At 38.3% G+C, this 72,089-nt stretch overlaps 1 protein-coding gene across 7 annotated transcripts; it reads left to right on the top strand.

The window, feature by feature from the left end:
* Positions 1 to 14,027: 14,027 nt before the first annotated feature.
* Positions 14,028 to 57,879, top strand: LOC132626352 (uncharacterized). Of its 7 annotated transcripts, none has more exons than XM_060341193.1 (15): positions 14,028 to 14,374; positions 14,690 to 14,770; positions 29,359 to 29,435; positions 30,498 to 30,568; positions 31,085 to 32,620; positions 53,105 to 53,209; positions 53,387 to 53,541; positions 53,925 to 54,078; positions 54,868 to 54,972; positions 55,146 to 55,300; positions 55,605 to 55,758; positions 55,924 to 56,020; positions 56,108 to 56,198; positions 56,364 to 56,533; positions 57,482 to 57,879. In XM_060341193.1, the coding sequence occupies exons 6-12, from the start codon at positions 53,116 to 53,118 to the stop codon at positions 55,965 to 55,967; spliced, it is 861 nt and encodes a 286-aa protein (XP_060197176.1). In that variant the 5' UTR covers positions 14,028 to 14,374; positions 14,690 to 14,770; positions 29,359 to 29,435; positions 30,498 to 30,568; positions 31,085 to 32,620; positions 53,105 to 53,115; the 3' UTR covers positions 55,968 to 56,020; positions 56,108 to 56,198; positions 56,364 to 56,533; positions 57,482 to 57,879. The 7 variants fall into 7 exon arrangements, with proteins under 7 accessions (XP_060197176.1, XP_060197173.1, XP_060197172.1 ...); XM_060341190.1 differs by lacking the exon at positions 57,482 to 57,879 and adding an exon at positions 56,725 to 57,454; XM_060341189.1 differs by lacking the exon at positions 57,482 to 57,879 and adding an exon at positions 56,736 to 57,454.
* Positions 57,880 to 72,089: the final 14,210 nt, after the last annotated feature.

Here is a 72,089-nt window from a genome sequence, read left to right on the forward strand (position 1 = left end):
AACGCACGAGTGACTTAGCTGCTGTGAGACCTGTCTCATAGAAGCATCCTCGCCTCTATGATACCTCCATGGCAGGGGCGGGACCTGCACAAAAGGTCTGAAAATAGTACCATAACAACTGTGCCTTCGGGGTTCTATTTCGCAAGTTTTTTTGGCTCTTTTTGACAAATATTGAATATGAAACAAATGCCGGACTAACTTGACATTGATCAATGCATGTACTAATCAGTGAAAGATGAATCAAAATGAAAATGAAAACATCACCCAGGTCCAAAAAGAGGTTGGAGAGGATGATGAGGATCAAAATGACACTATCTGGTTCATGTCCTACGATTGCCAGCGCCGTTACTTTGAGAATTTGATGGACAAGAAACTCTTACCTGAGAGGGGAATCGATATACGCAAAGTGCCCAACAAACTACCCAAATTCTATGAGCGCCTCGTGAAAATTTGCTGGAATTATTTTGCTTCCGACCCATGCAACGCTAACAAGGAATGGGTGAGGGAGTTCTATCCGAACCTAAAGTGTGTGAAGTTGACTTAGCCTGATCCGAAGATTATCATTTGGGGTACGGTGGTTCGGTGCTGAAGTAATCAATGCTCATTACGGCTTGCCCGACCATCTTGTGGAAGCTATGGAGGCAAAAAATATCAGTAGGAACGGGCATTGGTCGGTTTCAAAGCTGATTCTAGAAAGCAACAGGGACAAGATTACTGGGGTTCATAAGAAGACAGGGATAAAAAACACCTACTTTACTGCGGAGGCTAAGAGATGGCAGTACATCATCACCCGTACGATATGCCTTTCAGGTAATACTACTGACTGCATGTACATTCATGCCTTGATGATTGCCTATATTTTGGAAAATGTTCCGATGAACGTTGGTTATCACGTGATTCGGGAGTTGAGCAATTACTTGCACCAGGGTGGGCTGAGTTTGTTTTCTCTTCTCTGATTACTGGTTTGTGCGAGAAGGAAGGGCTTCTATGCTTCATATAGATAATTTAGCGACCCAAATAAGGGTTTCCACCCATTAAAAATCACTAGAGAAGGTAGCGCGGTGCAGAGCAAGAAAAGGAAGACTGAGGTGACCGGTGAGGATGCTGATGGTGATGATGATGAGTCCTACTCACAGCCGGTGGGACCCTTTGGTTGGATTGATACCCATCTAAGGGCCATTCGCGAGCTGGTGACTAGGCTCCCCAAGCCTCCCACAGAGGCCGGTCTCTCAAAGGTTGATGTTGGCCAGTTCACCCGAGAGGTGATGAAGCAATACTTGGAGGAGCAGAAAGGGCTGAAGACGTCTGTTATTTCCCTCGAGATAGCCTATAGTGCCATGGCTAAGGCCCACAGTGAGCTTCACAAAATTCGACGCCAAGAAGAAGTAGAGAAAGTCGAGAGGCAAGCTGCTGGTGTAGAAGTGGAGGGGTATCGAGGGGATCTTCAAGTTGATGAGTCTGAAGGGAAATTTTTCGGTCGAGGAAGAGGATGATGATGAGAAGTACTCCTTCCTGACAGAGGCCGAGAGTGGATCCAATGATGGTGATAGCAGCTCAGATAGAGAGGACGAAGCCCAGAGTTCAGCTCGACAGGATTGAGCCCTTTAAGGTTACTGGTCTAGCCCTTGTTGGGGAATTTATTTCATATATTTATTGCTTTTGGTTGTTGGATAATTTGGATATTGTTTTCTTTGGCTTTGTTGTTTTTCTTTTATTTTCTGATATTGGATTTGTGCCCTCATCGGCTTTCAAATTATGCTAGACTTGTACCCTTACCGAGCTTTGATTTATATGCAGGAAATGTTTGTTTGGATGAAATTGGTAAGAAAAAATGTTGTTGCACGGGTTTGGAAAAAGGGACAGAATCTCACTGGTTTCTGTCCAGTGGTTTCGCGGCTGCAGATTCGATCTTTGCAGATACGGATCCTCTTCGGTGTCATCTTTTTCACACATGCGTACTCGGGCTTGTCAGTTAGGATCCGCTCTTGTGGACTTGAACTCCGCAGATGCGACCTCGTACTTGTGAAACATATCTCGTAGATGCGAGCCTTAGCACGTAAACTTCGCTTCGCATTTGCGGCCTATCCCCCGTAGGCGCAACTTCACAGATACGACTCGTAGGCGCGGCTTCACAGATACAACTCTACTCCTCGCCTACACAAGACGATTGAAACCAGAAAAGAAAATCTGCTAAGTATAGCGTCACGACCCAACCAGAGGGCCATGACGGGAACCCGGAGCTAACACACCAAGCACCTATAAACATACATCTCATAAACATTTCTGGGTGGACAATAAGATAGCTCCTTGATATCATAATCTGTAAGGACATATATCAATATATAACGGCACATCTCTATATAATCTTTAACAATTATGTCCATCATCACCAGCCGACAAGGCTACGAAAAGGTTATGCAATGATATGAGCCGGTAGGGGTATGAAACGTCTAACTGTACACACATGTCTACGACCCTCTACATAGAATACATGTGACCATAAAGACAATTATCAAATAGACTGCAGCTCCAAAGTAAGTGGAGTACTCCTGAAAATTCGCTGATAAAGCACCTACGGGTCAGATCCGTCTACCTGCAGGCATGAACGCAGCATCCACAAGAAAGGACGTCAGTACGGATAATGTACAAGTATGTAAGGCATAAATAACAACACAATAAGAAATATGGAATATAACATGAGATAAAGATAACCTGTATATCTGATTGCCTGTTAAGGCGGATACCATGCATGCTTAGCTTTCTTTTAAAAAAAAACATTTCTCACACATATATAACATAATCATTAGCCTGCGTCCGGGGTAACCATCTCACGCCGCCCACTAGTGGTTTCTGCGCGGCCAACTAGGCACGGTGTAATCATAAGCCGCCCACTACGCCCACCGTAGTGGTGTTTGCCCGGCCAACTAAGCCCGGTGTAATCATACATAAAAATAAGCATGCTGAGAGCCTAATTGAAAGCTACAACTCTATCGGAGTGATGTAAGGTCATAACCTCCGATTATATTATGGAATAATCATCATCACTATATCTCACCTTGAAGAAACAATTATCATAAGGTGAGATCAACAATAATGAATAAAATCATTGAAATCATGAAATAAGCTCAATAATCTCATAAAAGCATTAAAATCATAAGCTTTGGAATTTCTAGAAATGGAATCATTATCATCATGTTCATCATAGAAAACATCTCATCTTTAGTATTATAAGAAGCTTTTAAGAATCATGAACTTCTAACTTTTGGAAGTAAGAAGGTTATGGAAACATAACATAGGAATTATGCCTTTTGAAAGAAAGGGACTAGCCTTAACATACCTTTTTCGTCGCCTTAACCTTAACTATTTAACGCTTATCCTCCCAAGCTCGTAAATCTACATTTAAGAGAATTCATATTATTGTTAGGATTATCGTCATATGCTTGTCTTAAGCACTCAAATTAATTGCTTTTAAAATCTGCCGAGATTCGGGCAGTATCTCCCCTGTTTATATCCCTAGCCCGAAATCACAATACCAACAAAAAAACAACAATAGCAATACTAATATCAACCACATCATCATCAATACCAAATAATTCCATAAAACATCCCACACGATGTTTTTCAACGTACAACAACAATATACACTTCCTTTCTTCCCAATCAAGGAGCATAATCTCATCAACACACCAACAACATTAGATACCATCCATATACATGTAAATCAGCCAAACCACACGGCCACAACATGCTCAAAACAGTCCATAAACACAACAACTACAACACAACACTTTATGACCTTTCCTTTATAACTATTTTCACTTTTAAGACTTGCTAAACCTTCAAATCAACTCAACATAAGAGATAGGATGAAGAACATACCTTATACTTGAAGAACTTTAGCCACATCAACTTTCTTCAAGATCAAACTCACCACATCATCAAGTAGAAGCAAGAACAATCACCTTTCACGGACTAGTTTGGTTTAATCTTGTTAAATTCTTGATTTAATGGGCTATAAATGTTTGAGGGATGTGTTAGGATGTTTCTAGGACTCATGAGTGTTTAGAATGATGAAACAATGGGGTTGATTGGGGGGGGGGGGGGGGGGGGGGGTTTATACCCCTCATAAGTCAGTTCCACCGACTTTCCCAAGTGGGACCCGCGGAAGCCATTTGGCAACTTGGATGAGTTATCTTAAAATGGCCATAACTCTCTACTCCGATGTCGTTTTGATGAGCGGTTTGTTACGTTGGAAACTAGAATCGAAGAGTTTAATTTTAGGCTTTTGAAACACCTTAAAACTCCTAATATATCTAGAGATATACCACTCCAAAGTTGACCCAAAATTCTGTCCAAAATGTTGCCAACTTGTTTCCAAATTTTGGACAAACTTATTTTCTTCGATTTTCTTGGTCCCGGAATCTTCCAAAACAATCCATCCATGATGTTTATCATTAATCATAATTGATAATGGTCATGTCCTTTTGTTCCATGGTCGTGCTTCCCGGTTACGAGTTACGAGGTCGTAATTCATCCTTTACTTCATTGTTATGTACTTCCCATGGCTTGTACCTTCCGAAACTTCATGGGACGTCTCTGATACTCCATTAATATGGTGAAATACGTGGCATGCTTATGCTCTGAAAGTGCGAGGTGTAACATATAAAACCTTCACACGACATCTAGAACTCGTCAAAGCCACCTTCTAACATAAACCAAACATACGCATCACTCCAAAGCTCCTATACCTAGATACCAACTGGAATCAACAAGATACCAATTTCAATCACCTAGATATCAATTTTTCTTTCACATTAATCTTTTTTTCACACCTTCCAAGCCATTCTTTGCACCAAGATTCCTTAGAAACACGTAGACATTCGCCACAAGCCCGATCATGATTTCATTTTTCCTAAAGGAATCCTTGCTTTATCGAAGTAACTCTAAGCAATTCCATCAAACTGATCTTACTCATAGTCGATTTCATCAGTTCCAAGTCTTCTTAAAACTTCAAATCACCATACTGGAAGCATACCTACTGAATACCTCACCGAGCCAAATTCGTAGGAACCCATCTGATCACTCTAAAGACTTCCCACAACTATTTGTACCCCTCAAATCATTACCAAGTACTGATGTGAACCATTATACCTATCCAAATAGCTGCCTTCGATAAAATATCATCAAGTCCATTGGTAAACCCTGATAAGCTAGGTAAACCTTTCATATCTCAAACCCTGATAAGCTAGGTAAACCTTTCATATCTCAAATCGAACTGAATTCCATCGAATCCGTGAAGGTGACTTACTAGGAAACCCATAAGTCCTTTTGGAACTATAAACATAGTCCACTAAGCTCTAATCGAACAATTCTAACCTGGAATGAATGTACAACCCCTGAATACCACCTATAGTCACTCGAACTGGCTCCAAACTATCCAAAACCAATTATAGTCCCAAGCAATCCTGAAGATGTATGTTATTTCTCCCGATTCTTGATGAACTGTAGCTTATCTTGACTCTTCAAATCCTCAATTTCAATCAGTTCACATTCACTGCCACCATCTGACCATCACTAGAACCCACTCAATAGTATACCACATAATCATAAGTCTTACAAACTAGCCAAGTCAATCCTACAGATAGTGGTATGACACACACTCTACTTCTTAGAGTTCCCTTACCTCACTGAACTCTAAAACTGATTACTTTCTAAATCCAACGTATCACATACACAGTCCTACTAATTTCCTCATGTATCTCCACTAAGGTGCCCTTTCTCAAATTCCCTTAACTCAATTTCTGAAATTTTCTCCACAACTTGAATTTATTCAAACCCGATCATTGATCTACCACTTCAAGTTTCTTTAAACACTACTCGCCTGCGAAGAATCACCTCTTGCCTTACTTGTCAAACCAGAACACCTCTAACAAATCATGCGATTGTCCCCCTCATTCGATCAATTCCATTGAGTCATAACACCACTAATAACAGGAACTAGCCGAAACTTACAGAATCAGTATAATACTCACACCCCTTATCCAAGACCCAAAAGCTTCAATAGTACTATAGCTTGGCACTTATCCAACATTAGAGTCATTCCTATTAGTCAACCACTGGCTCCTATTGGCCCACAGTATAACCAAACATACCAACCCATCCCTGAACCCTTATGTCTAGTCTACCATGTATGACCACAATAGAACTCTCAAATCAACTTGTTCTTGATTTAACGATCTCCTTACCACACCTCTAAACACGATGACCCAGCAAACACACCCTTTACTGAAGGACCAGGACCACAGCTACCCAATATCTTAAGTCTCTACTCATCACAAGTAACTTTGCTTTTTGATCTAGAACCGATAACCATTTTCCTAAAAGAACCCATAACCACTTGTTCTTACTCCACCGCTACCGTATTGCCATGTCGAAACCCAACTTAATTCTTCACGACCAAATGCAAAATCCACTCTCGTACAAATTGCAACCTTATCCTGACGAGCACGTCTGATACTAATTGTTCCCTTTCTAATAGCAGAGATTGATCCATCCAGTTCATTTTCCTTACGCCTCTGTCCCATAACACAAAAAGTACTCTTACAAATATACCGTAAGAAATCTTACTTCGCTACACATTTTCTAGAAAAGTTGTCCTTCATGTCCTTATTCTCAACTTCTATTCTTTATTACACGCAGTCACTATCCTTTTGCCAAAGCCGATGATCCTTACCAAATTTACAACTGTCCCCGCATATCAACATTTAATAGACTGCCACTGCTGAATCATTGACCTGCCATTGGTACACTCATGCCACGTAAACCACCATAATACCTTGAGGATGTTGAAACTTTTCCCAAACCAATCATACCTCGAACAACATCATCCTTGTTAAGCCATAAATGCATTTTTGCGACTTTCGAGTGACCCAACACTGAAAACATAGATATCATGTGGTCCTCTGTACTATCTCTCCTATTTCTCAAGAAAACTCCCACAATAAACGAATCTTAACCACAATCCCACACAACTGAATCCTCAAGCATAGCTAGAAACTAAACTTGGTCATGCCACCAAAGCAGGATGACCCATCTCATACCATACCACGCCATGCCGTAATAAAATCGTTTGCATAAGAATTTAAGGCGAGTTCCCACCATCAATGAGAGTAGACAAAGAAATTCAAATAGCAATTTGAATCGACTAGATACCAATTTGAATGAAACAGCACGAAAGTAATGAAAGAATTAGAAGTGACCTAAATGTCCCACAACCTCTCGAAGATAGGTACGAAACTCATCGTACCGATCCGCAAGACTCTACTAGACATGCTCTTGTACTTATATACCGGGTAACCTAGTGCTCTGATACCAACCTGTCACATCCCAGCTCAGGGAACGTGCAGGCACCTATCATATCCCACCTCGGTAGGCTAACCCGTCCCTTATTCACCACCCAATAAATAGTAAAGTAAACCCAATCACAAAATTATATAATAAGTCTAACATAATTAGATAAATAAAGTAAATGCAAAAATATTACATCAATCATAGCCCAAAATCTATTCTAGGCCGTACGAGAGCCACTACATAACTAAAAGTCTGAATACATAGTCTCAAAATGAAATACTGCCTTAGAAGTAGTGAATAAGATAAGCAAAATTGGAGGAGACATCAGGGCTACGGATCTGTCCAAGTGCTCACCCTGAATTGCTCATCAAACAGCCTCGGGACTCAGTCACGAAGAACAAAAGTAGATCCAGTCACAAACTCTGCACTCAGAAAAGAATGCAGCAAAGTAGAATCAGTACAACAACACGTACTGAGTAGGTATCACAGGCCAACAACAATTAGATAACATATGCATAAGAAAGAGAAAGAAAAAGTAAACATGCTCACAATCAGATACAACTCATCACAGTCCAAAGTATTAAGTCCACTACAAAATTTACCATATCTCCTCAAGATTAACTATAAGTCTGAATTACTACCTCAATAATAACTATCAAGTCCAAGTATTACCACAAGATCAACCATCAAGTCCAAACACAATACCATAAGCAAGTATGAGATGATGTCATGACCCATTTTGGCATAAGCTGTGCGGGCACTTACCTTTCCCTTCTAGGTAAGGCAACCCTTAACCCAACTATAATTAAGACATAAATAATTAAATCAAGCAACGAAATATAATAAATACGTAAGTCTCACGATAATATATATATAGTAGATTGTGCAGAATAAAAATAATTCCCCCAGGGTCTAGTCTGAGTAATACAAGAGCATCTAAAAGGGAAATAATACAAGTTTGGAATAATAATACATAACGTATCTATGTCTCTGGGTAGTGAACGGCCATGCTAACCTTGGAAACTCGAAGATAATGCTGAAGCGACTGTCAGCCACGTGTAATGGAAGCGGATCCAACCTGATACTCTGCATTCATAAAGGAATGCAGCAAGTGCAGGTCAGTACAAAACAATAGCACTGGTAGGCATTATCGACTGACTAAGCATAGCTCACACAATTCACTTAATAAAGCAGATAGGCAGACAACTAATAAGTATAAATCAAATGTAATCAAATCCAAGTACACGTCATTGCCAAAGTAAAGCATCTAATCCCAAATGTGTCAAATCTGAATATATCAAGTCCGAATCCAACATCACAAGTACAACACCAAAACATCTCAAAATCAAGTCATAATGCAATGCAATGTAATAGTGTATAAATGCAATGTAATGCCAGGGAAATGCTATGTAGACATGTATTGCGGACGAAAATATCGATATCTCGGTAGCACAACCTAGTGTGACTTGCAAAGCCTAAGTGCCACCCTCCCGAATCTTTGTCCAACAGACAGACGGGATCTCGGACTTTGCCCACGGGGGGCTCTCACCGGCACCACTCTGGGGGACCCGGGAAGCCCATGCACTCACTCAATCAACGATTTCAGAACTAATATTGAATATCAGCCTCTCACGTCACTCAAGTAAAAATCAAGCCCAGCTCATCACAATGTTTAATCAAGTATCATCTGTATCTCAGCAGTGCGTTATAAAAATGAGAGTGCGTGCAATGCATGTATCAACATTAATAATCATGCTCAAAATCACAAGTCCCAACAATGGGCACGTTAACAATATATCCGAATCACAAATACCAACAGTGAGTATGTGAACAACATAACCGAATCACAAGTACCAACAGTGGGTACGCCAACAATATCGTAATCAAGATAATAAAGTAGAATCCAATATCTATCAACAACTCATGTCATCAAGCTAGCACAATAGAACAATCAATCACAACACAACGGAGCGGCTAGCCCCAAAGACACAACAGGGCCCAACCTAAGGCAATATCCAACCCAACTTCATACCCGAAGGTTCACATAGTGTCTCCAATAATATAATCTAAATATGTGCTTCGTTATATGAAGTCTCACCAAGGGTAAGCCATAACCTACCTAGATGGCCGAACCGCAAACACCAACAACTCACTCCTTTGCCATGCCCTTCCGCTGAGCCTCAAAACCAAAGTAGTCTAGGCATATTCGAAATCTAGATTAGAAACCATGAAAAATGATACTAATATTGCTACTATTCAATTTAGGTCAATTCTAACCCTAGAAACTGGAAAAACGGGACCTATAAAGGCAAAATGGGAAATTCGAAAGCAAAATATCAAATGAAGCACTAGGTGATCATAACCCAACCACTAATTACTGATTTGACTCAAAGATAGGCCTAATTTCTGATTTCAAGAAAAACCCCCAAAATTGGGTATAAACCCTTGCTCTTTAATTCAAGAATTCAACGCTAATAATAGAAAATATATGATTAATAAACATAGATTCATCAAAATCTACCATAAACCCCATCAATTTCATCATTAATAAACCTAGAGTGAAGTTCATCAAAACCCACTTCCATCTTCCATTACTAAGGGATTATTAAAGGAAAGGGGGAATCAATGATGATTAGGATTAATGGAATAGTAAAGGGATTAGCAAGATTTAGCTCTAAGATTTTTCTCTAAATATCTCCAAGAACAGTCCCCAAGGCTTTAATTTCGAGATGACAATAAATGATAGACTAAGGGATTATTTAAAACATACTTACTGAAATAACAGGCCCATTACTGCCACGACGGTAACGGGGTCGCAACAGTGCCCCCCAGGCCACCCCAGCAGTTTGGGCTGAGATACTCATGGCCGCCCCAGTGACCAACATACCGCAACAGTGGTGCCGCCATTGCGAGCACCAAATACTATAATCCCCCAATTTTTCTAAGTCTCAATCAAAATCCCGAACCATTCCCGAGGCCATCTGCTCACAAACCACATACACAGACCCACACAAAAATATGCTACAAACACGTTTGTGGCCTCAGAATTTGCAATGGATGTCCCATTGATCGAGTCAACCCTCGATACCTCATTTCTATTTCCCAACCCAAGTCCCAAAATGCATCGGAGTGCATTAGGTACCGAGCCAAATATACACACAAGTCATAAATGACCATCCGGACCTCTCGAAATCGACGAATTTTCAAAAAAGGTCCGTTTACCCAAAATTCAACTTCAGGTCAACTATTTTCCACTTTAAGCCCATATCTCACAAAAGGTTGCCTAAATACGATCTAGACACCTCGAAAAGCGTATCAACGGTCCCTCAGGTCAAAAGTGAGCGAATTAATGCTCTAAAAAGGGCAAAAATATCGAGACTATAACGACCCGTTGGGTCATTACATCATATACCAATTGAACCGTCGCTCGTCCTCAAGTGAAGAAAGAAAAGAAGCAGAAAATACTTGAATCACTAAACAACTGCGGATGTCGACTACGCTTGTCGGACTCAGTCTCCCAAGTAGCCTCCTCAACAAGGCGGTGCTTCAATTGTACCTTCACAGAAGCAATCTCTTTCGACCTTAACTTTCGGACTTGCCTATCTAAGATCGCAATAGGCTTCTCCTTCTCAGTTAAATTCTCATCAAGTAATATAGAATCCCAACGAATAATGTAGGTACTGTCGACATGGTACTTCTTCAGCATTATAACATGAAAAATTGGATGAACTCCCACCAAGCCTGGTGGCAATGCCAACTCATAAACTACAACACCCATATGGTCAACAACCTCAAATGGACCAATATACCTTGGGCTCAACTTCTGTAAGGCTTGCCTTAGGTGAATCCCACATTGGTTTAGGCGAATCCCATATCGTTGGGGAGCAAAACAAAGAGTGCTTTATAAGTGCTTGGATACCTCTCCCTTATAGACGCATTTTTAAACCGTGAGGAGCAAAGGCTCCAAAGATAACAATTTCTACAAACGGTGGCCTGGGCTGTTACAGTTGGTATCAGAGCCGGTGCCAGGCCGGTGGTGGGGCAGACCTCAGCGAGGATGCTGAGTCCCAAGGGGGGGGGGGGGTGAGTGTAAGGCTTGCCTTAGACAAATCCCACATCGGTTTAGGCGAATCCCACATTGGTTGGGGAGGAGAAAAAATAGTGCTTTATAAGTGCTTGGATACCTCTCCCTTGTAGATGCATTTTAAAACTGTGAGGGGCGAAGGCTCCAAAACGAACAATTTCTAAGCACACTTTGGGCGAATTACATAGCTTTTGGACTTAATCTTCTTGGAGGTAAGATCTTTGACCCTAGACTTCATCATTTACCTTCCTAAATCTTTAATCCATGCTTAGGATCACTAGAATCAAAGTGGGGAAGATGAGTCTTATGATAAATTTCTTGAAATGGGTTTTAGACTTCCTAGATGGAAATTGATGGTGAAATTGACTAGTATGACCATAGAATTTGATGAATTCATTGTTGCTAAGCTTATTTCTTCCATTATTAATGATTAATTTGAGAATTAAAAAGTTAGGCACCCAAAATTGGGGGTTAACTTTAAATCCAAATTAGGCGTAATATTGAGTTGTGCTAGCCATTGATAGTGGGTTTGATCATCTAGAACATGAATTTCATATTCCACCTTCCAAGTTTCCATTTTACCCTTGTGGGTCCGTTCCCTAACTCTGTGAGTTAGAATTTGACCCAACTAGAAGTATAGCAATATAGGTATCGTTCTTCTTGATTTCTAGCATAGAACTCGAATATGATTAGACTTTGAGTATCTGAAGACGCAAAGAAAGGGCAAGGATAAGGTTTGATGGTTTGTGGCTCCGGTTTGGCTTTCCAGGTAGGTTACGACTTACCTTTTTTGTTAGACTTCAGTTAGTGAATAATAGGTAGAGTTAGTGATTGTTGGAAAAAACATATAAACCTTCGGGTATGAAGTTTAGGATGGAATACTTAGGTTGGTATTCATGTTGACTATGGCTTGTCTCCTTATTGTGTTCTATTTAGTTATTGCCTTATTCTGATTTGTTGGTTTGTCGCCACATGTTTAATTCTAGAATTGATGCTTAGTGATTGCCGTATGATTCGGAGAGCATATTTATCATTGTTGAGGTTGTTGGAAAGGAAAGCAAGTTTATGATATTGATATCGTGATTGAGATATATGTCCATATGAGGCACAATTGATTCTTATATTCTTGTTGGCATTGTTATCATACATACACTCATTTATACATATATTGGGATCCGTTTGCACACCGCAACACTTACTTGGATCGGGTCGCACGTACCACAACACTTACTTGGATTGGATTGCACGTTCCGCAACATTGATTATGGGATCAGGCTGTGCGCCACAGCAAGTACATGGACTTAGCGGTTCCTCATGGGCCATGACTATCGAGGCGACGAGATATTTCTGCCCGAAGCATGTGTTTATGATTGCATTTGCATTGCATTCATCTGTAACGACCCGTTTGGTCGTTATAGTCCTTCTAATATTTTTGCCTTTCCCGAGCATTGATTAGCTCACTTTTGACCCGAAAGGACCGTTGATACGCTTCTCGAGGTGTCTAGATCAGATTTGGGCAACGTTTTGTGAGATATGGGCTTAAAGTGAAAAATAGTTGACCCGAAGTTGACTTTTGGGTAAACGGATCTTTTTCGAAAATTCATCAATTTTGAGAGTTCTGGATGGTCGTTTATGACTTGTGTATATATATGGTTCAGTTCCCAATACACTCGGATGCATTATGGGACTAGGGTTAGGAAATAGGAATGAGGTATCGGGGGTTGACTCAGTCAACGAGACTTCCCTTGGGAATTCCGAGCCCGCTAGTGCGTTCGTAGTGCATTTTTATGTGGATCAGTCTATGTGGTTTGTGAGCAGATGGTCTTGGGAATAGTTTGGGATTTCGATTGAGACTTAGAAAAATTGAGGGATTCTGGTACTTGGTGTCTGCAATGGCGGCACCAGTGCCGTCCCAGCGGCATTGCTGTTGCAACGTGTTGGCTGCTGGGGGGGCACTGTTGCTGCACCACTGTTGCGGCCCTTGTTTACATCTAATTTTGGCCCTCCTTTTTGTTTAATTAATTTCACTATGCTTCTCAGTCATGAAAATTCCTCAATAAATGAGTTTGAAATATTTTCACTAATTACTACACTATTTTATGATATTATTTCTCTAAAATTAAGAAAGGTTTCTATCATTTTTAAAAAAATCACCAAACATCATATATTTTTATATATAATTAAAAAAAAAATACTAAACATCATTCTTTACAATTAAATCACTCAAAAATAGTGTTAGTATTCCTATATCAATATTGACATTGACATTTTTCCTTTAATCCTACTTATTACCATATTAATCATCTTTTACTCTATTTTAAAACTAAATACGTATATTAAATGCTCGGATTTGCAATTTATATAAGTATACATTTTGTGGGAATTGATTAGGACAAAGAAGCATATTTTAATTAATTGATTGAAGTAAAAAGGGATTAGAAATTAAATCATCTACCCATAATATTGGGTCAATTCCCTTCTCCCCTTAACAAAAATCAGTAGCCCATAACCCCTCAGCCCAATATCCACCTACCCGGCCCAACATCTAAATTAAAACCCCTAACTCTTTCTACTCTAATCAGAACCTAACAGCCCTAACCAAATCCCTACACTCCTCTTCAAACGAACAACCCTAACCAAACGACGCCATCTCCCATCACCGTCGGTTCCATCGATGGACCAGCGTACAAAAGCCATCCTTGACGCCACCGCCATCACGTCTCTTCAGTCCCCTCACCCTCTCTACGAGATTATAGAGCCATTAATGCTCTGAAAACTAGCTAGTTCAACTTCCAAAGAGGGAAAATGTGAGAATCTTGTCAATACAAGGATGATTCGATGGATAACAGCCTCACCCCATCTTCAGAGCTCGGTTTGCTGAGAAAACTTTCGGATTTTTGGCCCCAACAGCTCTTTCCTTTCACTTCACCTCTGAAAAAGGTGAGAATCCGTCACTTTTTCTTCATCATTTCATCTTTTTGAAATCTCTGAATTTTCCCTCCCTTCAATCCGAAATTCCAAGGCAAAAGACACATAAACTAGCTATTGAAACGCCTAAGACATTAGCTATAAATACCAGCCTCCATGGGCTGTTTTAGGGGAGGTGGAACAACCACAAAAAATCCCTGTTATTTTTCATGTTTTCCCTCATAAAATTCCCTTGGCTAAAAACTTGGATTCTCAGAAAAATCTTATTTTTTACTCTAAGTTTCGATTGTCACTCTATGTTTTAATTGTCGAAATCCCTTCTTTTAGTTCTCGACTGAACAAAGACCACTTCAAGCGGATTCCGAGACTCAACGACGATAATAGCCTCAGTTCGCTGTCACGGAGAAGGTAATCACGCTCGTCCTCTCTTCGTCTTTCATTTTATAAGAAGTAGAAATGTAGTCGTTCAAGTATTTCTCGTCGTTTACTTGGTTTGGCTGGCTGGAATGTGTTCTCTCTTCGTTTGTTGTAAATTAGTGTAAGGCGACTAATTTCGTCGAATATGTGTTTAACCTCGTCGCTTGGCTAACTCTATGTTTCAGTCATTTTTTTAGTCCGTGACGTTCCTGTTTCTAACATAAATCAGTGAAAAAAAAATGACCTATAGAAACCATGAATTTAACAAGGGAAACTACTGGTTTGTGAGAGTGTAATAGGAGCTTCTATGCAGATTTGGTATTCCCTTTGTCGTTATGTTCTCGTATGATCAAGTAAATATTTTTTTAAAAAAAAGACAGTTCTACTTCTTTTCCCATAGAAATTTGTAATGTTATCATGTTTAAGGTGATGGGATAATTCTTGTTAAGTATATTGTGAGTTGGAATCTAGACATATATGAAAACTTCTCCTCGTTTCATTCTCGGTTTACAGAATTAACATGTAGTCATTTGATTATCTGGGCTGGTTCATTTTTTGAGTTCTGTACATTTTTGGGTCTGTTTTCGTAAAAAAAAAATAAAAAAAAATAAAAGCAGATGAGCCATCCTGAACGTCAGCATGTGAAAGGCTAATAAAGACTAAGGGCGTTTAGGAAGGAAACCACTGACTTGTATAAATTTCCATTAATTGAAACTTCTAGTTGTTGAAGTAAGTTTATCGCTTTTGTATATCTTCTCTCTTCAAATACTCTTAAGGACTGTTATGTCGTGACTTTGTCTAGAAACCTATATGTGAATATATGATGCCTTATAACTGAAAAGAAAAGGTTATTAAGTTTGATCAAATAAGAGGGTGATGTTTTGTTCGAGAGAAAAAGTTATTATTTTTAAGGAAAAGTTATTGTTTTGATATAAAAAGAAAGCTACTATTTTTTAACTAAAATAGCTACTGTTTTTGGGTTAAAAAGTTACTGTTTTGGTTGGGAAAAATTACTGGTTTAAAAAAAAAATCTAAAAATTGTTTGCTTGTCGATTTGCTTGTGTGAATGAAACATCAGTACTAGAATATAGTAACTATCTTGGTGTTCGAACTTGTCTAAAGGCAAAATTTGCAAAGATTTGTGAGAACTTAGGCTGTTTTTTCTTTAAAAAGTATAGGAGATAACATGATGTACTATATCTTTTTATAAGCTTTGTTTTACAAACTGAACTGGCTTCTTGCTAAAATTTAAAAAAAAAAAAATCCAAAACTGCTGAGGGATGTATTCGAGACTAAGTTACTATTGCGTCTTTTCTTCTGAAACTAACAAATGGGCAGGATAGTAAAATGGTCGTGCACTACTTAAGTTTGTGGAAAACTTATCTTAAATTGATATTGTGTTATGTTAGAAGGTAGCAATAAGGTTTTGGTGTGAATTTGGAACAATTTATATCAAACATGTAAACACCTTCGTCTCTCATTTCGTTTCGGTTTGCAGAATTAAGATATAATCATTTGAGTATTTTCGACGTTTTACACAAGTCTCTGCTAAGTGTATGCACAAATCGGTTATTTTGCCTCTATTTTTTATGAGTCGGTTTATAAAAGGCTAACATAGACTCTGGGCTTGTTACGATAAATAAGTGATTTGCTATAATAAAAAGAAGAAGAAAATAGTTCTGTATTATTGAACTTGAGACTGTTTACTCTTTTGAGAATGCATGAGATAAATTGAAGTATAAAATTGTCATAAGTCAAACCCAGCTGTGACTTGGATCTGCTCTTGAACTATCTCCCCTAAAGTAGCTGAAATGCTTAAGAGTATGTATTTGTCGTCTAACTGTTTAAAAAATGAGGATGTTTGGTTAAGTTGTAATGCTGGGAATGCTCAAGATTACTTAGCTCGCTAACTTATAAATATTGAGAGTCTAGTAATCATGGCTGTACCTATTTGTTTTTTGAGGTATGATATGTAGTTTTCAACAGTAAGTTGTCAAGGTTCCTCCCTAAGGTTGGCTTAAGTGCGGCTGAGATTTTTTTAAAAAAAAAATTAAAGTCTCATGCTAGTAGTCTGGCAGTGAGTATGAATCAAAAAAAAAAAAAGTTTAATATCTGAGATCTAATTGATCTATGGTTAGAGATAAGTAGATAGCTGTTGGTGTGTAGCTCCTCTAGTTGAAAGAAAAGATTAGTAATCCTTTTGAACAAATCTAGGAGTAGTAGTTGTATTCATTCAAGAGTTCGTTTGTGTGTTCTCTTTTCAATTAAGTGAAGATGATGAGTTTATTGAGTTGTTGTGCCTTGTATTGATCTTAAGAGTGCTTAAATCAAGTTAGCTGATTGTTTTTTCATAAATGATGAGGAATGGTTGTTTTACCTCTCGTAATCTTCGAACTTGTTAAAACTTATTTCATGTGCTAGTTATGCTTAAAAGGAGTTAACTAGTATGAAGCTGTACTACTCTCATGTGGTTTGATTAAGGTTTGAGGCTTTATAATTATTGTTTGATTGTGTATCCTTATTTGTGAACACTTTCATACGGGATCTGAAAAGGTTTGAGGGTGATTAACTAGAACATTGAATTTGGTAGCTGTTTGTGTCATATTTTCAGAACAAAAGTTGAACTCTGTTTTCTCCTTCTTGTGTGAAAAGTGTAAATGAACAGGTTACTCTACTTTTGCCATAGCTTAAGTTGGTTTAACCAATTTACTAAAGCATGTAGTGTTACCTTTTTTACTGTCCCTTCCAGCTTTTGTGTTTCGTTCAACTATGACCTTCTGAAACGTTGCTTATTAAATTATCGATATTATGCTTCATGATCAGTTTGAGTCAAGAGTTAATCTGCTAGTAAGCTCGTGATGTGACTGGCTGTTTCACTCCTTTTGATTTAATCATGAGGGTTGGTTCCAGTTGTTTTCTCATGCTAGTGTGTACTAAATTGCTATTTAGATTTGTGTTTAAGACTGGTGAAACTTTAAAACATAAAAGAAGGCTTTGGATGTGATCATGGTTTAAATGTTTGTGAGCTAATTTTTTTGAGACCACATACTAGATTTTTTGACATAGGAGATCTTCTTATGATTTAACTAGATTCTGGAAATAATTAGTATTTTTGTGCCTTATTTTAATTACAACGTATAGCATTTGATGTTAATTATTTCCATCTATGATTTTTTTTTTAAAGCCACCAGAAAGGTGGAAATTTTATTGAAAAGAAAATTATGTACATATCAATCCAAAAGTGATTGATCAAAGAGAAGAAACAACAAAAAGAAAAGGGTGATCAATCCAAAAGTGATTGATCAAAGAAAGAAAAACAGCAAAAATATATGGAAAAACAGCAAGTGGAAAAGAAAATATAGAAGGAGAATGTAGCAGATTAGTGACAACTATAAATCCAAGGGCCTTGACTTGATAACACCTATCACACCTTCAAAGTCTCACAGGTGGAATGTTTCAAATCATGTGAATCATTCTTTAGGCAGTCTTGAATATAATTGTGTTCATCTGTGGGCATCTTCTGCTGTATATGATCTAGGCCACTCTCAAACTTGTACCATTACCAAAGCAGCATTAAGCATATCATGGAATGTTGTAACATCCATATTAAGGAATGAGCATGATGAACACACTAATATCACCTTAAACACAGATGCTGCATCAGTCTATGCTTCAGTCTGCATATTGGAAATGGCTCTTTTATATGCCCGATCTTCAGTCTGTAGCTTTATCTTGTGTTCTTATTCTCAAATTGGAATTCCAGCCTTCACTATGTTCAATATCCTCCTAGTTTTACTTGGTAACTCATGGAAACTATTAAAGTGAATTGTACCTGGACATATGTAGCAAGCACCTACTAATTTTTGCAGCATTTGAATCTGATGCATCTCTTTCAATTTAATACCTGCCCCTAGCTTAATCCTTTACATGAAACCATCCTCTAAGTACAGCCTACTATCCATATCATGAGCATCACACCATTTATATTAAGGAATGAGCATGCATAGCACACTGATACCACCTATTGAGCCGAGGGTCTCTCGGAAACAGCCATCCTACCTTGGTAGGAGTAAGGTCTGCGTACATTCTACCCTTCCCAGACCCCACGATGTGGGATTTCACTGGGTTGTTGTTGTTGTTGTTGTTGCTCACAATCTGTGGCAAACTGTGATCACAGTAGTGGCAATTCTGCTGTCAGTCTGGTGCTTTATCTTCGATGGTCCTTATTCTCAAATTTGGGATTTCTCTCTTGTCTATGTTCAGAATCCTCTTGGCTTTACTTGGTAATTCTTGAAAACTATGAAACTGAAGTGTACCTGCAAAATAAAAAACCAAGTTAGTTAAAAAATCTGCCAGCCCATTGCCTTCTCTATGTATATGCTCCACAGCTACTGTTTGATCCTCCATCATTCTCTTGATATCATCCACCAGCATTGAGATGCTCCAAGGGACCTTCCATTCTTCCTTTAAAATCATCTTCATAGACATGGAATCAGTCTCTATGATCAATGGGAAAAGCTACTTTTCCACACAATACCTCATTCCCATCCTAATAGCCTCAGCCTCAGCCACAATATTTGTTCCATCTGTCAAAGTTTTTGCAGCTGCATACACCAATTCTCCCACATCATTTCTTATACAAAAAGCTGCAGAACTTGGACCTGGGTTTCCTTTAGCAGCTCCATCAGTATTACACTTGAAAACACCAGATGCAGGTCTCCTCCATTTAATAAGTCTGCATATAACAGTAGGCTTATATTCTTCAAAGAACTGAACAATATGCTGCCATGTAGTTTGAATATTCAGCCCAGGAAACTGAATTTTACACAACATATGAATATTCATGTTTATATCATATAGCACTCTATTCAGATTCATTGTACCACCATGAAGCCTATTGTTTCTCCGCTTCCATATTTGCCACACAACAAAAGCAGGCACTGCTTTAAATATGGATTTCATTTTGAAGTGTCATTTTGCTTCCCACCAACTTCTTATAGCATGTTTTACCTAAATACAATTCATATTCAAACCAGCCCCCATATTGAAGTATCTCCATACCTTTGTAGCCAAATCTCCACACAGAAATAGATGATTCATTGTCTCCATCTGAGCATTATGACAGCAACAACACTTTGAAACTAAAGGAATTCCAATACTTGCCACCACCTCATCAATTGGGACTTTAAACTTCCACAACCTCCACAGGAAGAATGAAATTTTAAAAGGCACACCTTTGATCCACATATTCTGAAATGGCACAGTTACATTAGCTTTTTTCCTCAGTAGCTGCCATGCACTACTTACTGTAAATTTGCCTGAACTTGTCATCATCCACCAAGGTCTATCCCATTCATTTGATGCATATTTAATGTCAATGTCCTGTATTATATGCTGCACAATATCTTCAGGAAAAAGCTGCATGAGTTTGCTGATATTCCATCTTTCATCTGTCATAAGTTCAGAAACATCTTTAGCCTGCTCATTGATTTGCCAGGACTGTGGAACCACATAACTAAGAGCACCTAGTTTAGTCCAATTATCAAACCAAATGTTTGAGCTTCCAATCTTAGGCTCCCACCAGATTTCCTGTTCTATATTATCCCTAGCTTTCAACATCATCTTCTAGACTTGGGATCCTCCCTTCCATTGTACCACCTGAGGAATTTGTTTTTTACAGTATTTATTCCACATAAAATTAGCCCAGAGAGAACTAGTGGTTCTAAACTTCCACCATAGTTTAGCACATAAAGCTTTAGATGCGTCATAGATAGACCTGAAGCCCAAACCTCCTTCATTCTTGGGAATGCACATGTTAAGCCAAGCTGCCCAGTGTCTGCATTTACCTTCTTCCTTATTATTCCAAAAGAATTTATCAAATATTCTGTGTAATTCCTTTAGAACACATTTAGGAGGCCTTATAGCAGATAACACATGAATGGGAATACTTTGAAGCACACTTGTAATCAACACTACTTTTCCTCCATAAGACAGTAGCTTGCCTTTCCATGTTTGTAACCTGTCTTTGACATTCTTCAATAATGCAGTGTAATCCACCTTCCTTTTCCTGGCAAGAGTGATTGGTACTCCAAGATATGTAAAAGGAAATTGACCTCTCACAAATCCTGTTGCTGTTGCAACCTGCTGGCTTAACTCATGTGATACTTTGCTGAACATATAAAATGAAATTTTCCCCTTATTTATCAGCTGTCCAGACACTTTCTCATATTCCTTAAGAGTATCCATGATCATTTGATGTATACAATCTTGTATACATCAAACTTTATCACCTCCCAACACTTCTGATAGAATATACCAGAAAGTCCATCAGGACCACAAGCACTATCCCCATGTAACTCAAATATAGCCATCTGTACTTCCTCCATAGTAGGCAGTTCAGCAAGTATTAAATTATCCTCCTCCCTTATCAGCTCTGGAATATGATTAAATATTGGAGAATCTTCTCTCACCTCTTCATGAGTAAACTGCTTCTGGAAAAAGTTGACAGCTTGAGCAGCAACACTATCAACATCCTCAAGCCAGTTACCAGCATCATCTTTAATCCTTCTAATGTGAGTTCTTTTTCTTCTACCTTTTACCAGGCTATGGAAATATCTAGTGTTCTTATCACCTTCAGAAAAACAATCTATCCTGGCCTTTTGTCTCCAGAATTCCTCCTCATAATGAAGATACAACTTGAGTTATGCTTGTGCCCTCTGCATGACCATTCTATTTTCTTCAGATGGATCTGCCTCAAACAACTGCTCCTTAATCTTAACTATTTCTTCTCTAATAACAAGTTGTTTAAAAATGTCACCAAAAGTAGCCTTACTCCATGTACTTAAAGCTGTTTTCAATTTCTTCATCTTGAGTTTAAATGACAGAAATACATCATCTGATAAAGTTGTTTCCCATTGTTGCTTAACCAAATCAAGAAAAGTATCATGTTCCACCCAGAATTTGAGAAACCTGAATGGTTTTACAAATTTTTGCACTTGATCTCCACATGATACCAGTAGTGATGCATGATCAGAACCAGTCCTTGACAAATGCTCTACCTCTAAATGTCCAAATCAATTCTGAAACATATCATTGTGTACAATGCTGTCCAATCTTTTAAAAATGCAGTCATTAGCAGCCCTTCCATTCCACCAGGTGAAAGGACTCCCTTTGAAAGGCATCTCATACAACTCACATGAATTCAAACAAAAGGCAAAATCCTCATATTCATGTGGCAAAACTGGTAAACCTCCTATTTTTTCTTCTTCATTCATTATAACATTAAAATCACCACCCACCATCCAAGGAGATGCCATATTGCTAGTCAAGAGATATAAACTGTCCCACAACTGCAGTCTCTCAACTTCTGAGCATTTAGCATACACCATTGTAACCACCATATCTTTATTGAAATCTTGAAAATTCAACTTGACAGTAATAGATTGCTCAGTATCTAATAAAACCTCAACATCAACATTGTGTTGCACAAAGAACCAGATTTTTCCATTACAGTTGGAATTAGCATAAGGCATTCCAAGTTTCCTTCTATATTGCTGAATTTGTCTTTGATGCTGAAAAGGTTCCATCAAAGCTATCAAAAAGAACTTATGATGCTTATTTAACATTTGAACTCTATGAAATTCTTGTTGTGACTTCACTGATCTAATGTTCCAGAATAAAGTCTTAACAATAATTTAACAGATTTCTTAATGTTACTCCTTGTTGAATACCTCACAATTTGTGGAACCTCAGTGTTTTGCTTTCTTTCTTTTTTGAACCCTTTGCTTTGTGATTTTGGAGATACACCTGCCTCTACACACATCTGCTGTTTTTTCAGATCAATAGCAGTACAATCAGCATCTTCCTTTTGATTATTGATCAAATTCAACTTATCAGTTACCTCCTGTAACTTGTGAGAGACTACCTAATGTAAAGCTTTGTTTGGTGATATCCTTACATCAACATTCAGAGGCTGCATATCTCTAATGTCAGGAATTATAGCCAAAGCTAAATTCTGGTGTTCTGCATCTGCAACTTTGTCAAGATAATAACTAACCAACTGCAAGTTGCAGTTAGAGCTATGTACCTCTTCATCATGAATATCCTTCAACACTATTGCCTGAGTAGACCTCTCATGATCCATGGAACCAGTCATATCTTGCATCCTCTCAACACAACCATCATTCAAAAACATCTCACCTGTTTGATTACATTCAGACTGTATCAAAGAAATATTAGAGGCCTTATCCCCATCCTGAATCCTGTTATCATTCCTTTGCTGATGGACTTCCTCTACATCCTTACTAGTATTATATTTAGTTCCCAATTGCTGATCATCTTCATCAACCCTTCCATATTTCATTACCGATTTTTGGACATCTGCAGGTAGTTCAATATTCTCTTGTTGATGACAATCCTGAGACTTCTCTGAACCATCAGCCTTTGTAATCTGCAGAAAGAGTTCATTATCATCCATCAGTGAACTATGAATGCCTTTTTGTTCAGGATCATCATTAGGCTGTTGTATTCTGGCAATATCACGTATAGTGTGATTATGATTATCACCACTATGGTCCTTTATAGCTTCATTGCCATAACCTTCTCCCTTTTCCAGAACCTTCACACCATTATGTACCTTATTCTGCATCTTTTTGCCATCTAATGCAGCTGCAACCCCTTCTTGTATAACCACATCTTCCTCAGTGACATTCTCCTCCTGATTATCACTGAGCCTATTCACATCAACATCCTGTACTCCATTGTTAAGTATCTCAAATTTGTTTGATACCTTAACATCTTTGGTTCCATCATCTCTCCTAGTTGGATTCACATTGTTCTTATACAACCCCTTGTTTCCAGGGTAGGTTACCACAGTACCACTTGATAACACCTTTGGTAAAAATTTTTGCATTGGTTTTTTCCACCCCCTATATCTTCTATATCTCCCTTGTTGGAACTGCCCTTGTTTACTAGTTCCAGGGTCATCTATACCGGCTGCAGCCTTTCCTTTGTTCTGTGACACTACTCCATTATCTGCCAACTCATTTTCAACCAGTTGTGGATGCAACACCCAACATTCATCATTGGAGTGACTTTTCAACAAGCACTTTGTGCAATACTTTGGTAAATAATCATATTGAATATTAACTTTGATCGACCTGACAACCTTTGTTACATCATCTTCAATCTCCATCCACACATACTTAGGCAAATCTGCAAGCAAATCCACCTGCACTTTCACTCTTGCACAGTTTGGCCTGCTCTTATAAATAGTAGCAGCATCTAATTAGATTGGCTTGCCCACTGCAGAAGCCAACGAAAATAAAGATTCCTTGACAAAAAAAGGTAGGAAGTAACTCTAATCCTTTTCTTTTCTTTCTTTTTACATGAACACCATGGGAGTTTGTTGGAGTTGTGGCTCAACTCTAATTCTGCTCAGGTCATAGGAGCAGTCAGCAGCAGATTTATTTGCTCGTGTCTAGCCTTCCCTACTTTCGCGTCAAAAGAATCCACGTCTCTCTTCCTCCCTTAAAATTTTATATCTTTTGTATTACTATATGTTATTCGCACCTTTTGACTAACATCTTTTATGGGTTTGTACTTGTAGTATTTTGTTTCTTGCTTGTTTGTGAACTCGTGAATGGCCGAGCCTTGTCATTGGCCACTTTTCCTTAGATATAAATCTTGGTTTAAGGATAGCTTAGGATAAAGAAGTGACAAATGTCCCTTTAACTTTGCGTATTTCACAGGTTGTAAACATTTTCTAACTAATAGATAAGGCTGATTTTTTCTTTTCTTTAAAAGTTAACTAATGTTTCTATTAAAATGAATTTTAACAAAAATTAGCTATCTAAATAGGGGTTTCAAAAGGGTAAGATGCATATTTCATGGGCAATCATTTTTTATTTAATGCTAACATATGGAGCAGGTCAGATTCTTTGAGCTTAATTAAGAACTTTATATTAGGGCTCAAGTATAGTGGCCAAAGTTATTTTACGAGAGCTACAAGGTACATACTCTATTTTATTTTATATACATATATATACTATCTTTTTTTAAAAAAAAATCATCCAATCATCTTTACACTATGCGTGTCCTTATATATATATATATCACGGTACTTATACATATTATTATATTTTCCATGGCTATTTCTAAAAGTATAACTCTCTATACTATTTTTATATACGATAAACATACTTCATGTATATATTATTTTCTCATAAAAAATATATATTTTCATACTCTACATTATATATACTGTCCTTATAGATAATAATCATATTTATACCTTTCTTCAGAAAATACACATGTACTCTTTTTGTAAACAATTTACATCCCTAGTACATACAATTTTACAACTCGAATTAATTACTTTCCTTTACAATGAGTATACCTACACACTATTATTTTTAACACGTACCATACCTATACTATCTTATTTCCGTCAATTCCCTTCGTCATCTTTCCATATATGCATCTATATAATACTATCATGTCATCAATAACTTTTTTTTAGTTACCCATGATATACATATCACGTATATACGTTATTTTCTTATATATATATATATATATATATATATATATATATCCTCTTATTCTATATTATACATACTATAGATAAAACAAATGTCATACATATTTTTCTCATGCACACATTAGCATTAACCACTTACTTTATATATATGCATTTACTCACATAGTTACAATTACCTTAAAACCCCTTTTTTTATACAAATAATTTTGAGAGAGTAGTTTGTTTTCCGCAATTCTTTAAATAGGTGATAATAAATAAGAAATAATTAGATAATCCCCCTCTAATATTAATTAAGCTAAGTTTAAAGACTGTCTTCGGATAGGCTCTGAGGGATGCTTAACACCTTCCCCTCTGGGGTAAATAAAACCCGTACCTAGAATCTCACAGGTTTCAAAGACTAAAAAATGGAGTTTACTTTTTTTTAAATGGTTTCCTAATATTTCCTAAAATTAGGTGGCGACTCTGAAAATTTGCAAAACCAGAGGAAACATAGTCATAAGTTGTGAACTAGTTTTAATCCGTTAAAAATAGGGCATGACAGAATGGCGACTCTGCTGGGGAGGCAAGTCTTAGGTTTTGACTTTAGCAGACTAAGTTTAAGAAGTAGATGCTTGAGGGATGTTTTTTTTTTATTTATATTTTATCACCTGTTATTTATGAGTTGCTACATTGCTATATTTGAAAGGACGCGAGCCAAAGCCAAACTTGTGCTCCTTATTTGTTTGAGAAAACACTATTTGTTACTGCTTTCCTTATAATGTCATTACACTTTCTATCGAGTCTTTGGCCGTACACTTACACACACTGTGGTTCACGCGAGGTGTTGTAGTTGTATTCATTCAAGAGTTCGTTTGTGTGTTCTCTTTTCAATTAAGTGAAGATGATGAGTTTATTGAGTTGTTGTGCCTTGTATTGATCTTAAGAGTGCTTAAATCAAGTTAGCTGATTGTGTTTTCATAAATGCTGAGGAATGGTTGTTTTACCTCTCGTAATCTTCGAACTTGTTAAAACTTATTTCATGTGCTAGTTATGCTTAAAAGGAGTTAACTATGTATGAAGCTGTACTACTCTCATGTGGTTTGATTAAGGTTTGAGGCTTTATGAATTATTGTTTGATTGTGTATCCTTATTTGTGAACACTTTCATTAGGGATCTGAAAAGGTTTGAGGGTGATTAACTAGAACATTGAATTTGGTAGCTGTTTGTGTCATATTTTCAAAACAAAAGTTGAACTCTGTTTTCTCCTTCTTGTGTGAAAAGTGTAAATGAACAGGTTACTCTACTTTTGCCATAGCTTAAGTTAGTTTAACCAATTTACTAAAGCATGTAGTGTTACCTTCTTTACTGTCCCTTCCAGCTTTTGTGTTTCGTTCAACTATGACCTTCTGAAACGTTGCTTATTAAATTATCGAGATTATGCTTCATGATCAGTTTGAGTCAAGAGTTAATCTGCTAGTAAGCTCGTGATGTGACTGGCTGTTTCACTCCTTTTGATTTAATCATGAGGGTTGGGTCCAGTTGTGTTCTCATGCTAGTGTGTACTAAATTGCTATTTAGATTTGTGAAACTTTAAAACATAAAAGAAGGCTTTGGATGTGATCATGGTTTAAATGTTTGCGAGCTAATTTTTTTGAGACCACATACTAGATTTTTTGACGTGGGAGATCTTCTTATGATTTAACTAGATTATGGAAATAATTAGTATTTTTGTGCCTTATTTTAATTACAACGTATAGCATTTGATGTTAATTATTTCCATCTATGATTATTGGGATTGTAACTCTAATCCTTTTCTTTTCTTTCTTTTTACATGAACACCATGGGAGTTTGTTGGAGTTGTGGCTCAACTCTAATTCTGCCCAGGTCATAGGAGCAGTTAGCAGCAGATTTATTTGCTCGTGTCTAGCCGTCCCCTACTTTCGCGTCAAAAGAATCCACGTCCCTCTTCCTCCCTAAAAAATTTATATCTTTTTTATTACTATATGTTATTCGCACCCTTTGACTAACATCTTTTATGGGTTTGTGCTTGTAGTATTTTGTTTCTTGCTTGTTTGTGATCTCGTGAATGGCCGAACCTTGTCGTTGGCCACTTTTCCTTAGATATAAATCTTGGTTTAAGGATAGCTTAGGATAAAGAAGTGACAAACGTTCCTTTAACTTTGCGTATTTCACAGGTTGTAAACATTTTCTAACGAATAGATAAGGTCAGATTAGCTATCTAAATAGCTATCTATTTAAATCCGTTTTAACAAAAATTAACTATCTAAATAGGGGTTTCAAAAGGGTAAGATCCATATTTCATGGGTAATCATTTTCTATTTAAAGCTAACTTATGGAGCAGGTCAGATTCTTTGAGTTTAATTAAGAACTTTATATTAGGGCTAAAGTATAGTGACCAAAGTTATTTTACGAGAATTACAAGGTACATACTCTATTTTTTTTATATACATATATATACTATCCTTTTTTTTTTAAATCATCCAATCATCTTTACACTATGCGTGTCCTTATATATATATCACGGTACTTATACATATTATTATATTTTCCATGGCTATTTCTAAAAGTATAATTCTCTATACTATTTTTACATACGATAAATATACTTCATGTATATATTATTTTCTCATAAAAAATATATATTTTCATACTCTACATTATATATACTGTCCTTATGTACATACAATTTTACAACTCGAATTAATTACTTTCCTTTACAATGAGTATACCTACACACTATTATTTTTAACACGTACCATTTCTATTCTACCTTATTTCCGTCAATTCCCTTGGTCGTCTTTAAATATATGCATCTATATGGTACTATCATGTCATCAATAATTTTTTTTTTTAGTTACCCATGATATACATATCACGCATATACGTTATTTTCTTATAATATATATATATATATATATATATATATATATATATATTATTCTATATTATACATACTACCCTAGATAAAACAAATGTCATACATATTTTTCTCATGCACACATTAGCATTAACTACTTTCTTTATATATATGCATTTACTCACATAGTTACAATTACCTTAAAACCCCCTTTTTTACACGAGTAGTTTTGAGAGAGTAGTTTCTTTTCCGCAATTCTTTAAATAGGTGATAATAAATAAGAAATAATTAGATTATCCCCCTCTAGTATTAATTAAGCTAAGTTTAAAGACTGTCTTCGGATAGGCTCTAAGGATGCTTAACACCTTCCCCTCGGGGTAAATAAAACACTTATCTAGAATCTCACAGGTTTCAAAGACTAAAAGATGGAGTTTACTTTTTTTTAAAAATGATTTCCTAATATTTCCTAAAATTAGGTGGCGACTCTGAAAATTTGCAAAACCAGAGGAAACAGAGTCATAAGTTGTGAACTAGTTTTAATCCATTAAAAATAAGGCATGACAGCCCCGTTATCATCGTGGCGGTAATTGGCCTGTTATTTTATTAAGTGTGTTTTAAATAAGCCCTTAGTCTATCATTTTTTGTCATCTCGAAATTAAAGTCTTAGGGACTGTTCTTGGAGATATTTGGAAAAAAGTCTTAGAGGTAAATCTCGCTAATCCCTTTTACTATTCCGTTAATCCTAATCATCATGGATTCCCTCTTTCCTTTAATAATCCTTTAGTAATGGAAGATGGAACTGGGTTTTGATGAACTTTACTCTAGGCTTATTAATGATGAAATTGATGGGATTTATGCTAGATTTTGATGAATCTAAATCTATTAATCATATATCTTCCATTATTAGCGTTGAATTCTTGAATCAAAGAGTTAGGGTTTAGACCCAATTTTGGGGGTTTTGTTTGAAATCAGAAATTAGTCCTATCCTTTAGTCAAATCAGTAATTAGTGATTGGGTTATGATTACCTAGATCTTAATTTGATGTTTTGCTTTCGAATTTCCCATTTTGCCCTTGTGGGCCCCGTTTTCCCAATTTCTAGGGTTAGACTACTTTGGAATTGAATAGTAGCAATATTAGTATCATTCTTCATGGTTTCTAATCTAGATTTCGAATATGCCTAGACTACTTTGGTTTTGAGGCTCGGCGGAAGGGCAAGACAGAGGAGTGAGTTGTTGGTGTTTGCGGTTCGGCCGTCCAGGTAGGTTATGGCTTATCCTTGGTGAGACTTCGTATAACAAAACACATATTTAGATTATATTATCGGAGACAGCATGTGAACCTCCGGGTATGAAGTTGGGTTGGATATTGCCTTAGGTTGGGCCCTATTGTATGTTTGGGGCTAGCCACCCCGTTGTGTTGTGATTGTTGTTCTATTGTGCTGGCTTGATGCCATGAGTTGTTGATAGATATTGGATTCTGTTTTATCATCTTGATTATGATATTGTTGGCGTACCCACTGTTGGTACTTGTGATTCAGTTATATTGTTGGCGTACCCACTGTTGGTATTTGTGATTCAGATATATTGTTGACGTGCCTATTGTTGGTACTTGTGATATTAAGCATGATTATTAATGTTGATACATGCATTGTATGCACTCTCATTTTCATGATGCACTGTTGAGATACTGATGATACTTGATGAAACAGTGTGATGAGTTGGGCTCGGCTTTTACTTTAGTGACGTAATAGGTCGATATCCGATGTTAGTTCCAGAATCATTGATTGAGTGAGTGTATGGACTCCGCAGGTCCCCCACAGTAGTGCCAGTGAGAACCCCTCGTGGGTAAAGATCCGGGACATGTGGCACTTAGACTTCACGAGTCACATTGGGTTGTGCTATCGAGATGTCGATATTTCCGTCCGGAGTACATGTGTACACAACATTTGCATGGCATTGCAAACCCTGCACGCTCTACGTCTGGAAGATCTGCGAATCCCTCATGCTTATGTTAAAACTTTCGCATTGCATTCATACACTATTGTATTTCATTGGATTGCATTATGACTTGATTTTGAGATGTTTTGGTGTTGTACTTGTGATATTGGATTCAAACTTGATATATTCAGACTTGACACATTTGGGATTAGATGCTTTACTTAGCCAATAACATGTAGTTAGATTCGATTTATACTTGCTGGTTGTCTGCCTGTCTGCTTTATTATCTAAATTGTGAAAGCTATACTTAGTCGGCCGATGATGCCTACCAGTACTGTTGTTTTGTACTGACCTGCACTTGCTATATTCCTTTATGACTGCAGAGTATCAGGTTGGATCTGCTTCCATTACACGTGGCTGATAGTCGCTTTAGCATTTTCTTCGAGTTTCCAAGGTGAGCATGGTCGTTTGCTACCTTGAAGAGTTCTCTATCATTATGTCATATTTCTATCCAGAGACATAGACACTTTATGTATTATTATTCCAGACTTGTATTATTTCCCTTTTAGATACTCCTGTATTACTCAGACTAGACCCTGGGGCATTATTTTTATTTCGCACTATCCTACAATATATATTATCATGAGACCTACATATTTATTCTATTCTGTTGCTTGATTTAATTATTTATGTCTTAATTATAGTTGGGTTAAGGGTTCGCTTACCGAGGTGGGAGAGGTAAGTGCCCGCATGACTTATGCCAAAATGAGCTGTGATAAGTTGGTATCAAAGCCTTAGGTTACCCGGTCTATAATACAAGAGCATGTCTAGTAGAGTCTCGTTAATCGGTACGATGAGCTCCGTATTTATCTGCGAGAGTCTATAGAACATTTAGAAAATCTCACCTTCTTTAGTTTTTTCATGCTACTTTATTCCAATTGGTATCTGATTCTTATCTCTTCTCTCACAGATGGTGAGGACTCGAGATATTACGGCCCAAGGTCAGGTGCCAGAGCCAGCAGCTACGGTGGCACCCGAGGGTGAGCGACAGCAAGAGGGCGCGGCAGAGCGAGAGACCGCGGGGCTACCCTAGCCAGGGGCAGGGCTCCTACGGTAGGGCAGCAGCGGGAGAGGTCTCCGTCTCCCAAGCCCAAGTATCAGCCGGATCGAGGCAAAGCCGCAGAGGATGCTGTGCCCCAGCATAGACACAACCTGAGGTTACTTTTGATCAGGTTAAGCATGACACTATGGCCAAGGTTCTACTTCAACTTGATGCCCAGCAGGCGCAGCTAGTGTTACTACTCCCGGTGGGGGTTCACAGACCAGAGTAAGGGCGCAGACCACTGAGCAGGGAACTACGCGGGTAGCATATCCCGCCGTAGCTATGGCTCATCGCATTGATATGATACCCGCTCCTGGTGATGATATTAGGCCCATGGAGGGCGCTGTTATGACTGCGTCCCATCAGGACCTTGTTGGGAGATTTAAGAAGTTAGAGCCACCGAGGTTTGCTGGCACTTCGTCTGAGGATACTTATGAGTTTATTCTTGATATACAGGAGTTGCTGCACCGGATGAGGATCGTGGAGACCCACAGGGTTGATTATGTGTCCTACCAGTTTCACAGCGATGCGAAGACGTGGTGGAGGTATTTCATGGCTTGCAGACATGAGGGTTCCCCTTCTTTAAGCTGGACTTAGTATTACCGGGCCTTACCTTGAGAAGTATGTGCCCCGGTCTTTGCGAGAGGCACATAGGGAGGAGTATTTGCATTTTGAGAGGAGGGGCATGTCTTTGGAGTCCTATGTGACCCACTTTCTATATTTGGCCCGCTAGTCTACTCCTTTTATCCCTACTGAAGCCGATAGGATCAGGAATTTTGTTGGGGGACTAATTGGCTTTCTACAGATTCCTTGTCTTCAGATGTAGTCTATGGGGGCTTCCTTGTCCATTATCGAGCATGCTTCTATGGTTGAGGGGGCTAAGGCCCGTGCTTTCGGTGGTAGTGACAAGAGACAGTGTTAGATTGCATTTTTGGGGTTCTGGTTCGAGGGGCGCCAGTCAGCGTTCGAGGCTGCATCAGCCATATATCGGTCGTTTTGTGCATTCAGCGTTATAGGCTTCCCCTAGTGAGCCACCAAAGCAGAGAGCTTCTGAGAGTTCGTTCTCCAAACTAGTGGACAGGGCTGCTTCATTCGGGTGTTCAGCACCTGTGTATCAGCATTTGTCTCCTACTACCCGTTATTCTTATGGAGAGGTTGGGCATGTTGCTAGGAGATATCCCTGACCTAGGTGGGATTTTCAGCCGTCGAGGACTCCGACATCATCTGGTGGTCGAGATGAGGCTTCTTAGAGGGATGATGCTCAGTCAGGCCGCGGTGCTTCTCATGGATCTAGAGGTTGTTCTCAGAGTGCCAAAGGAGGATCTCAGGGGAGGCGTGGTAGAGCCCATTGTTACTCATTTACTGGTAGGCGTGAGGTAGAGGCCTCAGATGCTGTGATTTCAGGTACCATTTGCATCCATTATAGAGAAGCATGTGTGTTATTTGATCCTCGATCCACCTATTCGTATGTATCTACATTTAGTGCTGTCGGTTGGGATTTTCCTCGTGATAGCATAGATATACCTGTTCATGTGTCTACTCTGGTCGAAGATTCTGTGATTGTTGATCGAGTCTACTGGTCTTGTTTTGTTGCTTTTATGGGGTATGACACTTGGGTAGATTTGATGATTCTCGATATGGTGGACTTTGATGTTATATTAGGTATGTCCTAGCTTTCTGCTTATCACGCGATCCTGAACTGTCACGCCAAGATAGTCACCTTAGCCATGCCAGGCATCCCTAGGCTCAAGTGGAGGGGTATTCCTTGTCCCGCTTCGATGAAGATCATTTCCTTCTTTCAGGTGAAGAAGTTAATTAGTAAGTAAGGGGTGTTTAGCCTATTTGGCTCATATTCGTGATACGACTGTTGCATCTCCACCCCTTGAGTCTATTGCTATTGTGAGTGAGTTCGCGGAGGTATTCCCATCAGATCTGCCAGGTATGCCACTTGATCAAGACAATGATTTCTGTATTGACTTGGATCCGGGCACTCGTCCTATTTCTATTCCGTTATATCAGATGGCACCTACCGAGTTGAGGGAGATTAAGGAGCAGTTACAAAATTTGTTGAGCAAGGGATTCATTAGACTGAGTGTCTTCCCTTGGGGTGCTCCTGTGTTGTTTGTGAAGAAGAAGGATAGGACTATGATGATGTGCATTGATTATCACTAGCTGAACAAGGTCACTATTCAGAACAAGTGCCTTATACCTCGTATTGATGATCTGTTTGACCAGCTTCAGGGTGCTTTGGTGTTTTCGAAGATTGATTTGCGTTTCGGCTATCACCAGTTGAAGATCAGGGCGGAGGATATTCCGAAGACGGCTTTCAAACGAGATATCACCATTATGAGTTTCTAGTGATGTCTTTTGGGCTTACCAATGCCCCGGCTGCATTTATGACATTGATGAATGGAATCTTTAGGCCATTCCTTGATTCCTTCGTGATTTTGTTTATTGATGACATCTTGGTGTATTCCAAGAGTAGAGATGAGCATGAAAACCATCTTCGTTCTGTTCTTGGGTTGTTGAATAAACATAGCCTATTTGCTAAGTTTTCTAATTGTGAGTTCTGGTTGGAGTCTGTAGCATTCTTGGGCCATGTTGTGTCTAAGGATGGGATTATGGTTGACCCACAGAAGATTGAGCCTGTAAGGGGTTGGGCGAGGCCCACTACTGTTACTGAGATTCGTAGTTTTGTGGGTTTGGCCAGCTATTACCATCGCTTTGTGAAGGTTTTGCTACTATTGCTTCATCTTTGATCAGATTGACTAAGAAGGATGTTCCCTTCCAGTGGACAGATGATTATGAGGAGACCTTTCAAAAGCTCAAGCTTATTTTGACTATAGCTTCGATCTTAGCATTACCCGTGGAGGGTAAGGATTTCGTTGTCTATTGTGATGCCTCCTGTATGGGCTTGGGTACTGTGTTGATGCAGGAGGGTAGAGTGATAGCTTATGCTTCCTGTCAGTGGAAGGTTCATGAAAAGAATTACCCTACTCATGATCTGGAGTTGTTGGTTGTGGTCTTCGCCTTGAAGATTTAGAGGCATTATTTGTACGGTGTTCATTGTGATGTTTTCACCGAATCACCGTAGTCTTCAGCATGTGTTTACCCAAAGAGATCTTAATTCCAGGTAGGGCCGATGGATGGAGCTCCTGAAGGACTATGACATCTCTATTCTTTATGATCTCGGAAAAGCCAATGTGGCGGCTATTGTCTTGAGTCGTAAGGCAATGAGTATGGGGAGTTTAGCCCGATTGATTGTTTCTGAGCGTTCGTTGGCCATGGAGGTTCAGACTCTGGCCAACAGTTTTGTTCGCCTTGATATTTCAGCCCCGGGCAGGATTTTGGCTTGTACTGAGGCGAGGTCGTCTTTATTGGATCGGATCAGGACTCACCAGTTTGACGATGCTCAGTCGAGCAAGATTCAAGATAGAGTTTTGAGGGGTGAGGCCAAGGAGGCCTTGATTGATTCTGAGGGCATTTTGAGGATTAGAGGACGCGTGTGCATTCCTCGTGTTGGTAATTTGATTCAGTTGATCTTGTCTGAGGCTCATAGCTCTCGCTATTCCATTCATCCGGGGGTGACTAAGATGTATTGTGATTTAAGACAACACTGTTAGTGGTGTCAGATGAAGAAGGATATAGTTGATTTTGTGGCTAAGTGTGGGAATTGTCAGCATGTAAAGTATGAGCACCAGCGACCCGATTGGGTGCTTCAGAGGATGCCCACTCCCGAGTGGAAGTGGGAGAGGATTACTATGGATTTTGTCATTAGTCTTTTGATGACCCATGGCAAGTTTGACTCCATTTGGGTAATAGTTGATCGGTTGACTAAGTCCGCACACTTTGTTCTAGTTCAGGTTTCCTATACTACGGAGAAGTTAGCCAAGGTGTACACTTGGGATATTGTGAGATTGCATAGGGCCCCCATTTCTGTTGTATCTGGTTGAGGTACTATCTTCACTTCCCGTTTTTGGAGGGTGTTTCATACAGAGTTGGGTACCTAATTGGATCTTAGTATAGCCTTTCATCTCCAGACCAATGGCCAGTCCGAGCGGACCATTCAGGTGCTCGAGGACATATTGAAAGCGTGTGTTGTTGATTTTGGTAGCCATTGGGATCAGCACTTACTATTAGTGGAGTTTGCGTGCAACAACAGTTATCATTTGAGTATTGGCATGGCGCCTTTAAAGCCTTGTATGGTAGGAGGTGCAGATCTTCGGTTGGTTAGTTTGATGGATTTGAGGCTCGACCTTGCAGCACGGATCTATTGAGAGAGTCCTTTGATAGAATGAGTTATTCAGGCCAAGCTTTTGGCAGCTCAGGGTGTTATGAGGTTCGGTAAGAGGGGGAAGTTGTCACGACCCGACTAGGGACCATGACGGGTACTCGGAGCTGACTACCGAGCACCACCCATTATACTAATCATCATACTCATCTGAATGCATTTATTAATTTCAACACAACTAGCCATAAGAGAACCATCATCATTTCCAAAACATATCTACATTCGTCTGCATAAGCCCCTCGAGCTATCAAAATGATATACAATACACAATATGATCATCATGGGACATCGACTATCCACACGCACGTATCTACGAGCCTCTACTGGAGTACTAGACATAAAGACGGGACAGGGCCCCGTCATGCCCAAATATATGCACAAAATAATACATCAAAATTGCACCTCCGACGTAATGGAGTGCTCCTGTAAGCCTGCTGAGTAGCTCCTAGGAATCTGGGCCACCTCCCTGTCTACCTGTGGGCAGGAACACAGTGTCCAAAAAGAAAAAGGACTTCAGTACGAAATATGTATTGAGTATGTAAGGCATGGGTAATAACATAAATAAAATGTGAAGGACGGCATAAAATAAAAGACCAGGTATACCTTTTGAGATGTTCGTCATACCTACTTTACCTTTCCACAAGTATCGTGGAATGTGCCTGCATATACATATAATGATACCGTATCCGCACTTACACTTTAGACATTATCCGTATTATGCCATATAGTGGCTCGAAAGCATCCATATTCGGTCACGTAGTGGCTCGACAGCATCCGTATTCGGCCACGTAATAGCTCGACAGCATCCGTATTCGGCCACGTAGTGGCTCGACAGCATACGTATTCGGCCACGTAGTGGCTCGACAGCATCCGTATTCAGCCACGTAGTGGCTCGACAACATCTGTATTCGGCCACGTAGTGGCTCAACATATTCATATATATGTCATGCGCACTCGGCCATAACAAGGCTCGGTATATCCCATCATCATCATTATCATCACTACGGAGGTCTTTTATCAATATCATCGTAAGAGTCTTGAAGGTCGTAAATTCTAGTTTTCCGTAGGAATAGGATATTTCAGACATATTAACTGAATTCGTAATAAGGGAATTATGCTTCTATATCACCTGGAAGGCACAATCACATAAGATGAGACCAACCATAATTAATACCATCTTGTGGCAAGCTCAATGGTATCACGATAACATTACGAGCTTTACACTTCAGCCTTTCTAGAATTGAAATCATCATATATCCATCGTCGTCATTCTATCTTACCTTGAAGAAACAATCATTTTCGCTATCATGGTCATCATTACTGTCATGTCTCACTCTTGAATAAAACAATAACATAGGACGAGGTCAACTATCACGAATGTGATGAAGACTCATTTGGCAAACTCAATCATCCCACGAGGACATGTGGGACTTTAGTCTTTGGGTATCACTGGGAGGGGAATTACCATCGTAACCATTGTCATGAAGAACATTCATCAACATCATCATGAGGGCTTTAGAAATCATGGAAACCTAGCATTTTAGGAGTAAGGGCAATATAGAGAAAAGTGTGGGATCACAACATAGGAATTACCATCATATGAATCACTATCAATTATATCGCAAGGTTCATGAAGATTGTGAGTCTCTAGTGTTTCAGGGCTTAGAAGCGTTGTGAGTGTCGTATTTAGTGTGACAACAATGGAATCATCATCATAATCATAGAACATATCTCGTGACTGGTTCATAAGAAAGCTATTAATAATCATGAACATTTCAGCTTTTGGAATGTAAAGAAGTCATAGAATACATGGAAGATACAATACAGGGGGTCATGCCTTATGAAAGAAAGGGACTAGCCTTACACACCTTTTCGCCTTTCTAACTTGCCGGCTATACGCTTCCTTCAAAATTCGTAATTCTACATTCAAAGAAATTCGTACTATAATTAGATAATCGATAACATGCTTAGGCTTAAGCTAAAGCTAACGAAAATTGGGCATCATTTCCTTTGTTTCTACAACTTCCGCCATATGATGTAACAACTCCCAAACATCAATAACAACCTTCATAATATCATAATCAACAATCTTCATCAACCATACGTTATTCAATTTTCCCAATTCTATTTCAAGTCATCCATAACTAAAATTACCACACTACATCGTATTCGTCAACACCCCAATGCTTCTTCAACACTCTTGACATCATTTACAACAAGATTGTCAAGAACTATAGTTCAAATCAAGTCATTATTCAAGAACACCATAATTTCACACTTGAGCTCCATATTCGACTTTCTTCCATAATCTAAGTCTTTCAACCATTCAATATTATAAATAACATGTGATGATCATGAAACTCACCTTTGATTGTGTAGGAGCAAGTTTTGGATGAAAATGCTTCACTTGAAGAAAAACCCTAGCTCCAATCCAAAGAGATTTCTTGAATCTAGCAACCCTTAAGAGCTTCCTTGCACTTGGTTTCCTTGGATTAATGATATTGCTTCTTGATTTCCCTTGTATTCTTGAATATGAAATATGTGGAATGTTCTAGAGGTGTGGAGAGTGTTGGAGAGAAAAATGGGAAATGAAATAAAAGAACTTGGGGCCTTCTTTATAAAACTTAAAATAGGTCCTGATGGTATTATACGGACACATATACGGTCCGTATAACTTATACTGTCTGTATGTGTGACCATATATTTCTTCCAGTGGAGGACCCCTCTCTGGATAGGTTATACAGTCCCTTATACGGACTGTATAAATTATACGGGCCGTATAAGTTGGCCGTATAACTTCCAGTTTTCCGAAGTTGTTCTCGTCGTTCCGTTTGATCTCCGATCCTTATGGAACCTTCTTAACACTTGTTTAACACTTCATTAACAATCTAAGGGGTGTTATAACTCTTCTGTAAGACATCATTAAGTCAACATTAACTCGGTACTTTGCAAATCCTTTCCGGAACACAACGTATACTTCACCTTTCTTAACGAACTTTCTTCTCTTGCCTCGAACGTCTTTGGGAATCTTAATTAGAACCATTAAATACTACTTCTTACTTATAAAAACATCATATACTTCTAACATTGTGTTAGTCTATCTACCTTATGACAACATGAAATTTTCTGAGGTGTAACATTCTTCCCCCTTTAAAAACATTCGTCCTCGAATGTTAAGTTCCCAGAAATTCTACTGAAATTTCGCCAGATTTCCCCTATAATATGGCACTACCTTTCTGTCACAGCAACCTAAAATATGTCATGCCTCATAGGGCCACAACAATAATATCAACAATGGCCACACACAACCAAGAAATCATTTAAAGAAGTATTATATACCTGGGGACAATGGTGTCTCTGTCTGTACCCTCTCTCAGAGCAGAAACAATTTGGGTACCTAACTGCATATCTTCTTTTGTTTTCCAGGTGATCTCTTTCATCTTCGCATCCTTTCATAATACCTTTATCAAGCTTACATTTCTAGTTCTTAATTCATAACCTGGAGCTATTTGGGAGGGCAGTAGGAACTTCTCGTATTATAATTGTTCTGTAATTCAAATATCATTACTTGGTACAACTATGGGAAATTATCAATGCACTTGCGAAGCATGGACATATGAAAGTCCGAATTTACCAATTCCAATTCTGGAGATAAGTTAATTAAGCTCTCTAAATCATCCCGCGTGTATTCTCAGGAAATCTCTTAAAAATTTTCATGACTCTTTCAAAAAGAATTTCCACATCTCAACAATGCGATACCGAGGGTCACTATCGTTAAACTTTCGTATGCTTTTAAATAGTTTATCCTCATTTCAATTAGCTCGTGGCGGCTATTCCACTTAACTTCCCGTCTTAGTCTATTATTTTCTTCGAGTACCTTCTTATTCAATCCTCTTTACCACTTCATTGTTGACCTTCTTACTACACCCTTCTCCTATCATTCATATTCCCATTTCATCACCGTAACAGTATTTAGTACCCAACTCTATTTTCCAAAACAGATGTGTCTGATTATTAATATTCTCTCTCTTCTTCATTACCTGAACACTCTTTCTTTAGACAAGTCTCTCTTAGACTACAAGTTCATCTCGTCAAATGAGGACACATTTTATATCCACCTATACCTTTCCCATTCCCTTTTCCACCATACAATTAATTCCTTTAGAACATCTCATTTTCTTCGTTGACTATGCAGCCTCGTATTACTAGCTCAATAGTCCTGTAATGGTAAACTTCTAAAGTGCTATAACTCATGTCTCGTATATTTTATTTACACTGTATCTTTACAAAAAATATTGACACTATAGCCTATACAATAAGGAAAGCTTTCATTGGTAACCAACTTACTCGTTAGCGTACATCATTCTCTTACTTTTTTCTAACTAACCTTATCTTTTCTCTAACATTCAAACAATAACTATCTTGGAAGTTCTGCTCTCCATACCTTGCTTCTCTCAACCTTGAATACTATCATCCTTACAACCCCCTTTTTTTTTGGTCTCATCGGTATTACTTTAAAAAGTGTCTCATGAAAATTGCAGATTATGGATCAATACTATCCTCGAGGATGTATAAACATTGTTACTACAACATATCATGATTTACCAATTACTTAAAACCTCTCAATTCATACTTGCTTAATTTAAATATTTCACTTTATCAAAGATACAGATATACCTATGACAACATTGGGGAAGGACTCTAGATCATGACGCTCAGCTAATGCATACATACGGTGCTGAGGAGCACTTAAACAAGGGGCTCCCCCGCTGCCCCTACCCTGACCTACTAGTGTCTGGGAGCCTTGCCCCGGAGGGCGCATGGATGATGAAGAACCAGCTGTGGATCCTGTGGGATGAACCGCACGCCTACCACCTCGAAATGGGCACTCCCTCATAATATGACCTGACTGGCCGCAAACATAGCAAACATCCAAACCCAATCAGCACTGTCCCCAATGTAGCTTACCGCACTGGGTACATTGTGGTATAGATGGTCTCATCTGGCCTGAATCACTCCTATACTGAGAACCCAACTCCTTGAAACTCCGACCCGGTTTAGAACGAATAGGGTGGTCGGACCTCTGGCCTGCAAGTCGTGAAGGTGCACTAGTCGTTGAGTAGCATGTGTGTCTAGAATGATGCTGCCTCTTAACGAACTTTCTTCTCTTGCCTCAAACGTCTTTGGGAATCTTAATTAGAACCATTAAATACTACTTCTTACTTATAAAAACATTATATACTTCTCACACTGCGTTAGTCTATCTACCTTATGAAAACATGAAATTTTCCGAGGTGTAACACCTTCCGCTATAGGGAGTACGCCACAACGGATACCTATCCGCTAGGCGACTCGCTATAGTTCCATCCTACACACTATAACGATCGGTCCCTGGCTACAGCAGGACCGCTACCGTGAGCTTGGTGTCGCTGCAGCGGACACAATATACCAAAAAATCCTGGTTTTGACAAAGTTCAATCCGAAATCCAACTATCACCCAAGGCCTCACAGATATAAAACAACCATGCAAACATACATAAAAACGTGTTACTAACCAATCCGTGGCCTCACAATTTCCAGCAGGGGTCTATTTGGCCAAGTAAACCCCCAATGGCCTAAAGCCAAGTTTCCAATCCAAGTCCCAAAACGCCTCCCAGTGCCTTGGGATCTGAACTGAACATCTCACCTAGTCATAAACAGTCATCTGGACTTCTTAGAATGGACGGAATTTAAAAAAAGGTTCATTTACCCAAAAGTCAACTCTGAGTCAAACATATCTCACTTTAAGGCTCAAACTTCCAAAAGTCACACTAAAACTCGCCCGATGACCTCGGGAAAGGGTCAACATGGGTAAAAGGGTCAATAGTACTATAACGACCAATCGGGTCGATTAACTTCACAAAATCGACGAATTTTTGAAAAGGGTCCGTTTACCCAAAAGTTAACTATTGGTCAAAGGTTTTTCCCTCTAAGGTTCTAATTCTCATAATTCACAATAAAACTTGCTCGATAACCTCGAGAACTGTGTCACCCATCCTCACTGGTCAAAATCATACTAACAAGGCTCAAGGAAGGGTCAACGAGGGTAAATGGGTCAAAAGTGCAATAACGACTAAACGGGTCGTTACAGAATCTTCTAATCCACTAAAAAATCCAAGTTCAAGAAACCTAGATTAACCCATTAGAGAAATCCATTTTAATGTTGAGATAGGAGTTAAAATAACTTACCCAAGTTAAACAATATGCTAATCTTGTACATTAACCTAAGGCTCGAATTTATGTAAGTCATTTACCCACCTAGTGTTTTCAAGTCCAAAACAAAAAGGGAGTTTTTCACCCAAAACCAAAACACAACTAGATGCCAACCGAAAGAAGAACAAAGCTAGAATGAATTAAAGAAATGAGGGTTAGAACTTACCCATTTCCAAGGACTCGAGGAATCCTCTGAATTTCCTCTAACATAAGCTAAGGAAATGAGATTGGGTGGAAATGAGGTCCAATCCCGAATTGGGGAAATAAATGCTAGGTCTGTTCAGCAACATCCGCTAGTGCGGAGCTTTCTTCGCAGAGGTGAGGCTGCATCGACGGATAACCATCTGTAGGCATGAGTCTATTAATCCAGTCAGCTTCCTGCAAAAGCAGAATAAGAACCACGAAAGAGGGCTCGCAGATGTTGCCCAAACATGAGCGGGGCGAGCTGCCTTAAAAAGAATTGGAATTTTCCACCAATTTTCCAAAGTTGTTGAAGATCAAACCTTACCCGTAATTTACTTAGGGAACACAAAATTTCTCAGGACCACGCCACTTATTCTTTCCGGTCAAAATATATAAAAAAATAAAAAATAAAACCTTGAGAAGGTGTTTTTTTGAAGTAATAGGGGAAAATTTCATAACGATAGAACGGGTCGTTACAATGTCCAAGAAGAGGGGTTGCAGTACCTCCCTCATTCTTAATTGGACTCTTAGGCAGCTTTCTCTCTGAATCACTATTCTGCAAGACTTGAAATGTGTTCTGATTACTTCCCCATCCCACACCTCCCCCCCCCCCCCCCCTTAATTTTTTGTTGACTAACTTTCTTACTTCCACAAGTTTGGCCCTGAATCTGCACCTTATTCTTATGTCCACCTTGTGCCATCAATGAGCCCGTTTGGATTGACTTATAAGTTGCTTTTAAGCTGTTTTCAACTTTTTTGAGTGTTTGGTTAGCCAGCTTAAAGTCATTTTGTACTTAAAATAAGTCCAAAAAAATAATTGGGCCTGTTTAGCTTAGCTTATCTAAAGTAGCTTATAAGTTAGAAATAACTTATAAGCCAAAAAAAATAAGTTGGGCAGCACAATTTTTTTTTTTTGGACTTATAAGCTGTTTCCAGGTTATAAGCTGTTTTTTTTAAGTCCATCCAAACAGGCTCAATGTTGTATTCCTTGCAGGATTGGTAAGAGTGACCCATCCAAAGTTTGGTTTCCCCATTGGCTGCTGAGTCTTTGCTTGCTCCACCTTCCCTTTACCTTTCTCTGCCTCCTTATCACTTGGTTTATGTACTTCCCTTTATTTCCCTATATTTGCACCTTCTTGCCTTGTTCCTGAGTTGGATGAGTGATCTTCTTCTTTCTACAATCCTCCTCTCCATGTTCATATTTTTGCTCCACTAGATTGCCCCCTCATTCCTAAAGTACACTTTATCAGGTAGTTTAGCCTTGATGATACCTTAATCAGGAGCCTTGCAAAATTGAGTTCTAGCTTCTTCTCAGTATGATACCTTTGGAGTTTTCCAATTAGACTTCCTATTTGTCCAAGCCCTTTTTGACTCCAATACTTGAATTCTAAACTAGGCAGTTTAACCCAAATGGGGACTGCTCATAGTTCGTCTTTAGTAAATCCCATATCCCGATCCCAAGCCTTCACAATGAACGTCTTGTTATCAAAATTGTATATCGCTCCCTGTGACACCTCATTTTTCCACTAGCTTGAGTCAAACCTCACCAAGACTGCTCCATTTTTCAACGTTGAAACCTTGTTTATACCGAGCCTTCCCCAGAGCCTTTGAATGTATCCATTCAACACCGAGAAGTGGGATGGGCCCCTAAGACAAACACAGTATTTAGTACCCAACTCTATTTTCCAAAACAGATGTGTCTGATTATTAATATTCTCTCTCTTCTTCATTACCTGAACACTCTTTCTTTAGACAAGTCTCTCTTAGACTACAAGTTCATCTCGTCAAATGAGGACGCATTTTATATCCACCTATACCTTTCCCATTCCCTTTTCCACCATACAATTAATTCCTTTAGAACATCTCATTTTCTTCGTTGACTATGCAGCCTCGTATTACTAGCTCAATAGTCCTGTAATGGTAAACTTCTAAAGTGCTATAACTCATGTCTCGTATATTTTATTTACACTGTATCTTTACAAAAAATATTGACACTATAGCCTATACAATAAGGAAAGCTTTCATTGGTAACCAACTTACTCGTTAGCGTACATCATTCTCTTACTTTTTTCTAACTAACCTTATCTTTTCTCTAACATTCAAACAATAACTATCTTGGAAGTTCTGCTCTCCATACCTTGCTTCTCTCAACCTTGAATACTATCATCCTTACAACCCCCTTTTTTTTTGGTCTCATCGGTATTACTTTAAAAAGTGTCTCATGAAAATTGCAGATTATGGATCAATACTATCCTCGAGGATGTATAAACATTGTTACTACAACATATCATGATTTACCAATTACTTAAAACCTCTCAATTCATACTTGCTTAATTTAAATATTTCACTTTATCAAAGATACAGATATACCTATGACAACATTGGGGAAAGACTCTAGATCATGACGCTCAGCTAATGCATACATACGGTGCTGAGGAGCACTTAAACAAGGGGCTCCCCCGCTGCCCCTACCCTGACCTACTAGTGTCTGGGAGCCTTGCCCCGGAGGGCGCATGGATGATGAAGAACCAGCTGTGGATCCTGTGGGATGAACCGCACGCCTACCACCTCGAAATGGGCACTCCCTCATAATATGACCTGACTGGCCGCAAACATAGCAAACATCCAAACCCAATCAGCACTGTCCCCAATGTAGCTTACCGCACTGGGTACATTGTGGTATAGATGGTCTCATCTGGCCTGAATCACTCCTATACTGAGAACCCAACTCCTTGAAACTCCGACCCGGTTTAGAACGAATAGGGTGGTCGGACCTCTGGCCTGCAAGTCGTGAAGGTGCACTAGTCGTTGAGTAGCATGTGTGTCTAGAATGATGCTGCCTCTGGCCTACTCCAGGTTCACTAGTAGGACCCGAGGATCTGTACCTCTTACTATAATCCCCCTCATACTCACGCTCCTCTTCCCGCTGTTGCCGTTGCTACTGTTCTTCCAAATTCTAGGTATGGGCCTGGATGTGAGAAATATCCATACTGTCCTGAAGTGAAGCTCTCAAACACTCACCCATCAAATGTGGCCCTAAACCACTCACAAACCAGTGTACGCGGTCTCCCATATCATCTACCATGGCTGGAGTGAACCTAGCCAAGGAATTAAAGTAGAGGCTACACTCTCGGCCACTCATATTCCCTGGCCTAAGATTCAGGAACCTATCCGCTCTAGCTCGTCGAACCTCTAGCGACAAATAGTGTCGGAGGAAAGCATCCACAAACCCTTGCCGTACTGGGGGAGGGGCATTAACTCCTCTAGAAGACATCCAAACTGTATACCAATGTACCGCAACATCCCGTAATCTATAGGAGGCCAACTCTACCGACTCAACATCTGAAGCATGTATTATCTGCAACGTTCTCAACAATTCATGTATAAAGCTCTGCGGATCCTCATCTGGTTTTGACCCATAAAATTCTGGAGGGTTCAAACTAATAAAATCACGGGCTCTAGCACTCACAACTCTATCACCGTGACCCATACCTTGTCGTTGGGCCTGAGCGGTGACTAACTGGGTCAATAATTGTATAGCCTCCGTCATCTGCTGGCCCGAGGCTCCTGGAGGAGAGACTGGAGGCACTGGAGCTAGAGCTGAGGCTTCTTCATGCTCCTCTGAATCAGGCACTGAATGAGAGGATCAACATGGAATCTCAGTAGGAGACTTATCCTCCTCTATATCCCTATCTATCACTGCCTTGCCCTTTGGGTTGCTGTAGCTTTTCTCTTTACAAGCATCACTGAAAACAAAACACATCATTAAGGAAAAGGAAATTCTTATACCAAGGATTTATCGCACCATCTATCATGAGAAAGAAGGTCAATAATTCCTAAATGTCCTGCAGCCTCTTGTTTATAAGTGTGGCACACTTCACACCCATAAACAAGACTCTACTAGACACGGCTCGTACACATACCCTAGGACGGAACTGCTCTGATATCACTTTTGTCACGACTCGACTAGGGGCCATAACGGGTACTCGGAGCTGACTAACGAGCACCACCCATTATACTAATCATCATAATCATCTGAATGCATTTATTAATTTCAACACAGCTAGCCATAAGGGAACCATCATCATTTCCAAAACATATCTACATTCGTATGCATAAGCCCCTCGGGCTATAAAAATGATGTACAATATATAATATGATCATCATGGGACATCGAGTACCCACACGCACGTATCCACGAGCCTCTACTGGAGTACTAGACATAAAGACGGGACAGGGCCCCGTCATTCCCAAATATATGTACAAAATAATACATCAAAATTGCACCTCCGAAGTAATGGAGTGCTCCTGTAAGCCTGCTGACTAGCTCCTAGGAATCTGGGCCACCTCTCTGTCTATCTGTGGGCATGAACACAACGTCCAAAAAGAAAAAGGACGTCAGTACGAAATATGTACTAAGTATGTAAGGTATGGGTAGTAACATAAATAAAACGTAAAGGACGGCATAAAATAAAAGACCAGGTATACCTTTTGAGATGTTCGTCATACCTACTTTACCTTTTCTCAATAATTGTGGAATTCGCCTGCACATACATATAATGATACTGTCTCCGCACTTACACTTTAGACATTATCTGTATTCTGCCACAAAGTGGCTCGACAACATCCGTATTCGGCCACGTAGTGGCTCGACAAATTCATATACATTTCATGCGTACCCAGCCATAACAAGGATCGATATATCCCATCATCATCATTATCATCACTAAGGAGGTCTTTTATCAATATCATCGTAAGAGTCTCGAAGGTCGTAAATTCTAGTTTTCCATAGGAATAGGATATTACAGACATATTATCTGAATTCGTAATAAGGGAATTATGCTGCTATATCACCTGGAAGGCACAATCACATAAGATGAGACCAACCATAATTAATACCATCTTGAGGCAAGCTCAATGGTATCACAATAACATTACGAGCTTTATACTTTGGCCTTTCTAGAATTGAAATCATCATACATCCATCGTCGTCATTCTATCTTACCTTGAAGAAACAATCATTTTCGCTATCATGGTCATCATTACTGTCATGTCTCACTCTTGAATAACACAACAACATAGGACGAGGTCAACTATCACGAATGTGATGGAGACTCATTTGGAAAACTCAATCATCCCACGAGGACATGTGGGACTTTAGTCTTTGGGTATCACTGGGAGGGGAATTACCATCGTAATCATTTTCATGAAGAACATTCATCAACATCATCATGAGGGCTTTAGAAATCATGGAAACCTAGCATTTTAGGATTAAGGGAAATATGGAGACAAGAGTGGGATCACAACATAGGAATTACCATCATATAAATCACTATCAGTTATATCGCAAGATTCATGACGATTGTGAGTCTCTAGTGTTTCTGGGCTTAGGAGCGATGTGAGTGTCGTATGTAGTTTGACAACTATGGAATCATCATCATTATCATATAACATATCTCATGACTGGTTCATAAGAAAGCTATTAATAATCATGAACATTTCAGCTTTTGGAATGTAAGGAAGTCATAGAAAACATGGAAGATACAATACAGGGGGTCATGCCTTATGAAAGAAAGGGACTAGCCTTACACACCTTTTCACCTTTCTAACTTGCCGTCTATACGCTTCCTTCCAAATTCGTAATTCTACATTCAAAGGAATTCGTACTATAATTAGATAATCGATAACATGCTTAGGCTTAAGCTAAAGCTAACGAAAATTGGGCAGCATTTCCTTTGTTTCTACTACTTCCTCCATATGATGTAACAACTCCCAAACATCAATAAAAACCTTTATAATATCATAATCAACAATCTTCATCAATCATACGTTATTCAATTTTCCCAATTCTATTTCAAGTCTCCATAACTAAAATTACCACACTACATCGTATTCGTCAACACCCAATGCTTCTTCAACACTCTTGATATTATTTACAACAAGATCGTCAAGAACTATAGTTCAAATCAAGTCATTATTCAAGAACACCATAATTTCACACTTGAGCTCCATATTCCACTTTCTTCTATAATATAAGTCTTTCAACCATTCAATATTCTAAATAACATGTGATGATCATGAAACTCACCTTTGATTGTGTAGGAGCAAGTTTTGGATGAAAATGCTTCACTTGAAGAAAAACCCTAGCTCCAATCCAAAGAGATTTCTTGACTCTAGCAACCCTTAAAAGCTTCCTTGCACTTGGTTTCCTTGGATTAATGATATTGCTTCTTGATTTCCCTTGTATTCTTGAAAATAAAATGTGTGGAATGTTCTAGAGGTGTGGAGAGTGTTGGAGAGAAAAATGGGAAATGAAATAAATGAACTTTGGGCCTCCTTTATAAAACTTAAAATCTATCCTGACTGTATTATACGAACACACATACGGTCTATATAACTTATACGGTCCATATGTGTGACCGTATATTGCTTCCAGTGGAGGATCCCTCTCTGGACAGGTTATACGGTCCCTTATACGGACCGTATAAATTATACGGGTCATATAAGTTGGCCGTATAACTTCTAGTTTTCCGAAGTTGTTCCCGTCATTCCGTTTGATCGGCATTCTAACTCTTCTCTATGACATCATTAAGTCAACATTAACTCGGTACTTTGCAAATCCTTTCCGGAACACAACGTATACTTTGCCTTTCTTAACGAACTTTCTTCTCTTGCCTCAAACGTCTTTGGGAATCTTAATTAGAACCATTAAATACTACTTCTTACTTATAAAAACATTATATACTTCTCACACTGCGTTAGTCTATCTACCTTATGAAAACATGAAATTTTCCGAGGTGTAACACCTTCCGCTATAGGGAGTACGCCACAACGGATACCTATCCGCTAGGCGACTCGCTATAGTTCCATCCTACACACTATAACGATCGGTCCCTGGCTACAGCAGGACCGCTACCGTGAGCTTGGTGTCGCTGCAGCGGACACAATATACCAAAAAATCCTGGTTTTGACAAAGTTCAATCCGAAATCCAACTATCACCCAAGGCCTCACAGATATAAAACAACCATGCAAACATACATAAAAACGTGTTACTAACCAATCCGTGGCCTCACAATTTCCAGCAGGGGTCTATTTGGCCAAGTAAACCCCCAATGGCCTAAAGCCAAGTTTCCAATCCAAGTCCCAAAACGCCTCCCAGTGCCTTGGGATCTGAACTGAACATCTCACCTAGTCATAAACAGTCATCTGGACTTCTTAGAATGGACGGAATTTAAAAAAAGGTTCATTTACCCAAAAGTCAACTCTGAGTCAAACATATCTCACTTTAAGGCTCAAACTTCCAAAAGTCACACTAAAACTCGCCCGATGACCTCGGGAAAGGGTCAACATGGGTAAAAGGGTCAATAGTACTATAACGACCAATCGGGTCGATTAACTTCACAAAATCGACGAATTTTTGAAAAGGGTCCGTTTACCCAAAAGTTAACTATTGGTCAAAGGTTTTTCCCTCTAAGGTTCTAATTCTCATAATTCACAATAAAACTTGCTCGATAACCTCGAGAACTGTGTCACCCATCCTCACTGGTCAAAATCATACTAACAAGGCTCAAGGAAGGGTCAACGAGGGTAAATGGGTCAAAAGTGCAATAACGACTAAACGGGTCGTTACAGAATCTTCTAATCCACTAAAAAATCCAAGTTCAAGAAACCTAGATTAACCCATTAGAGAAATCCATTTTAATGTTGAGATAGGAGTTAAAATAACTTACCCAAGTTAAACAATATGCTAATCTTGTACATTAACCTAAGGCTCGAATTTATGTAAGTCATTTACCCACCTAGTGTTTTCAAGTCCAAAACAAAAAGGGAGTTTTTCACCCAAAACCAAAACACAACTAGATGCCAACCGAAAGAAGAACAAAGCTAGAATGAATTAAAGAAATGAGGGTTAGAACTTACCCATTTCCAAGGACTCGAGGAATCCTCTGAATTTCCTCTAACATAAGCTAAGGAAATGAGATTGGGTGGAAATGAGGTCCAATCCCGAATTGGGGAAATAAATGCTAGGTCTGTTCAGCAACATCCGCTAGTGCGGAGCTTTCTTCGCAGAGGTGAGGCTGCATCGACGGATAACCATCTGTAGGCATGAGTCTATTAATCCAGTCAGCTTCCTGCAAAAGCAGAATAAGAACCACGAAAGAGGGCTCGCAGATGTTGCCCAAACATGAGCGGGGCGAGCTGCCTTAAAAAGAATTGGAATTTTCCACCAATTTTCCAAAGTTGTTGAAGATCAAACCTTACCCGTAATTTACTTAGGGAACACAAAATTTCTCAGGACCACGCCACTTATTCTTTCCGGTCAAAATATATAAAAAAATAAAAAATAAAACCTTGAGAAGGTGTTTTTTTGAAGTAATAGGGGAAAATTTCATAACGATAGAACGGGTCGTTACAATGTCCAAGAAGAGGGGTTGCAGTACCTCCCTCATTCTTAATTGGACTCTTAGGCAGCTTTCTCTCTGAATCACTATTCTGCAAGACTTGAAATGTGTTCTGATTACTTCCCCATCCCACACCTCCCCCCCCCCCCCCCTTAATTTTTTGTTGACTAACTTTCTTACTTCCACAAGTTTGGCCCTGAATCTGCACCTTATTCTTATGTCCACCTTGTGCCATCAATGAGCCCGTTTGGATTGACTTATAAGTTGCTTTTAAGCTGTTTTCAACTTTTTTGAGTGTTTGGTTAGCCAGCTTAAAGTCATTTTGTACTTAAAATAAGTCCAAAAAAATAATTGGGCCTGTTTAGCTTAGCTTATCTAAAGTAGCTTATAAGTTAGAAATAACTTATAAGCCAAAAAAAATAAGTTGGGCAGCACAATTTTTTTTTTTTGGACTTATAAGCTGTTTCCAGGTTATAAGCTGTTTTTTTTAAGTCCATCCAAACAGGCTCAATGTTGTATTCCTTGCAGGATTGGTAAGAGTGACCCATCCAAAGTTTGGTTTCCCCATTGGCTGCTGAGTCTTTGCTTGCTCCACCTTCCCTTTACCTTTCTCTGCCTCCTTATCACTTGGTTTATGTACTTCCCTTTATTTCCCTATATTTGCACCTTCTTGCCTTGTTCCTGAGTTGGATGAGTGATCTTCTTCTTTCTACAATCCTCCTCTCCATGTTCATATTTTTGCTCCACTAGATTGCCCCCTCATTCCTAAAGTACACTTTATCAGGTAGTTTAGCCTTGATGATACCTTAATCAGGAGCCTTGCAAAATTGAGTTCTAGCTTCTTCTCAGTATGATACCTTTGGAGTTTTCCAATTAGACTTCCTATTTGTCCAAGCCCTTTTTGACTCCAATACTTGAATTCTAAACTAGGCAGTTTAACCCAAATGGGGACTGCTCATAGTTCGTCTTTAGTAAATCCCATATCCCGATCCCAAGCCTTCACAATGAACGTCTTGTTATCAAAATTGTATATCGCTCCCTGTGACACCTCATTTTTCCACTAGCTTGAGTCAAACCTCACCAAGACTGCTCCATTTTTCAACGTTGAAACCTTGTTTATACCGAGCCTTCCCCAGAGCCTTTGAATGTATCCATTCAACACCGAGAAGTGGGATGGGCCCCTAAGACAAACACACAATAGCATGCGTCCAATACACTAATTCAGAACTGATATCTTCAATTTCAGTAGGAGTCACCATGCATATCTGGAGAGGCATAGTCCAACTTGAACCCAACGTTGGAGACCACATTGAATTGTTCAAATTAAATATTGAATAAATTTAACTTATTAAGAACTATCTGGTTTCCCTTGGTCAAACTCTGGAAAATGTAGATACTTATTAAATTAGTTAGTACTAAATCTGATTATACAAGTCCAAAGTGTGATTAACTTTTTGAGTCTACTAGTGTCATGTGAGAATGTGAATAGGTAGTTAGAAAAGAATATCTAAGTAAAAAGTTCATAAAAAATAGAATAATCTGTATTCTACTCAAAATAAAAACACATGAAACACTATAAAAATTCAAAATAAGACATAAATCCAAAAAGTAGAAGAAAAAATAACTTTCTCAATTAGTGTTAAATATCACTATTACCACAACACATAAAACAGGATTCTTAACAATAATTAATTTAAAACTCTCGTTTATTCACACCATGCACTTTAAAATCCCTTCTCGTCTTTATTCAATAAGGGGTAAATTGAAATGGCCGAAATTTAACAAACATAATTTTTAAGGGAACAACTCAGCATCCAAGAATAGACACATAAACGCAAGACGGTCTCGTTTGCTTATTCGTTTTAATTCAAGTTTTGAGGAGAATATCTTAGCGGCCAAGAGGAGGCATTCAATTCAAGCATTGAGGAAATAATTCCGCGTCCGAGAGAAGACATATAACGCGACTGAGAGGATACCGATTTACTTCCTCATTTTATTCAATTCGTTTTTACTCATTAATTATCTTACCATGAATGACTCAGATTACGTAATGGTGAGTATGTAATGGTGAGTTTGAGTCCATCCGAATCTCATTTGGTCATTTAATCATTGTTTTTCCTTTTTTGGCCTTTGTGTTCACCTATATATTGATGGTTCGATCTAGAAAGTGTCATCACTTTAGACCAGGTCTGCAATTCTTTTCCCTTTTTTTTCCCTAGTTCTGAATTTATGGACCATCTCTAATAAATTTTGGAAGACTAGTAGAAAGATTAACAAATGCTTTACTTTTTTTTCCTCCTTTTTTCTTTTGTTTCATTTATCTTTCGATTGGATTAGAGCATTACTAGTATAGATATGTATGAATAGTCTCATCCAAATACAATAATTTATTTGAAGTGCTCGCATCTAACACACACACACACAAAGCATACATACAAAAAATATGTGGTTCTTTTTTATTTATCAATGTTTGTTCCCACTTTTTTGATGCCCTGAATTTGTGGTAAAATTGAATTTTCCTATCTTCACTTCTACATTTTGATTTGGTGGCCACACATATCAATGCTTAATGTCTTATGGAGTTGTTTGTCCCACAAGTTTATATGAATGTATTCTGAAAATGAAGTATATGTAATTTTTTTTTTTTCAGATTTCTTGAATTGGCCAAATATAATTTCATTGGTTTTCAGAATTGAACTCATTAGCATGTAAATTATTTAATTAATTCGTTGATAGATCCTGCCTTTTGTATTCCACAGTATCGCTCAATATGCTTGAAGTACAAAAGAAAGAGAAAGAGGATGGCAATAAGAACAAGAAATTTGAAGAACACAATGAAGGCAAACCTGAAAAGGACCAAGAAGGTATGTAATTAATTAATTAATTCTACATCTTACTATTGAGTTATATTAATTAATCTTTCAATTTTACTCTTATCATTAAGTAATGATTTTCTAATTGGAGTACTAGTGGTCGAATCTAAACATTTAAAGTACCATTAATAAACACAATTTGATAAAAGAAATTTTTATTTTTTTAAGGGGAGTGCAAAATGCATACTGGACAAGCAAAGGAAAACGAAGTGAGTGATCTGAAACTTCTGATCAAAGAGGGGAAAGAGGCAAACTACCATGTACTACAAGGAATACCAGAGAGTACAATTAGTTGTTCCAATATTATTGACCTCAACATTACGGTAATTTTATACCAGAGAGTACAATTAGTAATTCCAATATATTGACCTCTACATTACGGTAATTTTTCATATCTTCTGTCTATTAGTTATTTCCATTTTTTCTTTGTTTTCAATTTAAGGACCATCTCTAATTAATTTTGGAGGATTGTAATCAATAAGGCTAAGGAAGTTTGTTTATTTTTCCCACCATATCTTCGAAGCCTTTTTTTTTCTTTTTTCTTTTCTCTTCTCACAAACATAACATATATTGATTTTTCTTTATTATTCAACTATGAACCTTTTAATATTAAGCAAATATTTTACTTTCTCTTAACATGAATGTTTGAATTAGATGATTCATTGATCATTGTCTTTCCGTTGCACAATAAATTTTTTATTTCCAGTCACTCGATAAAAATAAAGAGGAAAGTTGTAAGAGGGTGATACAAAATGAGAGATCAGAAGAACATAATGGATGCAAAGAGAAAAATGATCAAGAGGGTTGTTTCAAGGGGGAACCACTGGAAAAACAAGAAGAAAGAGAAGAAGACATCACCGGTATTTTAGAAATTTAAAATTTCATAATTGCCTTATATTATTTCTTTTGAATTATTCTTATGTGTCTATTCTTGCGTTTTATGTGTCTATTCTTGGATGCTGAGTTGTTCCGTTATGTTTGTTAAATTTCCGCAATTTAACTATACTACTTATCAAATAAAGACAAGAAGGGATTTTAAAGTGCACGGTATGAATAAACGAGAGTTTTAAATTAATTATTAGAGCATATTGTGTATTGATATGTATGAATAGTCTCATCTAAATACAATAATTTATTTTAAGTGCTCGCATCAAAAACATAGACACACAAAGGATACATCAAAAAAAGAAAAGTACGTGGTTCATTTTGATTTAGCAATGTTTATTCTCACTTCTTTTATGCCTTGAATTTGTGGTAAAATTGAATTTTCCTATCTTCAGTTCTAGATTTTGATTTGACTGCTACACACATCAAGGCTTTATGTCTTATGGAGTTGTTTGTTCCACAATTTTGTATGAATGCATTCTCGATCTAATTAAGTTTGTTTTAAGCAAAGCATAACGATGATTGTAAAAAAAAATTCCCCCCTCCCCAAGGCTCCTTCTTTGACCCATAATAATTATCCTATTGTAATTTTCTCAAAAAAAAAAATGTATTTTTTTTCCAAATTTCTTGAATTGGTCAAATATAATTTAATTTGTTTTTCAACGTTGAACGCATTAGCATGGAGGGAAGATTTAATTTTGTGTGAGCATGCATAAATAATTTAATTAAATTGTTGATAGATCCTGCCTTTTTGTATTTCACAGTGTCGTTCAATATGCTCGAATTACAAAAGAAAGAGAAACAGGATGGCAATAAGAACAAGAAATTTGAAGCACACAATGAAGGTAAACCTAAAAAGGACCAAGAAGGTAAGTAATTAATTCTACAACTTACCATTGACTTCTATTAATAATTTTTTCAATTTTACTCCTTATCATCAAGTAATAATTATCTATAAAAGGAGTTCTAGTTGTCGAATTTAAACATTTAAAGTACCATTAATAAAGACACTTTGATAAAATAAATATTTCATTTTCTTAAGGGGAGCGCAAAATGCAAACTGGACAAGAAAATGAAAACGAAGGGAGAAATCCGAAACTTCCGATCAAAGTGGGGAAAGATGTAGATTACCATGTACTACAAGGAATACTGGAGTGTACAATTAATAGTTCCAATATTACTAACCGCAACATTACGGTAATTTTTCATAGCTTCTATTTATTAATTATTTCCCTTTTGTCTTTGATTTAAGGATCATCTCTAATTAATTTTGGAGGATTATAATTAATAAGACCAATGGAAGTTTGTTTTATTTTTTCCACCATAGCTTCGAAGCCTTTTTGTCTATTCTCTTCTCTCAAACATAACATATATTGATTTTCCTTGTTATTCAACTATGAACCTTTTAATATTAAGGGAAGATTTATTAACATTAATGTTTGAATTTAGATAATTAATTGTTCATTGTCTTTCTGTTGCACAATAAATTTTCTATTTCCAGTCACTCGACAAAAATAAAGAGGAATGTTTTAAGAGGGTGATACATAATGAGAGGTCCGAAGAACGGTATGGAAGCAAAAATAAAAAGGAGCAAGAAGGCTCTTTCGAGGAGGAATCACTTGAAAAACAACAAGAAAAAGAAGGAGACATCAATGGTATTTAAGGAATTCAAAATTTCAACATTGCCATATATTAATTCTTTTGAATTATTTTGATGTGGAGATGGAGACGAATCATAAAATTTTAAATCAGTGGATTCAAAGAATTAATTGTTGTCTATATGTGTCATTTTCTCTCATTTGGTTTTGCATGATTTTCAGGTGTATCCATAGTGGCTCGAAACTTGCTATCTACTACCGCTTGAAGCAAGGGATACCAAGGAGCAAAAATTTCCATTCCATTGATAACATAAACAAGGTATTCCAAACTATATTGAAAAAAAAAAATTCAATACGTTGATATACTTATTTTAATTAGCTCTTCAAGTTTTCCTTTATTTTGCAGTGTACGAATAGGATCTCATCACCTGAAAAAGAACATAATTGGAGTCACCCAAGTACTTTAGACAACCATAAATTTGAAGTACACAATGAAGGTAAAACAAGAAAGGATCAAGTGGACACTTTCGAGGAGACACTACCTAACAAACAAAAGCAAAAAATTGTTCATGATATGTAATTAATTAATTAATTTGAACATCTTACAATTGACTTATACTATTAACAATTCAATTTTTCATTTGATTATGCATGATTTTCAGGTGAGTTTGAGAGACTTGGCGAAGATAGCCAGGCGGATAATCTTAGCCATACTTTAATGGACGATGGCATTGATAACATATCGAATCTTTCGATGAAAGATAAAAAAGATGAAGACTGCCATGTGAATAAGGGAACATCAAAGAATACGATGTTGAATTCCCTTATTGAGGTAATTAATTAATTAATTGTTACTAATGTCTATTTACTTAAATGAAAATATTTTTATTTTGTTTTCAACTTTGAACCTATTAATTTTGAAGGAAAGATTTTACTTTCCTCAGCAAGAATTTTTCGTTGAGTTTGATAATAGTGTTCCACAATAAATTTTTCTATCTCCAATCATTTATAAGAAAAAAAAAGTGAATTTATAGGTGATACATAATGAGATATCTGAAGAACACAAAGGAAGTAAAACAAGAAAGGATCAGGAGGACTCTATCGAAGAGGAACTGCCTGAGCAAAAAGACATCATTGGTACTTAAAGATCTTACATCTTAAAATTGGCTCTTATGTTAATTTTTTGAATTTTTTTGGATGGAAAAGTAGAGGTGGGTTCTAAATTTTAAATCAGTCCATTCTCATTTCCCATCTGTGCCATGAAAAAGAACGAGAGTTTTTCTAGGATCGAAACTCTGCACCTAAATGGCATAGGGCGAAGTTGTAGTCTAAAGTGAATAAAGGCATTAGATTGCATCTCAACTAAATTTTTTAGTTATTAATTTGTTCTATGTGTATCATATCCTCTCATTTAATTATGCGTAATTTTAAGGTGAGCAAGAGCTCAACAGAGTCACAGGTGAAAATAGTCTTTTGGATAATTCTAATCGTGTTTTAAACAATGATGACACCAATTATGGCTCAAAACTTTTGGTAAGAGACGAAAATGACGGAAACTATCGTATCACGCATGGAATACCCAGAAGTATAAAATTTCGTTCCATGATTAACCTCTATAAGGTAATTCACATATCCTTACATCTATTTTCTTACGTTAACACTAAGCATTGTTCAACAACCTTTTGTTCCTTCTTCTTTTGATGTCTAGATATTTGAAGAAAAAAAAAAATGAAATAGTAAAACTTGTGATTATCTCATAAAGTTTTCTTGCATTTCACAGTGTACTAAAAGGCTTTCACTAGTTGAAGATGAATATAATTGGAATCTTCCGATCGACGATGATATTTGAATCACTCAATGAAAGAAGATTCAAGTAACAAAAAGAATTAATTCTGGTCGTAAGAGAAAATGGAGAGAAAATCAAAAAGGCAGGAGAAAAGATGATATGACTTAATTCTTCCACCTCCAAATTATATTTCAATCATTTCTTTGAATGTTGAACTTTATTAATTCATTTACAAATTTGGATTTAAGTCACCTTACAAACTTTGTCAATTGCTTCTTCAGTTGTTTTTTATTAGGTACCCTTTGCAAAGCTTCATTTCAAAATTCGGTAGCAAGAACGGCGTGAATTCCTTTCGAGGATTTTTTTGTTCACACTCCATGTTAATAAGTAATTAATAAATATGAGTTCTTTCGCTATTCATGCGAAGGCCTCAAACATAATATTGCGCATGATTAAATAACAACCTTATCCACAGAGCAATAATCTATGAAATTAGTCATTGCTCGATTAATTTATTAAAAGAAAAGTTCTGAATTTGTATAATTTCTGCGATTTATTTTTTATATTTCCTCTGATAACATGTTGGCTCATGGGAGCTCTCAGCCTCTCACTAGTACCTTTCCTCGTCTCATATGCCCCTTCAACGTGGAAAATTGATCTGATTTGACTCACATAATGAAAGTCGCATTAACATATGTATATTTGGACCTTTGGACCTTTTTATATCAGGGTATATTTACACCAGATACAATTATTTAGAGACATGGTCCAAGCTATTGCATTTTTGCTGCAAAATATGCATGATTTATCTACTTGGCTTTAGACACAACTATTTAAGAAAGAAAAGGTATAGGCGACAAGAATAACGTAACTATATCATGTCTTGCTAAGAAAAATTATGTCTATAATAGGATTAAACCAGTAGGATTTAGCCTAAAATTATAAAATAAATGAATTTCAACCAAACATAACTGTTGTCACAATTGTGCGCATGTACATAAAATTGATTATAACGACCCGTTAGGTCGTTTTGGCTATGTTTACTATTTTACCCCTGTTGACCCTTTCCCTAGCTTTACCAAAGTATTTTTGACTTGTGGGGATGGGTGACGCGATTCCCGAGACATTCGGATGTGATTTGAGTGTGAAAATGGAATTTTTGAGAATTCATAAGTGCATGGTTGACCTTTGACCAAAGTCAACATCGGGGGTAAATGAGTCTTTTTGTAAGTTTCGTCGATTCCATTAGGTTCGGAATGTCAATTATGACTTGGTTGAGTGTTTGGTTCGATTCCGAGGAGCTCGGGGGTATTTTGGTCATTTGGATGGAAATCTAGTTTTAAAGCGTTTGCATTGACCATGTCATAACCCAAATCACAGTCGTGATGGCACCCACACTAATCCCCCTGGTGGGCGAACCATCCCCATAATCAAATTACTTAATCAATTTAAGAATCAACGTAAATTATACAAGCATCATTAATAAGTCTAAATCCTATCATAAATACTGAATGTGCGGAAAATTCTAAGTCAAATACATCTCCCATGGACTGAAGTCACAGTACACGAACAACTAATCCAAACCATGTCTAGGATTAATACATAAGTCTGAAACATAAGAAACATTGTCTAGTGGATAGAATAGTGGTCAATAAAAGGAAAAATCTAGGGCTACAGGTGGCTCACCCTTCCAGTCTCAACAAGATAGCCTCAAGGCTATAATCTGGGTATCGATGAAGATCCAGTCTTAAACTCTGCACTCAAAAAAAGTGCAGCAAAAGTAGTATCAGTATAAATACACGTACTGGTAAGCATCATAGGCCGACTAAGATTAGTTCACGCATATGAAAACACATAAATTAACAAGTCAACAGATAGGCAAACAATAATCACCAAGAGATACAAAAAATCACAAAATCCAAGTTATTACCTAAGGTTAAGCTTCTATACCACAAGTCTGCCAAGTTCTTGATAATTCCTCAAATAACCCATGGTATGAGTACAAACCAGCGAATCCAATAGATCAGTGTATGATGTGATAATGAGGAATGCAATGAAATGAAATGAAATGTCATGCAATGCAAAGGCCAATAACTCAAACCTGTACACACATGTTGTAAGCATTTGTCGCTCCAACAGTCACGACCCATAAGAGACCCACGGCGTCCATGTACTAGCCACTCCGCATATACCTCGAATCGTGACTCTACCACTATACGTCCGCACATACCTCGGATCGATAGCAATAACAATAGGACTTTCATTTTTCTCTTTCTTTCTTTTTCAAGACGTTTCCATAACATTTTCCTTCAAACTGTTTCCACAACTCTTTCATCATGAATGAATATATGAATGCAAGAAGGAGAAATCAAATGCCATCAATGCCAATGTATACACTATGGAGATTACAAAGCACCATAAGCGAATTCAATTCTTGCATGAATTATCAAAACATCATGGAAACGTATCAAATATTCAATTCCAATTACCAAAATACATCTAGCAGATCCCACATCACCATAATCATGTAGTCAAGTACACCATATGTCAATAATTGCATAAATAACGGCGACAAGCCCACATAATCAGAAATCATACCAACCTAATTGTATAACAACTCCATACCATATCCGAAGACCTATCATGCTTTGTTGGTCAATACTACATAAATATGAGATTCGCTAATCAAAGTCTAACAAAGGTAAGCCATAACATACCTAGATGTCAAGCGGGTTCCATGAAAAATCAGATCCGAGCCTTCATTTTCTGAAGCGCCTCCGAACGCTCAAAGTCTAAATATTAAACTATCTACATTAGACTATGAATCTAACGATATAAATATTGTGATACTTTCGGAAAAAAACCCAAAATAATCGTAAAAAGGTGACCCTAGGCCCATAAGGGTAAAATGGGAAATTAAAGTTAAAATTACACTACCCATAGCCTAAATAATCACCATACTTAATTTCATGGAATTCTAACCACAATTAGTTCTTCAATTTTATTAATTACTCAAAATCCCCAATTTGAACCTAGGGTTTATAAATCTTTAATCCTCAACCCAACATGTGATTACAAACATTAAATGATGAAGGAAGTAAGGGAAAATCATGAAATTAGGATTAGGAGCTTACCCCAAATCTTAGATTAGTAGAAGCTTCTTGAAAACTCTCCAAAACAAACTCAAGAACCTAGAAATTGGAAATGGGGATGACCTCCCGGATTTAGGGATTAAATCCACTATTGCTATAATGCCTCCTTTGCAATCGTGGTCTGACACCACACGACCGCGAAGGTTAAATGAAACCCGACCCGAAGAACCCATCATGTTCGCGAGACCATGGCCTACGATTGTGAAGCACTGTGACAGACCCACTCACACATGCATCCTCGCGATCGTGGGACCTCTCCACTCATTAGCAAAGAAGGACATCAGCAACTACTAAAATGTCACGACCCATTTTCACCAAGTCATGCGGGCACCTACCTTTCCCACCTCGGTAAAAGAACCCTTATCTGAACAACCATTAAAAAAACATAAATAAAGCAGCAGAAGATAAAGTAATGTATATCTGACATATGAATATATAATAAGTGCGGAAGTAAATAAAAAACCACCCAGTATCTAGTTTGGTCATAGAAGAGCATGTAACTAAATCAATAAGTCTGGATGTAATAGTAATACATCAATAGTCTCGAGAATGTCTCAGAATAGCAAAGTAAGACATAATAGAAGAAGAGTCTTCGGGTAGTGAAGCGTCCACATGCTCACCCCGAACAGACTCGAATCAGCAGCCTCAAACTCTCAGACACGAGGGGTAGACGTCGATCCCACCTAATACTCTAGATTCATCAAAGAATGCAAAAAGTGTCGGTCAGTATAAATACACGTAGTGGTAGGTATCATAGGCCGACTAGTCTTCAAATACATGTAGTGGTAGGTATCATAGGCCGACTAAGACTAGCTAACGTATATAAAGACAATAAATCAAGATAAACACATAAACCAACATGTATAAGTCAACACGAATCTATATCCACAGAACAAGTCATCTCCTATGTTATAGCATCTAAATCCAACTGTGTCAATTCTCAGTATAATCAATCCGAACTAGTACATCACAATAGTATCACAACAAGTCATCACTTATGTTATAGTATCTAAGCCCAACTGTGCCAAGTCTCAATATAATCAACACCGAATCCGTATATCAATACGATATCACAATAAATCACAGGAATATCACAGCAAGCCAAATGTTACAATGCAATGTTATAATGTATGTAGTATGAATGCAATGCATATGCACCTTACACATGTTGTTACACCCCGTATCTTTGAATAAGCACTTACCAAATTTGAAGCATAAGTATGTTGAGTTATGGTTAAGTAAAACAACTTTGGAATATAAGGACCAAGCATTATTAAGTATATTTAATGAGTGAAGGATGTATATAAGGTATACCGGAAGGTTTTATAAGGAAATGAGTGGAAAAAATGAATTAATACGACTTTGGAGAAAGGATGGGTAAAGTTTCGTGTAAAAATTTTGGTCCAACTTGAGGGAAGAATATCTCTTAGCATATGAAGTGTTTTAAGATGTTTCAAAAGCCTAAAATGAAGTTCGTCGAGTCTAGTTTCCAACTCAACAAACCCCTCATCGATAGGACATCGGAATAGAGAATTATGGATGTTACAAGTTCGGCTGATAAAGCAAAAACGTGTGCTACAGTAACTGCTACAATACTGACCTGCTACAACACTGCTACAGTACCGACCTACTACAGTGACCTGACCCGAATTTGAACCTTATAAAAGGGGCAAAACCCCATTTTTTTCACCAAAAAAAATCAGATTGAGAGCAGCAATACAAAGGGCAATTATGTCATAAAAAAAGTTGAGGGTTTGAAGTGATTTTGCTTAATCAAGGCTCGGATAAGTGCGTAGTTGTGATCACAGTATTATTTGCATTGGATTTGGCTTGGATTCAAGGTGGAATCTTGAAGATATTTTCGTTTGGACAAGAAAAAGGTATGAATCTTTCTCTTTTGGTTTCATTTAAGGCTTATTTATGAAGATAAAGTCGTTAGACAATTGTAAAGTAAGTTGGAAAACAGCGTGTGGGCTGTTTTATGGCACATATTGGTGTTGAAAGTGATGTTGTTAATGTTGGTATTGATGTTGTTATTGTTGGTTGCTGAATTATGATTTTGGGCTAGGCATATAAACAGGGGAGATGCTGCCCAATTTTCGGCAGGATATAGAACAATTTAACTTGAAAACTTAGCACAAGTATACTACGATGAGTCTAACGATAGTGCGAATTCTCTTAAATGTAGACTTGCGAGCTCGGATGAATAAGTGTAGATAATTGGAGGCTGAACAAGTATGTTAAGGGCTTAAGGCTAGGCCCTTTCTTTCGAAAGACATGATTCCTATGTTATGATTCCATACATATTTTTTCATAACCTTCTTACTTCCAAAAGTTATAAGTTCATGATTCTTAAAAGCTTTGTAAAATACTAAGAAGGAGATGTTTTCTATGATGAACATGAACATGATGATGATTATTTTAATTCTAGAAATTCCGAAGCTATGATTTGAGGGCATTATGAGATTATTGAGCCATTCCATGAATCCCTTGATCTTACTTATTGTTGATGGTCTCACCTCATGTTACTCGTTCCTTCGAGGTGAGATATAGCGAAGATAATAATTCTATTTTCAATGCTATTTAAGTTCATGATTCTCGAGACTCCCATGACATCGTCGACTTCACCTTACGATAGTTGATCTTCTAAGGAAGGAAATAGTGATAATGATAATGCTAATGATGATGTTGATTTCATTTATGTATTTTTATGTATATGTATGTATGTATGCATTGCACCCCCACTGATCAGTTGGGTATAACGAGTCTCGAAAGGGCCATGTACGGATAACAACGAGTCCTGAAAGGGCCGTGTAAGGATGACACCGAGTCCTGAAAGGGTCGAGTACGGATGACACCGAGTCCCGAAAGGGCCGGGTACAGATGATACCTAGTTCCGAAAGGGCCGGGTACGGACATGACAGATGTATGTATAGTAAGTGTATGTGAATGCATATGTATGTATGTTGTGTATGGATGTGTATGAAATGTTTCTCCTGTAGACGAGTAGTTTACATGACAGAGATCTTAAGAAGAATAAGAGGTATAATTACTTACGTTATCTTATGTTATCTTCATTCTGATATCATACTACTGTTCATGCCTTACATAGTCGTACTGACGTCCCTTCTTGTGGACGCTGCGTTCATGCCCGCAAGTTCAGATAGCCAGCCGAGTGAGCCAGACCCGTAGGACCTCTTTCCAATTCTAGCCAGCAAGCTCCATTTGGACCGGAGCTACAACCCTGTGGTATGCTATTTTGATATGTACATATATGGGTATGACGGGGCCTTGTCCTGTCTCTTCTACAGCTATACTCCATAGAGGTCTGTAAACAATTGTGTATAGTTGGAACGCCGTGCAGTCCTGTTATCTATTATTTTGTGTACAGTACGTGTAGTGGCCAAGTCGGCCCCTGTTGTCGTCTCTTGTATGTATGCCTATGTATGTGTATGTACATGCATTATTTATAAGCTTTATGGTAGAGCTCATTATATGAACGCTATAGTGGACGGTATCGCTCAGACATTAGTTAAAGATGGGCCACCAGGTTATCTAGTTTAGACCAGATGCGAGTTTAGGGGTGCTCGATCAGTAGTGGTCGGGTGCTCGTCGCGGCTCATCGGTTTGGGTCGTGACACATGTACTCCAATGATGGAACATCACATTTGGGCAGTACAACCAATGGGGGACCCGCGAAGTCTATATATCACTCGCTCCAGAATATGACCTTGGATCACGAGCACACTCACACGATCCCGGCAAAGACCTCGGGAATCGGACACTCCATCGTCCCCAACAAAAAACCTCACGCAACGAACACTCATCTCTCTTTTACACTCTCTGGCAGAAACCTCGGAGGCTACACTCTCTCACATATCATCATTAGCACCAGAACTATGCATGTTCAATGTATAATAGAAGTTCATATGAATATGATGAAGTGTGATATCAACAACCAATTCTATTCGAAACAATACTACATATAGCACCCAAGTAATATCAATAGTAAGGCTACACAATAAGCCACAATGGAATCACAACTCTCAGCAGTACCTCCTAGGGCACACAAATAATATCAATGATAAGGCTACACAATAAGTCACAATGGAATCACAACTCTCAACAGTACCTCATAGGGCACACAAGTAATATCAATGATAAGGCTAGACAATAAGCCATAATGGAATCTACACAATAAGCCATAATGGAATCGTTATTCTCATCTTAATATCAATCAAGTAAAAAATCGCAATATCATAGCCATGACATATCACTAATCACCAATATCTGATGTCTCAATGTGGCAACGAGCCAATAAGTAAATAGAATGAGATAAGTCAACAATACAATGAGGTGGCTAGCCCCCAAATCATACAACAAGGCCAAACCTAAGACAATATCCATTCCAACTTCGTACCCGAAGGTTTACATGCATTCTCCAACAATATCATCTAAACATTCAGAACGCTAATCAAAGTCTCACCGTAAGGTAAACCATAACCTAACTAGAAGGCCTAACAGCAAAGTCTCAAACAATCATACCTTAGTCTTCCCTTTCCTTTGAGCCTCGAGATAATGAAAGTCTAACATATCCGAATCATGGAATTAGAATCAAGAAGAACATCATTCAAACCCTACTTCTATTCAAGACCCAAATTCCCAACCAATGGAATAAGGTTTATGACCTAGAAAGGTGAAATTAGGAATCTAAAGGTCTAAACATGAAATTAAAGCTCTAGGTGATCGATTCCCATCAATGTCAAGCTAGGAGAACCAATAATTTACTCAAATTCAGATTCTAGGCAAAACCCCCCAAATTTGGGTACAAACCCTAACTTCCAATTCCATAATTTAGCCCCTAATTAGGAAGAAATCATGCAACAATAGACTCTAATCATCAATTCCATGCTTAATGAAGCTAACCCAATCAATAAATCAAGATTTAGAAGCCAAGAAAGAAGAACTCATTGAGCCCTCTTTTAAATCATCAAACCCTTAATGAATTATCATGATAATGGAATCCTAAGGTGATTATGGAAAATGGAATAGCAAGGAAGATAGAAGGACTTACCATAAAGATTTCCCCCCAATAAATCACCTTGAAAAGCTCCCAATAACTCTAAAGTCGAAATAATAAGGAATGAGGGATTTAGGGCTTTTAATACTCATTTAATGAATGAATCTGCCCGATGCTCGCTCCTGCGACAACGAGACCGCTGCGGCGGTCCCGCTTCGGCGAATTCTCAGACTGCTGTGGTGGTCAGACAATTAATACACTAGCTGCTTCTGCGGCATGGCCACCACTATAGCGGTGCCGTTGCTACGGTACTAGTGCCGCTATAGCGTGGCACCAGAACCAAAAAACTCAAATGAAATCACAATCTGAACCCGAAATCCTGGCTATCACCTGAGGCCATCTGCTCATATACCACATATGTAGACATACATAAAAACATGCTATGAATGCATTCGTGGCCTCGGAATTTCCATCGGGGGTCTCGTTGACTGAGTCAACCACTAATGCCTCAAAACTAACTTCACAACCCAAGTCCCAAGATGCACCCGAATGCATTGGGAATCGAGCCAAATATTCGTACAAGTTCTAAAAGACCATCCGGACCTCTCGAAATTGACGGATTCCCAAAAAAGGTCTATTTATTCAAAAGTCAACTATGAGTCAAATGGCTGTCACTTAAAAGCCAAATTTTCCAAGAGTCATATCAAAACTCACTCTAATGGGTAAGGAACCGAGCCACCTGTCCCCGCGGGTCAAAATGGTACTTATAAGGCTCGGGGACGGGTCAAGGGCCAAAATGGTCAAAAATGCAATAACGACCGAACGGTTCGTTACATTAGATACCAATTAAACAATCGCTCGTCCTCAAGCGATAAGGAAGAGAATGGGGAAAGATACCTGAGCTCGCAACAACTGGGGATCGCTCGAACACATATTGGGCTTCTCCTAATAGGAATGATTCTCATAAAAAAAAACTGAATCCTAACGAATAGAACCATCAGAATGGCACTTCTTCAACATAGACACATGAAAAACCAGATGAACACCTGACCGGCTGGCGAAAACTAACTCATAACACACCGGATAGTCTCAAACAGGCCAATACACCTCGGGCTCACTTGCCCTCCTTCCAAAATCGCATGACACCCTACCGATACGCTAATTACACCTATTAATGGCGTAAAGCGGACGTTGCCAAATATAGTAACCCAAACAAGGTTGGGGTCGAATCCCACAGGGAATATGGAGAGAAAAGGTTACTAATCGTATGCGATACTAGTCTTTAAAGACTTTAATCCTATTCCTGATAGTTTGAAATGTTTGTTGAATAATGTAATTGAATACTTTAACTTGAAATGTAATTAATGCTAGAGAGAGACTAAGGTTGTGTTCCCCAACTTGATTAGATATTATGCTTCAGGTTTCAATGTGATATATTTCTAATGGTTGTTCTATGAATATGCACTTGATCTCTTGAGGACTTCCTAATGTTTCCCAACAGTTAAGCAGTATTTCCTCTTTATGATTCTTCCGAATATAAAAGAGTTGCAATCGAAGAGCGACCAAAAATGCCAATTTAGACTTGTTCTTATTTCTAAGTTAGTCTATTAAACGAGGGTTAACGCCTCGAGTCATTGTTATTCAATCTTACCAATATTAACTCTCTTTCCCAAGAAAAGTTAATATAATGGCTTCGGTTAATGCTTGCAATCATTACCCAACGCTAACGCACAAAGATAGAATAAATAATAACAACCATTATGCATATATCAATAGTAGAAACCCATTCACATAATATCCATCATGAGACCCACAACCCTAGCGTTAAAATTAGCCACTCATAATTTTGGCTAACAGAGAAAGCTTACAAGTTAACATAATATACTTACGATGCGAATACGATATGGAATGAAGGTGAAGTTCTTGCTTTGAATGCTTCAACCACTTCTAATATTTAAGACCTAGAGTTAATGCTCCCAAAAAAAATCTGAATAATGAAATTAAAACCCTACTTTAAGTATTTATAGGGACAAAAATCGCGCCAAGTTTCTGGACAAAAACACCCTTACGCGGCGTCGTTACAGACCGTAATACAGGTTATAGTCCGTCCTTTGGTTCGTCCCTTTGTCATGGTGATGTCACGGTCATTATGCGACGGACCGTAACTCAGGTTACGGTCCGTATATCCTAGCGTATCATGGACTCAGTCTTAGTGGCCACTACGGTACGCCACGACGTTACGCCCCGTAACTCAAGTTACGGACCGTCCTTCTTGGGGCGTAACCTGTGACACTACTTGGCAACTTTCTGGAAAATTTCCTCAGCTTACGGTACACGTTACGGCCCGTAACATGAGTTACGGACCGTCCTTCATAGCGGCACGTATCCTCTTTGGTTCGTATCATGTTACGGTCCGTAACACGAGTTACGGACCGTCATTTGGCTCCAAGTTGTCCGTTTTTTCAGCATTTCTTATCATTTCCGATCCTTATTCAACCAACCCTATAAAACACAAAAAGTAACATAAGAACGATGTAAAAACACTTAAAAACAAGCAACACTTCTAGTTACAAAGGCATAAAATATGCCGAAATTCATGGCACATCAACACCCCCAACTTAAGCTTTTGCTTGTCCTCAAGCAACTACAACAAAACTCACTACTAACACACGACATCTTAGCAAAATAAGAATGACTACGGTGGTTTTGGCATGTGTTTCTAGCACGGACTCTTCAATCCAAGAAAAATATTTAAGCTCTTATCCATCTCCTATTTGTGACACAAGACGCACATTTCAGAAAAATTGCAATTCACTATGTAACCTCAATTAATGACACAATCATAGTATGAGAGTCTCTATGCACATGAATTTCAACTTCCGGAAAACTAGTTACTTTGAAACCTACAAGCCTTACTCCCTCACATAGACCAAAGAATGTCCCAACACACATTTACAACATAAATGGGACAGAAGACTAAAGAGACAGAAGGACACTCACACTCACAACGAAATTTGCATACCATGCGTGCACATACCATAGGCTTGCCTTTATTTTCCATGCCTTCAACATTGGCTTAGGGACGGGTAGGATGAATATTTGGATAGCGGTGACTCACCCTCCTCGACACTTCTTTTTGACTTCATTCACCATTCTTCCTATTATTTCTGACCCTCCATCTTCAGCGTGGATTTATTTAGAACTTATATATCTATATATATATATATATTTTTTTTTTTTTTTTTATATGTATATATATATATATATGTATATATATATATCCACACTGAATCATGCCCCTTAATATTCGCGATCACCCCCAACAGGCCTTTGGCTTCATTTTCCGCATCTTTTACTTATCACCCCCAACTTAGGCTTTTAGCCTCATTTTCCGCATTTTTCACTTATCACCCCCAACTTAGGATTTTAGCCTCATTTTCCGCATTTTTCACTTATCACCCCCAACTTAGGCTTTTAGCCTCATTTTCCATTCTTCAGTGTCAAGGAGGGACTTGGTGCCAAATGGGTTTATTCACAAAAGGGAAAGAGGTTAGTGCATGGTTAATCAAAGAAAAAGTCTATAGGCTCAAAATGGGAGACTAGGGATCATTTTCTGTACGGGCTAGGCTCATTTAAGATAAACAGGATTTGGGGTTAATACAAAGAAAGCCCAAGATCACTTCACAATCAAACTCTTCTTAGAATTCACGCACGACCTTTTCCTTTTTCCGCAACCTTAGGTGAAACCTTCTTTGCTTGCCGTGGGTTACCCATACCTGTGGAACGTAAAGTTAGATATGATATAGGAGAAGCTGTGCAATTACACAATTATTTTGGTTCAAGTTATGACTTCAATTAGCCCAGGCTCCGTAACACAGTCGACGGACCGTCGATGGTGTTACGGGCCGTATCGTCCAATCGTAACTAAGTTTGTTCATTTCTAACACAGGGAACGTAACACATTCGACGGACCGTCATACGTGTTACGGTCCGTAACATGGTACGGTAACGTAACCAAAATTTCCAGAAAACCTTCTGGAAATCATAAGAGTTACGGTACGAGGTTACGGACCGTGCACGTGTTACGGTCCGTAATACCTCATTGTAACATCATTCAAATTTCCAGAAAGTTTTCATGGAAATCTTCGGTGTTACGATGTGATGTTACGGTCCGTATCACACGTTACGGCCCGTAACTTTGAACGACGGGCAAGAAGTTAACAGACAAAATGCTTGGCCAAATTTTCTCATTTTAAGCATGAGGCCAAGATTTTCGACTTTATGCTTCTTGGGTATGGTGTAAAACAACATTTTATCCCCTCACATACCTCGGGTTACTCAGACTTCACCCGGTTTTACCAAAGTTTTCATTGGGACCTTTTATCGAACAGTTAGTGGGCAAACCAATTTAGGAATTTCACGAATGAAACCTTCAATCGGAATGCCCTCCGACTTAGTGGGAAACAATGCTCTTGTGCCCACGAGTATCTCAAACAGCACACATACCAATCCCAACCCCCAACCATTGTCAAATCCCGCTCAATTAATCAATGGGAATTGAAACTCATTCAAGACAATCAATGCACTAATTGCAACACATATCATACGACTTTACTCATGAAGATCATAGCAATCGCGTCGATAGTTAAAAGAAGAGAGTCGAGACATGGTAATACCTGATCGTTGGCGATGATTAGACGAAACTAGAAATGCAAAGGAGGGATTTGGAACAATAACAAAGCAACTATGGTGTAAGAAAGATGAGGGAGAGCGGGAGATGAAGAGAGGGGGAGATAAAGAAAAGATGAGGGGAGTTATGAGGGAGAGGGAATTAAAAGGTGTGAAGGCACCGGTTCGTGTTTTTAAATTTTTGTAACCATCGGGTTATGTATTTAAACATGCCCGATGGTTACGTTCCCTGTTACGGACCGTAACATGAGATACGAGACGTATCACGTGTTACGGTCAACCAAACGACCCCGTTTTCCTTCTTTATTAATGACCTGGCACTACAGCCGACGGATCGTAACTCGTGTTACGGTCCATATTACCTGGCGTAACGGGTGCAAAATTTCCAGTGAATGCCCAGATTTTGGTCAAAGTTACGATCATGTGTTACGGTCCGTAACATGTACGACGGTCTGTAACTCATACCGTAACACTCTTCCTCCATCCTTGAGTGATTTCTGATTTTATTTTCGCTTGTTACGCTACATGATACGGACCATAACATGAGTTACAGGCCGTAACGTGGAGCGTCTCGTATGGGAAAACTCAGCAGTTATTTGGCCTCTTTAGTTCTCAAAATCCTACCACATTAGCATATCAGAAACACAAAAGAAAACAAAGGAAATACAAAATTTAAACTACTTACAAAGCGGTAAATGTGCTTTGCCTCCCACACAGCGCTTGGTTTAACGTCACAGCTCGACGTGATACCTTATTTTCGAGTTCAGGAACCATATTTCAAACGATACCTATCAACGACTTTACCATCATCAATACACCAATGGTAATGCTTCACTCTTTGTGCATTCACCTTAAAAGTCCGAGTGCCATCCTCGGATTTCACCTCAATGACGCTTCCATTCGGGGAAACATTTACAATTTCAAAAGGAACAGACCACCGAGACTTTAACTTTCCTGGAAAGAACTTTAGGCGTGAATTGTACAACAAGACCAAGTCCTTTGGCTGAAAATCCCGTTTTAGGATCTTTGAGTCATCTTAGTATTTCATCTTTTCCTTGTACAGTGTTGCACTTTCATAGGCATTGTACCTAAATTCATCCATCTTGTTGATTTGAAACAACCGCAACTTTGTTGCTTTATGTCAATCCATATTCAGCTTTTTCAATGCCTAAAGGGCTTTATGCTCAAACTGAATAGGAAAATGACATGTCTTCCCAAATACCAACTTATACGGTAAAGTCCCAATAGGCGTTTTGAACGCCGTGCGATATGCCCTTAAAGCATCATCCAACATTTTGGACCAGTCAGTGCGATTCACATTGACCGTCTTCACTAAGATGCTTTTTATCTCTCTGTTTGAGACCTCAACCTGACCACTCGTTTGAGGATGATATGGAGTGGAAACCCTGTGATGCACGCCATATTTTTCAAGAAGATCGGCAAATGGTTTGTTGCAGAAATGAGAGCCACCATCACTAATAATAGCTCTAGGAGTGCCAAATCTAGTAAAAATGTTCTTTTTTAGAAAGGCATTGACTCTCCTACCATCGTTGTTAGGCAAGGACACCGCCTCCACCCATTTGGAGACATAATCCACCGCGACAAGAATGTAATTCAGGCCGTAGGAGCTCACGAAGGTCCCCATAAAGTCAATCCCCCATACATCAAACAGCTCCACCTCAAGAACAAAATTCATCGGAGTTTCATGCCTCCGACCTATTGTGCCCTAGCATTGGCATTT

The sequence above is a fragment of the Lycium barbarum genome, chromosome 2 (genome assembly GCF_019175385.1).
Source record: "Lycium barbarum isolate Lr01 chromosome 2, ASM1917538v2, whole genome shotgun sequence".
Classification (NCBI taxonomy): domain Eukaryota; kingdom Viridiplantae; phylum Streptophyta; class Magnoliopsida; order Solanales; family Solanaceae; genus Lycium; species Lycium barbarum.

Bases quoted from the DNA above. Each gene is read 5' to 3' on its own strand.
- LOC132626352 (XM_060341193.1), top strand. From the start codon at position 53,116: ATGCTTGAAGTACAAAAGAAAGAGAAAGAGGATGGCAATAAGAACAAG. The intron at 53,542-53,924 runs GTAATTTTATAC...TTTTATTTCCAG, and splicing joins TTATTGACCTCAACATTACG to TCACTCGATAAAAATAAAGA. The intron at 55,759-55,923 runs GTATTTAAGGAA...CATGATTTTCAG, and splicing joins AAAAGAAGGAGACATCAATG to GTGTATCCATAGTGGCTCGA.